Source organism: Trichosurus vulpecula, chromosome 1 (genome assembly GCF_011100635.1).
Source record: "Trichosurus vulpecula isolate mTriVul1 chromosome 1, mTriVul1.pri, whole genome shotgun sequence".
Lineage (NCBI taxonomy): Eukaryota > Metazoa > Chordata > Mammalia > Diprotodontia > Phalangeridae > Trichosurus > Trichosurus vulpecula.
Genome location: NC_050573.1, coordinates 80,228,042 through 80,300,130, shown reverse-complemented (window position 1 = coordinate 80,300,130; position 72,089 = coordinate 80,228,042). Strand labels below are relative to the sequence as shown.

General features: G+C 39.5%; 1 protein-coding gene and 1 pseudogene across 1 annotated transcript; both read left to right on the top strand.

Moving 5' to 3' along the window:
* Positions 1 to 6,425: 6,425 nt before the first annotated feature.
* On the top strand, positions 6,426 to 13,052 carry LOC118833636 (annotated as a pseudogene).
* Positions 13,053 to 44,877: 31,825 nt separating this feature from the next.
* Positions 44,878 to 52,736, top strand: LOC118833627 (myelin-oligodendrocyte glycoprotein-like). The gene is made up of 4 exons (XM_036741007.1): positions 44,878 to 44,965; positions 45,352 to 45,693; positions 50,276 to 50,392; positions 52,672 to 52,736. The coding sequence occupies exons 1-4, from the start codon at positions 44,878 to 44,880 to the stop codon at positions 52,734 to 52,736; spliced, it is 612 nt and encodes a 203-aa protein (XP_036596902.1).
* Positions 52,737 to 72,089: the final 19,353 nt, after the last annotated feature.

The following is a 72,089-nucleotide window of genomic DNA, read 5'->3' as shown; positions in this document are numbered from 1 at the left end:
CTCCTCTCCTCAATCTAGCCTTCATACAGCTGCCAAAGTGATTGTGGGTCTTTTACCAGAGCAGGACCTTGCAAGCTTCAAAGACTTTGGAGGATGTTGGACTTTTCATCTTCCCATCAGGGTCCTACTTCAGTCCCTGGGCCATCAAGAGACAATATCTATATCCAGATTCAATGACAGACTGGATATAGAGTCATCATGTTTAAGGGACACTTGAGCATTCCAACAATGAGAGAAAAGGACTTTCAACAACCAGAATCTATGAGTTACCTCTTTGTCAGATGTGCTTTCTAAATTTGAGACCACTTTCCTTGGAATAATGTATGTACTTATGGGAAAATGTGTCACAGACTTAGGGGATAGAGGAGGAAAGGATGTTTTGTATTAATTATTTTCAATATGACACTTTAGTAAAATACTCTTCTCTAAAAGCTACTTAAGGCTATCTGATTCTTAACTGATAATCTTCAAGGGAATACATGGGGCTAGAGCCAGTGGCATTAGGTAATCACCCCAACTCCTCAGTGCTACCTCTGTAACCCTGAGGAGGACAAGGGCTACATTTATTACACATTAATCTTCTCCAAATACTCTATAGTATGCTAGATTAGACTTCTTGCTGTTCCCATGGCACTCTATCTTCCCTGTCTGAGCCTTTACCTCTGTCTGGAAAATTCTCTCCTTTTACCCCCACTTCTCAAACCCCCTAGTTTCCCTCAGATCTCAACTTGAGCATCGCCTTTGGCATACTAAAGATATCACCTAATCCTCATCCTAATAAGTGTGGTCAGGATCTGGTCTGGTGCATATTCTAGATCTGTTTACAGGAGTTTGGATGGGTGGTTGGGGGGAAATTGTTGTACTGATTCCTGCTACTTCAACATTTTCTTTCTGCTCCTCCATCCCTTGTTTTTTAAAGGCTATGGTACCGTCATCTGGAAATAAGGAAGCTTGGTTTTGAGTCCCTGTTCCATCCTACACTAGCTGTGTATCCAGGGGAAATTCCTACCCTCTCTCATATTCTTAATTTCTTCATCTGTATAATGGGAATGTTAATCTATTATATCATAGAGTTATTTAGAGAAAAGAAATTTGCAGACCTCCAGATTGTGGTTGGGAAGTTCTACTCTTTTTCTATCTCTCCCCAGATGGTGAATGCACTGAGGGCAGGGCCTGATTATTCTGCTTTTCTGTCTGTCCCTCACAATGGAGCTGACATGTTGGGACATACAAGAGTTTAAGGTGGACTGTGAGTATTCATGCACAGCATGAAAAGAAACACCTTACTGGGAGAATTTGGTCATTATCTTCCTTATATTGAACCATCTATCACTCTGCAATGTTGCATGTGGTCATCAAGGATTTCCCAAGAGGAGGATGATGATGAGAGATGGTTGGGAGGTGAGTAAGGTGTTGAGAGATTTATTCCAAGAAGAGAACAACTGCAACTCCCAGGCTTGGGAAGTGAAGGGTTTAGGTATGAAGGGGGTGTGGGAAGGCAGCAAAGGTTGGGAGAGAAAATTTGTCACTCATAGCCTATCTTTCTTGTTATTGTCCACTTTTCCAACAAAGATGTACTGGGAGGAAAGGTCTGCCTTATACACAGACCCAGGTATAAAAATCCTGTGGAGAGTCTAGAGACAGAAATATGTGGGAAGTACACCTAGGCCAGTGGGAAGGGGAAGCTAGGTAGCTGGGAACAAGAGAAGAATCAGTCTCACACATAAGCTCATGCCCAGTTTCCTATTCAGGTACTCAGGGAGAAGTGCCTTGTCCTTGTAACAGAAAGGGAAATTCAACCTGATACCCAGGAATGAGAGGAAAGTTAGCTGGAACTGATGTAGAGGTAAGACCTACATCCAAATTCAGGGTGGGGGCTAAGGAGGGAGAGAGAGACAAGGGAAGGAGGGATACTGGAGGGAAAAGGGGGAGAGTGGAAGAGGAGAGAGAGAGAGAGAGAGAGAGAGAGAGAGAGAGGTTTGAAGGATGGGGGATGAAGGGCAGGTTTGAAAAAAGGGGAAGGAAATAGGGAATGGTCTTGAACAGGCACCTATAAAGACCTGAAAAAAGCACTTACAGGATATAAACCTAGGCAGGAGGGCATGAGGAACATTGTGGGTTATAGCCTACAGATACAAAGGTAGGTTTGGAGCTGGTGTTAGAAGGTGTTAATGGGAGTTGTAAAGGTCTAGGCTTAGTTCCAGGAGTCCTTCCCTTTTTCAGTTCCTGAGAATGAAAATATCTGCTCATGCCCTGCTTTGGGAAAGGGGAGAGTTGTGGGCGTTGGGCAGGGGAGTGAAACTTCAGACAAAGAGTTTGATTCCCATGCCATGACTGTTTCCCAACCCAGTCAGCATCCAGGAGGCATCATCTTGTAGAGTTAATATCCTCAGTAAAGAGACTGTACACACAGATCACCAATCATGGACACCCAGCATAGTCTTAGCTCAGCTCGGCACAGATAAGAAGGTAAGGATGTCTTCTCAAAGGGTCTGAGAACTTGATACTGACTTGTAAGATGTCTTACTGTGATAGCACATGTCTCCACGATTTTGCCCTCAGCTACCTATGGAATATTCCCCAGGCTCACCAAACTAAATGACTTTTATGCCCTAGAATATCTCTATTGCCTAGGGATCCACGTTTCAATTCCTTTTCCTGGCATTAAATTGTCTTCCACAATCAGGTCCTTTTAAAGTCTGACATCTTGTTACTCCTCTCCAGACTCTACACTGTAACCCAGGGATGGGGAGCTGTGGCCTTAGTTTATCTTAAAATTAACAAATAATTTTCATTTTTTGCAATCACTAAGTCCGTAGTAGTTAGATTTTTACAAAATAATGTGTGTTTTTAAGTATATCTAATTGAATTTTCTTGAATGTAGCTGTTTCCACAATCTGGCTAGCAGTTTCTGTGGGGGTGTAAGATCCACCCACAGCCAGCACCCAGAGAGCTGCCAGCACGCTGGGAGAGCACAGCTTCTTTTGATCTGCTTAACCAAGGAAAGCTACATGAAAGGGTTGACAAGTTTACTTTAATCCAGCATACAGACAGCATTCAGTTAGTTCAGGGGGAAAAGCCAGCACCCTGAACTTCAGAACAAATACAAACAAATTGCAAGCATCAACAGACAGACCAAATACAGATTCATTCACTTACTTCAGGGGAAGAGACCAGCACCCTGAACTTCAGAACATTCATTTAGTTCAGGGGAAAAAGCCAGCATCCTGAACTTCAGAACAAAATACAAACAAATTACAAATATCAACAGACAGACCCAATACAATTCATAGTTACCAACATCTAGGTTCAGCCCGGGAGCTCAGAACAAGGGCTGGCCCAGAGTCACGCACCACCACTGCTGCCACAAAGAGCTCCAACAGAAAAGGGATCTTCAAGCTGTCTTCTCTCCTCTTATAGAGATTTTGACATCATCAAGCATCGTCTGAATGACCAGAGCCCAGGCTCTGGTGATTGGTTCTTGAGTTGGCCCCTCCCCCTAGGACCCTGGGAGGCTCACATCCACATAGATTAGGTCAACATCCAATAGGGCATGGCTCTGGAGTCAACACCTCCCCCTAGCCAGCCCCTCCTGGGCCCCACCCCAGTAACCAATCTGCACCCACATAGGTTCCACACCTAATAGGGTTCTGGGCCTGAGGCCCAGCACCCAGCAAGGCTCAATGAAATACACCGAGTCACTCAAAGAAAACAAAGGCCATTTTGCTTACCAACACAGTGGCCTTATTTGATTACAGCTAAATTTCCAACATGAAAGGTTCCCCACCCCTGCTCTAACCAAACTGGTCAACTCTCTATCTCTGAACCATGTATGCCTTCTGCTCTCCCAGCTGGATGACTTTACTTTTACTATTTGCTATCTTTCAGATGTCTTTCTTGTCCCTCTTGGGTTTTATCCTATATTATTTATTCATGTCATAACCCTTCACTAGATAGTTACATGCAAGAAGCCAGATATGCACACAAGTCTAAATTTGATAGCTCTTCCAACAGTAAAGTGAATGTTTGTGGAATTGAATTGAATCTTTTTTTGTGAAAGAAATCCTGGATCTTAAACCTCACTGAGTATCAGTTTGTCAGGACACCCACTGCCTCCTTTGATGTGGATCTATGCCTTTGGCCTCTTTTTTCCTCTGGGATTTACTGTATTCATCTATTCCTCATTTCTCATAGCAATGTAATATATCATTATATTTATCTTTTGATTGGTGGGCATCTACTTTGTTGCTTTCCACACCTCTATTCAATTCATCAGTTATAACTGCTGTGAGATTGAATGACAGATTCCTGAAGTGCCCACTTGAGAGCTTAAAAACTGACTTTAAGCCACTATCAATTACTCTTTGTGTCTAGCCATTTGTCCAGTTCTTAGTCCATCTAATGATCACTTAATTGGCATTATTTTGGAATAGTAATTTATCATTGCATTTCATTAGGGTTCTAAAACCCTTTTGAAGGTATAGCCAGGAGAAGAATGAAGACATGCATGGCTGACCTATATGTTTTCTTTAAAATGGAGTTCCTAGGAGAAACCAGTAAATCAGAAGGGGTAGATTGAACCTCCAAGGTGAAGTAGGTAAAGGGTAAGGTGAACTTCTAGGGGAAGAAGCCACAGAGACAGAATGAGCTTCCAGTGGGGAGGGGGAAATGGGGGAGAGGCAGAGAAATGCTGTGGTAGAGAAAGTTTGGAGAGTCAGGAGTGGAATCTTGAGAAGAATGACAGCTGCTTTTTCCTATCCTTTGATCATTTTTCTATCTGAGAATGGCTCTTTAGTCTAATAAATTTGAGTCAGTTTTCTAATATATCTGTAATATGACATCATTATCAGAAAAACTTGTTGCAAAGTTTCCCCCATTTATCTGTTTCCCTTCCAACTTTATATTAGATTTGTTTAAGTAAAAGTGTTTTAATTTTATATAATCAAAATTGTCAATTTTATATCACAAGATCCTCTCTACCACTTATTTAGCCATGAACTCTTCCCTAATCCTCAAATCCAAAAGGTAATTTCTTCTTTGGCCCTCTATTTAAAAAAAAAACTGATGTGACCTTTATATCTAGATCATGAATCCATTTGGGGCTTATCTTGTGTGAGAGTTTTTGTCCCAACCATAATTTTTGTTAAATGGCTATCCAATTTTCTCAGAAGGTTTCGTAAGAGTGAGTCTTTCTCCTGGTAACTGGGATCTTTGGGTTTGTTGAACACTATGCTACAGTGGTGACCTTTGAAGGACTTTTTGGTTCACTTGCCTCAAAGGAAAATGTTTCATCCTAGGTTTGAAAGTGGTGCCTGGAAGCTTTTATTTTGTTTTCGATTTCCTGTTTGCAACAATAGATTTTTGCTGTAGTTGTTGACTCCGTTAATTGAATGCAGTTGTCTCTTAATTTTTTTTCAGTTATTTTTTCTTCAAATTTTGACCTTTCTGGGCACAGATATAACATGGTACCCTGAATCCTGGAATTGTTTTCCAAAGAATATTTCAGAGATTTATTGTCTATTCTTAATATTGTTATTTTAATATTTCTTCAATTTTATGGAAATAAAACAAGTTTATCCAGGCTATCTTTTCCTGCTGGGTTTTGTTGGTAATATACAGAAACTCTAATGATTTATGTGCATTTATTTTGTATCTTGCAGTTTTGCTAAAGTTGTTCATTGTTTCAACTAGTTTTTTAGTTGACCCTCTAGGGTTCTCTGAGGAAACCATCATATTATCTGCAAAAAGTGATCATTTTGTTTGCTCACTGTCTATGTTTATTCTTTCAGTTTCTTTTTCTTATCTTATTCCTGTAACTATTATTTCTAATACAATACTGAATAGTAATGGTGATAATAGACATTCTTGCTTAATCTCTGACCTTATGGGAAGGTTTCTAGTTTATCCCCATTGTAGATCATGCTTATTCTTGTTTTTAGACAGATGATACTTACCATTTTGAGAAAAGCTCTATTTATTCATATGCTTTCTAGTGTCTTTAGTAGAAATGGGTGCTGTGTTTTATCAAAAGCTTTTTCTGCATCTATTGATATAATCATATGAGGTTTTTTTTGCTCTTATTATTGATATGGTCAATTATGCTTATGGGTTTCCTAATTTTGACTCAACCCTGAATTCCTAGTATATATCCCACCTGGTCATGATCTTTATGACATAATGCTGTAATCTTTTTGCTAGTATTTTATTTTGAATTTTTGTATCAATATTCATTAGTAGTGGAACTTCAGAATCACCACTAAATTGTAAATGCCCAAAACATATTTTAATTTTTTATAAGAGAAATAACCATAGTGTGAAATTATTCTTGTGGATAAACTTTTATGAATAACGAAGTGGACCATGTGATAAAGGCCATTTGGCTGGTTCTTTTGGTCCAGGCTATGGATATATCATTAGATATAGAGATGTCCTACCTCACAACTCCTAGGAGACTGGAGTTCTATCTTCGTGGATTGTAAGGGGACTACAGTCAATGGGTGCTTACTCCTTACTCTCTTTAAGAGAAGTATTGGGCTTGGAATTATATGTAGCTATTATAATCAGATATTTCAATTATAAGGACATGATTCTTTTGGGGTTCAAGATAAGAGGCACTTTCTCTGGTTACTGAGGGTGGGGTAGGGAAATAGTTCCTACCCAAGAGGTTAATCTCAGCCAGCTTAGCTTCACCTTTCACCATATATGAATAAAGTTCAATGAAGAGAGACCGAAGCATGTATTCCTTGAGCAAGGCAATAGTTTATGAGCAGGGTGCAAACCTGCTAATGGAGCGGATCTAATGACTGCCTCGTTTAGCCCCAAATGCCAGAAGATCAAGATGCATCTCATTTTTATAAGCCTAGAACTAAGAACAGAACAAGGTAGATAAGGACATAGTATAATTTGCTATAGAGTTGCTGACATCATGGAGTTGAAGAGAACATGATTGGTTACATTGCTGAAGCATGAGGAAAATGATTGGTTGAAAATTAGAAATGAGGGGCTAGCAACAACCCTCTCCTTCCCTCCTGGGACTAAGAAATGTTCATTGTTTGAGTCTACCTGCATGGTCAGAGATAGTAGAACAGACATCTTTGAAGATTAGCTTGGTGGGATATAGATATTGGACCAGATTCCCTGGTGCCCACCCACATCACTCAAACATAATGGATTTCCTTGAGGAAAGAAAGGAACAGCAATTAGAAGGAGAACCAGATTTCTAGACTTGACTCATTATAAACAAGCTGAATTTCTGAACAAAGTTAAGAGACAAAGAACCATGACTTAGGTCAGGGCTGTCCAACCTTAGGTTATCTCAGGGCTCATTAAAATAAAATAAATATTTGAGGGCTGCACCCAGAATAAAAAATACAATAAACCAATAGAAAGTGGGGGAACACAGGTCATCAATACAACAGGCAAAGTCACAAAGCACAAAAGAAAACACAAAACAAGAAAGTGACAACACGACAATATAAAGGTAGGAACATACTGACTAGTCTGCATCGTACAGATGGAACGCATCCCATAGATCGATTGAAAATTCCTTGTGATATGTTCTGTCCATAATATTGTTTAGAAACACCAAAGAAAATTAACATCAATGAGATTATTTATTAGTGATGGAATTAAAAAATCAAATAGGCATCCCATGCAAATTATTATTTTATTTTTTTGCTCATGCAAATTAAAACCCATAGGTGGGCCACATAAAATCGGACTGCAGGCTTCATGTGGTCCACGGTCCATATTTTGAACAGCCCTGACTTAGGTGACTGCAGAACAGAATAAAATCAAATATAGCATACAAAATCAATATTTGTTTCTCTTATACTATTTTATACAAGACATTGACAGATAGGAGGAAATACATTTGTGAAATCAGGGTCATAAAAGAGTAATCGAGGAAGCCATGCAGATTAATTTAGGTGATAAAATACACAATACCTGGTGGTTCTGTTGTCCAGGAGCAAGATAAAATCTAAGGTGAACCAGGGAGAGAATGATTTCACTCAGCATGTCCGCTCTTGGCAGTTTCTTAGGGGAGTAAGCACTGGGAATTGAGCAACAGACTGGAATATCTGCTCCCCTCTCCCTCCCTGCTTCAATGGTCTCTTATTTATCATTCAAGTTTGTGCCTTTTTTTCTTACCTTTACTCTCTTCTTCCTTGGCCTATTTCTTTCAAAAGAGCTTATTTCTTCCCCCAATCAGAAATCAAGGTACTGTATACATAGATAAGGATCACAGGGCTCATAGATCTCTCAAGTAATCATGAGTCGCTTTTTCCCAAATGCACAGGAAAGAGAGGGAGTGGGGGGTGGAATGTTGTTAGAATCCTGGGAGTAGGGAATGTACCTTGGGGCCAGTTCTGGAATGAGTAAGTATGTGGCCTGAATTTTGGGTAAGTTCATGAGAAGACTCTTTCCTTTATTCCCGATATCACATTTTGTTCCTTCGTCTCTATGTGGAGCAGTAAGGAGGGAGAACTAGCAGCAGAGCATTCTGCCTTCTTCCTAAAGGGGCATCTGGCACACTGCAGCTTCCCCCCATATCTGGTTAACAGGGGGAGCCTCAGACTTCACAATATACCTCTTGATTTTTTTTTCTTTCCTAGATACCTTCATTATTCTTGGATTTCTACCTATCCAAAATATTCCTTGGCATGCATGGACCTCTTTGTGCATGGGGAAGAAGGAATGAATATAAGTTGGAGTGAAGGAGTATCCTTAAGGGATCCTCAGGATACTCCCTCCATAAAGGAGATCTGGGATCACTTTAAGGTGAGTGATTACCACCCCCCACTCATGTACTCATTTCTATCTCTTTCAGAGATACTACCACCACAACTCTCCTTATCACAATCATGGTATGCTATCTTTGTTACATTAAGACTCCTTCATATCCTTGTCACAGCTATTGGTGCCATGTGTCCTTATCACAGCCAATGCCCATATTCTTATCATAGCCATAACCTGCCTGTGTCCCTATCATACACACTGGTGCTCCTATGTCACAGCAAGTCACTGGGCCCTTATGTTCCTGTCACAGACATTGTCTCATTTCCCCATTATAATCATTTGTTCTCCCATGCTCATTTCTCTACCACAGTCACTAATCTCTCTTCCTCCTCCCCGCGTCCTTTTCCAGGTGTGATGGAGATTCTCAGTCTTTTAGGAGCCTGTCTCTAATTCTTTTATTGCCTTCTTCCTCCTCCTCATGATGCCCAAAATGGCCTTAGGCAAGTGTTTCTGCTGTATGTAATATGGTTTCTTCTGGCCTGGAACAGGAGCTCTGAAGGCTGACAGTTGAGTCCATAGAGATTGTTTTGCCCTACTCCCCATGTTCTCCCAACTCATACACCTGATATTCTCCTAGTCCTTTCTTGGAATCTTCTCCACTTCCCTATGCTCTCTCTGCTAGGGCTTTATCATTATCCTCATAATCTATGCCCTCCCTCTTTACTTCTCTCTGAAATCTCCCGCCATGCTTCTTCCCTCCCCATCCTACTTCAAGCTTCCTTTCTTTTGTCTCTTTCAAATACTGAAAACTGAACCCATCTATCCTCTGCTGGTCTCCTCTTTGACTTCTTATCTCTTATTTCTGCTTGATTGAACAGGGGAGTTCTCAGTACTTGGACCTGTAGGACCCATCCAGGCCTCACTTGGGGGAAGGACAGAGTTACCATGTTACCTGTCCCCACCTCAGAGTGCTCAGCACATGGAAGTGGTCTGGTTGCAATCCACTCAGGTGGTACATCTCTATCGAGATGGGGAGGATCAGTTTGGAGACCAGGTCCCTGATTACCAAGGAAGGACAGAGCTGGTGAGAGATGCTAGCGGAAGTGGGAATGTCACCCTGAAGATACAAAATGTGAGACTCTTGGATGCAGGAAAGTACACGTGTCCCATTGCAGATTGTTTTCACCAGGAGCAAGCTGACATGGAGCTGAAGGTCTTAGGTGAAAAGCTGGGGGCTGGACTTGGCATGTATCTGTACATATGTGGGGGTGAGGGGAGGACTTCCTTCCTAGCTCTGTGAATCTTGGCATCACAGGATATCCTAGTTGAAAGGAACCTCAAAGGATATCTACTCTAATACCTCTCTGAACAAGACAGTACCTATTTTCATTTGTCCTGCATTTTTGGTCCCTTCCCTGGAGCCTTGCACATGGAAGATAATTAATGAATATTTGTTTTATTTAATAGATCTTCCAGCCTTTACTTAAAGACTCTAATGAGAAGTCATGCTACTACCTTGGGGGAGGCAGCCCTTTCCGCTTCTGGATAAATTTCATCATTAAGTAGTTTTTGCTGACATCAAACTTAAATTGTCCTCTCTGCAGTTTTCACCCATTGCTACTAGTTCTGTCCCAGAGGGACAATCAGAACAAGTGTAATTCATTGTCCAAAGCCTAGTTCTTCAAATATGGAAACAATTATCATGCCCTGGCTAAGTCTTCTCTTCTGCAGGCCATGACAATCACCAAACTGGAAGAATGAGAATGCTAAACTTTACCAGTTTTGTTTAATGGCATAAACTCAAAGCTGTTCACCATCCTGGCCATCCTCCTCTTGGAGGATCCCCTTTCCCTTGGATTATTTACCAGCTTTTCTCTGGCAATCTCCATATTCTTTCCATTCCAAAGACCTCAGACTAAACAGCCTTGGGGCATGGGACAGAAGGAGCATTACAGGCATTGCTAAGATTTGGAGAGCACATAAAGAGAAATTCCAAACAGTCTCTTTAGGAGGGTTTGCTGAGAAGAAAAGAGAGAAAGAAAGTGGGAGAAAAAGGAAAGCTGCAAAGGGAAGTAATTGGGAAAGGTGGGGTTGTAGAAGGGGGAACACCATTTTTGTGTTTCTCCTTTCTCTCCTTCCTCCCCACACATATCTTTACCAGTTCACCTCTAAAGGCTTCTACTTTTCAAAGCCATAGCAGTCAAGCACATATAGACAGACTGGAACAAAACTACAAGGTGGGTAGATATGGGGGATGCTGAAGAATAGTACTTCTCAAACTAATCTAGCCAAGGAATACTTTGGGGCTTAAAAAATATAGACAGAGTCTATAAATTCTGGTCTCAGGGACCTAGGGGCATGGAATGTCCCTAAAATAAGGTGAGTTAGGGGCAGGGAGTGGGAGCACAATGAGGAAAATTAAGCTTATTTTGATACTGCATTTTGTGTTGTGACTAAGTCATCTTTGGCTTGAATCCAAATCACATTAGGATGACTTTAATTTTAGGAAGCGACATGGTATTGGATTTGGTGTTGAAGGACTTAGATTCAAGTCCCAGCTCTTCTGTTTACTACACAAGTGATCTTAGACTAGCCATTTCACTTCTACATGCCTCAGCCCCTCATCTATAGAATGACAGGATTGGACTAGTTGGCTTCTAAGGCCCCTTTTTAGTGTTTGTTTTTAATAAAAGACCAAGATTCAGGGTATAGTGGCCAGGGAACTATATCCAGATTTCATGTCCTACCTCAAGCACTTACTGACTATATATTCCTGGCCAAGTGATTTTTGCCTCCTGTACCTCAGTTTCCTCATCTGTTAAATTAGAAGTTTGTGCTTGATAGTTTGATAGCCTAAGGTCTCTTCCAGACCTAAATCTATGATCTCGTGATAAGTATGATTTTTTATATGTAGCTATTCTCTCACCTGAGTCTTCTACAGTGAGACTGGTTCCATCTCTTTTCAGGATTTTAGGGTAGCATTGAGGAACAGTGAAGCCATCTTTTTTCCTAAGATTGTCAGCTTGGCTACTCATCCCATCATGCTCATCCCATTATGCACCACTGTTAATTGCTAGTCATTCATGCCCCAGTTCCATTTAAGCAAATAATATCAATTAGATTTTCAGAAAAGGATGTTTACTATAATATTGCAAGAACAGAATTGCAAACATTTCCTCCCAACACCTGGGTTATAATCTTCCCCATCCCACCTCAATCCATGGGAAGAGTGGGATCAAACTTAAAATAATTTCTACATGGTATTGTTCCCACCAAATTGACTTCCAAATATGGCACAGCCTATGGATGGATGAGTCTACATCTATCCTATAACTGGCTTGGGCCATTTAGGTTCTTTGGGATTTTCCCATTTATAGTATGACTTCTGGTCAATCTTTTCAAGGGCTCTACCCCTGAGACACCCTGTTGGTGTCTTTTGAAGTTCACAGGATTGTACACATCTCCAAGACTTCTTCATCTAAAAGAAGGAAAGAAAGAGACAGAAACAATAGCACAGCCAGATCTTCTCAGTTTCACCCTAGGTCTGAGTGAAAAACAGCCCCAAATCCCTATCCCACCTACAGGCCACAACAGTTCTTTCTTCTTCTGGAAGACTAGTTACAAAATGGCCAACTTCGGCTTGAGGCATGGAAAAACTTCCTAACAATCGGAGCAATACCAAAGTGAAAGGGGCCCTGTGGGAGGGAGTGAGCTACCCCTTCCTGTGAGTCTTGAAGTAAAGGCTGGATGATCACCTGTAGGGAGACTCTTAGAAAAGATTCTGTTTCAAGTGTGTGTTGAACAAGATGGGCCTCTGAGTTCCCTCTTGTCTCTCAGATCTTCTCAGTATAAACCTAACCAAAAAGTACACAAAATTGGACCCCTATCCCACTTATACTCCCTGGTATCCTCTTCAATACAGTCTAATGTTTTATCTCATAAATGGGGACTGGGGTACCACCAGGTGATGTGGCCTGAGCTGGGGATGAAGAAAAGGAATATGAGCATAATAATGCCATTGGTGGAAGGAAAAGATGTGTCTGCTATAGGGTACAAAGTTTGGGGCATGGAGCAGCCATGAGTGGAGGGGCTGAGAATTTGGCCACATCTATAGTTTTGCTCTCTACTCAGTAGGGTTATGGGAGTTGGAGATGGGGAAGAAATATGGTGTAAGGGTTCTCATGACAGCCCTGGTTCTGATATTTATGTGTAATTGTGTTTTAGGTGAAGAACCCAAGTCACTGACTACACTACCCAAATTATTTATATATCTTATTATCTCTTGTGTCCTGATGTTTTTGATTTTTTTTTAGTTTTGATGCTGCTATTTCAAGGTATTTATTTATTTGTTTGTTTTTAAAAGTATGCATTAATCTGTATTAAAACACCATTAGTTTTTTTCTCATGTGATGAATAGTATTTTTCATCCTGAGTTCTTCAGAGTTGTCTTGGATTGTTGTATTGTGAGGATAGCTTAGTCATTCACAGCTGATCATCTTACAATATTGCTGTTACTTTGTACCCAGTACATTTCACTCTGCATCAACCCATGCAAGTATTTCCAGGTTTTTCTGAGAGCATCCTGCTCATCATTTCTTATAGTACAATATTATTCCATCATAATTACATACCACAACTTGTTCAGCCCTTCCCCAACTGATGGGCATCCCCTCAATTTATAATTCTTTACCCCCAGAAAAGAGCTGCTATGAATATTTTTGTACATATATTCTTTTTTAAATCTCTTTTGGGATATAGATCTAGCAGTGCTATTGCTGGGTCAAAGGGTATGCATAGTTTTATAGTCCTTTGGTCATAGTTCCAAATTGCTCTATAGAATGGTTGAATCAGTTCACAACTCTGCCAATGGTACAGTATTTCCGATATCTCCTCAACATTTGTCATTTATCTTTTCTGTCCTATTAGCCAATCTAGTAGGTATGAGGTAGTACCTCAGAATTGTTTTAATTTTCATTTCTCCAATTAATAATTAGTTAGAATATTTTTCATATGGCTATAGATAGCTTTAATTACTTCATCTGAAAACTGATTATATCTTTTGATCATTTATCAGTTAGGGAATGGCTCTTATTTTTATAAATTTAACACAGTTCTCTATATGTTAGAGAAGTGAGGCCTTTATCAGAGAAAGTTGCTTCAAATTTTTTTCAGTTACTGTTGCTAACTGTATTTCCCTCCAATTCCCCTACCCCTGTTTATTCTGTTCTCTCTCACCTTTCACCCTGTCCATCCTCAAAAGTGCTTTGCTTTTGACTACTCCTTTGCTCAATCTGCCTTCCCTTCTATCACCTCCCTGCATTATCTTATCCTCTTCCCCTTCTACTTTCCTGTAGGGTAAGATAGATTGCTATACCCCATTGAGTGTGTATCTTATTCCCTCCTTGAGAGGAAGATTCACTAACTCCCCTTCACCTCCCCTTTTCCCTCCTTCATTGTAAAAACTTTTTCTTGCCTCTTTTATGAGAGATAATTTACCTCATTCTGCCTCTCCCTTTCTCCTAGTATATTCCTTTCTCACACCTTAATTTTACTTTTTAGATAGCATCCCTTCCTATTCAACTCACACCTGTGCCCTCTGCCTACATATATATATATATATTCCTTCTAACTACCCTAATAATAAGAAAAGGACTTATGAGTTACAAATATTATTTTACCATGTAGGAATGTAAACAGTTTAATCTTATTAAGTCCCTTATGATTTCCCTTTCCTGTTTACCTTTTTATGCTTCTCTTGAGTCTTATATTTGACAGTCAAATTTTCTCTTCAGTTCTGGTCTTTTCACCAAGAATGCTTGAAAGTTCTCTATTTCATTTAATTTCCATTTTTTCCCCTGCAAAGATTATACTCGGATTTGCTGGGTAGGTGATTCTTGGTTTTAATTCTAGCTCCTTTGCTCTCCAAAATATCATATTCCAAGCCCTCTGATCCTTTGATGTAGAAGCTGCTAAATCTTGTGTTATCCTGACTGTAGCTCCACAATACTTGAATTTTTTTTTCTGGCTGCTTGCAATATTCTCTCCTTGGCCTGGGAACTCTGGAATTTGGCTATAATATTCCTGGAAGTTTTCATTTTGGGATTTCATTCAGGAGATGATTGGTAGACTCTTTCAATTTCTATTTTACACTCTGGTTCTTGAATGTCAGGTTAGTTTCTCCTGATAATTTCTTGAAAGATGATGTCTAGGCTTTTTTTTTGATCATGGTTTTCTAGTAGTCCAATAATTTTTAAATTGTCTCTCCTGGATCTATTTTCCAGATCAGTTGTTTTTCTAATGAGATATTTCATACTGTCTTCTGTTTTTTCATTCCTTTCACTTTGTTTTATTGCTTCTTGGTTTCTCATAAAGTCATTAGATTCCATTTACTCCATTCTAATTTTTATGCAAATATTTTCTTCAGTGAGCTTTTGGATCCCCTTTTCCATTTGGCCAATTCTGCTTTTTAAGGCGTTCTTTTCCTCATTGGCTTTTTGGATCTCTTTGGCCATTTGACCTAGTATGTTTTTTAAGGTGTTATTTTCTTCAGTATTTTTTTGTGTCTCCTTCACCCAGCTATTGACTCTTTTCTCATGATTTTCTTGCATGACTCTCATTTGTCTTCCCAATTTTCCCTTTACCTCTCTTACTTGATTTTCAAAATCCTTTTTGAGTTCTTCCATGGCCTGAGACCAATTCATATTTTTCTTAGAAGTTTCAGATGTAGGAATTTTGACTTTGCTATCTTCTTCTGAGTGTGTTTTGATCTTCCTTGTCACCATAATAATTTTCTATAATTAGGATTTTTCCATTGTTAGCTCATTTTCTCAGCCTATTACTTGACTTTTCACTATTTATTAAAGTAGGGCTCTGCTTCCAGGGTGGAGGGAGCACTGACTCAAGCTTCAGGGGTTTTGTGTAGCTGTTCAGAGATACTTTTATGGACCTCTAAGTTTTCAGTTCTTCCAAGGTGGTATGATATAAGGAGATGTGTTTTCTACTCTCCTGGCCTGGGCTGTGGTCTGTGAGTGACCACAAGCAGTCTTTTCTGCCCTGGAACTGTGAGGAGGGTCCCCCCTCCACTGTTGCTGCAAGCTCAGTTATGCTAGTCCACCTCCTCACCCTGGGACTGCCACCCAGGACTGGGACCTGGATCTGAGTGTTGGCCAAGCAACAAAGTCCTACCTCTGATAGCAAAGAGACCCTTATAATCTCCTTTTGACCAGTTGTTTGACACCCTTACCATCTGTGGGCTGGGAGCCCGGGAAACAGCCACTGCCACTGTTGCTGCCACTGCCACTGCTGATTCAGTCATTCCCAAGGTCTGCTCCTGATCTACTGGGGCCAGGCTGTGCTGAACTGTGCTTCACTCCCACCCTAGCATGACAGACCCTTCCTGCTGATCTTCTAAGTTGTCCCTGGTGTCCTTGGGCCAGGGGGTCCAGAAAGTGCCACAGCTGCCAGTGATTTAGTCACCATAAGTCCTGCTCTAGGCTCACTGGAACCTGTTCTGTGCTGGCACAGCCTGCACTGGACTGCATTCCTCTCTCAGCCTGGTGCAACAGACCTTTCCTACTGACTTTGTAAGTTGTCTTGGGCTGAAAGTTGTTTTCACTCCCTCTTTTTATGGGTTTTGCTGCTCTGGAATTTGTTTAGAGTCATTTTAAAGGTATTTGGAGAGTTTGGGAGGAGAGCTCAGGCAAGTCCCTGCCTTTACTCCACCATCTTGACTCTGTCCCAGTATTTCAAAGTAATTATGAGGGGAAATTGAGGCAAGAGCTTCCTATCTGGCTCATCAGCATGTCTGATCAGGGAGGGGACAAGGACTTTGGAACCCTGAATCTTGGGAGCCTGACTTTTGCCCAGTCCTTTGTTACTTACTTTCTAGTGTACTCTTTGTCTCCCAGTCCATGCCTTTCAAGGTTACTAATCTCCAAATGCCTACCCTTAGAACACTGTTCTTCCCAACTACCCTTGTACATGACCACATTAATTTCCTCCCCACACTATCTCCTACTCTATATCCCCATTCACGGGCTTTTTTCCTCACACATTCATCATATATTGGTGAAGAACTTTGTGTGTGCAAATCATGTACCAGGCTGTGGTTGTTGTTTTTCAGTCATTACAGTCATGTCTGACCCTTCATGTTCCCATTTGGGGTTTTCTTGGCAACGATACTGGAGTGGTTGCCATTTCCTTCTCCAGGTCATTTTACAAGTCAGGAAACCGGAAAAGAACAGGTTCAAGTGATGTGCCCAGGATCAGGCAGATGTTAAGTATCTGAGGCCTGATTTGAACTCAGCTCTTCCTAACTTTAGGCTCGGCACTCTACCCACTTTACCACCTAGCTGCCCTCTTCTAAGCCATATGGAAGTACTACAAACAACTGTTTCTTCCCTTTCCTTCAGTCCCAATCTCTGCCCCAGGTAGGGTTGGAGAAGTAGGAGTCTGAATAGGATCATCTTTGACTTCTTAAAGTAACTGAAAAAAAACCTTTAAATCAGTGAGCATTTTTAACAGTCTACTGTGTACTTTTCTTTATGGTCTGGGCTGAAGAAAGAATTTATGTTCAGGTAAGACTCTGAACTTGCCTTCAGGAAGCTGACAATCTAAGTGGGAGTGAGACATGGATACAAATGTGAGATAAGTACAAAGGGAGATGCAGGCCATATACTGTAAGAAATATGAGGAGGAAGAAATCACTTTTACTTGGTTGTGGGAAGGAGTCAAGAAAGACTTGAAGGAGGAGGTGTCCCCTGAGATGGGCCTTGAAGGAAGAACAGACTTAGAGATAGAGGTGGTATAGAGGACATTCTCACCTTTGGAACAAAGCAAGGAAAGTGGAAAGGGCAGTTGAGGTGGAAGGGCAAAGACTAGTACAGTTTGGCTGGAATATAGTATAACAAATCAATCAGTAAACATTTATTAAATATCCATTGTATGTAAGGCTCTCTTCTAGGCACTAGGGATAAAAAGAGAAAAGGGAAAAAGTCCTTGCCATCAAGAAACTTATATTCCACCAGGAGAGACAATACTCACCTCACAAATCTAAATACAAGAAATACAAGATAATTCTGGAGAGGTGGTATTAGCATCTCGCAGACATGATCTGGACAGATGACATGTGGAGGTAAGCTGAGACTTGAAGAAAACTGGAGGTTCTGAAAGGTAGAATCTAGAAGAGAAGACATTGGAGGCAAAGGTGACAGCCCATGCAGAGCATGGAGAGGGAAGGTAGAGTGGGAAGAACTGCAAGAAGGCAAATGTGACTAGACCTTAGAGCATTTGAAGGAGAGTCATGCATGATAAGGTTCCAAAGGTGAAGCCAGGTTGTAAAGGGTTTTAAACACTTAACAAAGGAGTTTATATTTGAGCCTAGAGGAAATTGTTGTTTTCTAGTCATTTAAGTCATGTCTAACTCTTTGTGACCCCATTTTGAGGATTTCTTGGCAGAGATACTGGAGTGGTTGGCCATTTCCTTCTCCAGGGAAACTGAGGCAAATAGGGTTAGATGACTTGCTCAGTGTCACACAGCTGGTCTGAGGTGGGGTTTGAACTTAGGAAGATGAATCTTTATAACTTCAGGAATGGCACTCTATCCACTGTGCCATTTAGGGAGCCACTATTAATGTATAGAAGGCAGATATGGTTAGATATGTGCTTTAGCAAAATCCCTTTGGCAGCTGAGTATAGGATCAATTGGAGAGAGGAGACCCATGAAGTGAGGAGACCAATTGGAAGGCTATTGTAATAATCCAAGTAAAAATTGATGAAAGCCCATGTTAAGAGGTGGCCATATGAATAGAGAAGGTGATTAATGAAAGAGATGTTTGGAAATATACTCTTGACAAGATTTGGTAATTGATTAGATATATGGGTAGAAAGAGAATAAGAGAGAGAGAGAGAGACAGAGAGAGAGAGAGAGAGAGAGAGAGAGAGAGAGAGAGAGAGAGAGAGAGAGATATGACTGTGGTGGCCATCTGCTAGAGAGGATGAGAAGGGATGGGCTTAAAGATTTACATAGATAGATTGGCCTTGGCATGGAGAAGGGCTGCCTCTTCATCACAGGCTGAAAAAATGGAGAAGAGTGTCAAGAATTAGAGAGGTTGAGAAGAGGAGGAGAGAGTTAATGTGGAATGATCTGTATTTTCTCAGGAAATATGAGGCAAAGTGTTCAGATATGGTAAGAGGTGATATGGGAAGCTTGAGAGAAGTGAAGGTTTGAAATAACCACAGTGGGAAGTGGGAGAGAGAAGCAATTAGAAATTAATAATAAAAATTATTGCTTTGGGTAAGGCACAGCTGAGATTATATAACATACACTTGGTTTTTAGGAAAATATATTTCAATTAACAGTATCCATCTTTTCTCCTCACTTCCCTTCACCTCCTAAAAAACAATAAAAAACAAAACCCTAGTAAGACAAAAAGTATAGTCAGGAAAAACTGAATTCTGCGTTGGTTCTACACAAAAACTGATGTCTAAATTTGCACCCTGAAACTATCATCTCTCCATCAGTAGGTAGGTAGCACATTTCTCCATGGGTCATCTGGAATTATGGTTGGTAATTGCAAATAACATAAATTTGTACTGGATTTATTCAATAATTTTCATAACTTCCTCCAGATCTGTTCATCAGTACATGAGTAAGAACAGAAGAGGTAGATGGTGGAAGTAATGTAGGGATGAATTTTGGTAAAGTATGATGGCCAATAAGACAAGGGAAAAGGTTTAAAGAGCAGAAGACATTGTACCCATTAAAAGAATCAAGATTAGGAGGGGAAGCAAGTGAAGCTGGAGTAAGGGTGGTAGCCTGAGAAAGTACTAAGGGGTGGAACTAGAACTCATGATAGGTACCAAAATTAGGTTGAGAGGATGATTTTGGAGTAAGGAGGACTGAGGTATAAAGACAGATGATATGATAGCTATGATTTGATCATGGAATTTCAGAATTCTTGATCATTGATGTGGAAATTCATGAGTGATGGCAAGGTCAAAGGTATTCCAATCTCTGCCTTTGTGTGGCTGAGTCGGCATGGAGGACTAAGTCATGGGAGTTGAGAAGATGAGAAACTGAGAGGCTAGAGTATTTAAAGGAATATCAATATATGCATAATATGCCCTAGTATGACAAGAGTTGGAGTTGACATGAATAATGTGAGCCAAACACTAAACTTCTTGAGAAAGTAGGGAGAATGATGTTACCAGTAGGTAACTGTCAACTGAAAGTGTTGTGTATTTGGATAGAGTGAGACTCAAAGGAGGAGAGGATTGTTGAGTGTTCTATAGGAGCAGAAAGTGGCAATGGGAGTGAGTAGTACTCTGACTCCCTCTTAAGGACAAGTGAGGTTGAGCAATATGAGAAAAGGTACAACTAGTATTGAAAAGGACAACCAATGTATCCCAAAGAAATCACACAAGCGGGAAAAGGATCCGTATGTGCAAGGATATTTATAGCGGCTCTTTTTGTGGTAGCCAAGAATTGGAAATCAAAGGGATGCCCATCAATTGCGGAATGGCTGAACAAGCTGTGGTATATGAAGGTAACGGAATACTATTGTGCCATAAGAAATGGGGATGATACGGACTTCATAACAACCTGAAAAACCTACACGACATAATGCTGAGTGAGAGGAGCCGAGCCAGGAGAACATTATACACAACCACAGATATATGGATTCCGTGAGGACCAACCCTGATAGACTTCGCTCTTCTCAGCAACACAAGGTGCAGGCACAACTCCAAAGGATTCACGATGAGAATGCTATGTACATCCAGAGAAAGAACTATGAAGTTTGAATGTAGATTGAGGCACACTTCATGCTCACCTTTTTCTCTTCTCTTTTGTTTTTGTTTTTGGGTTGGTTTTTTTTTTTTTTGGTTCTGTTTCTTCTTTCTCATTATTCATTCTATTGGTCATAATTCTTCTCCGCAACTTGACTAGTGTATAAATTAATTCAATGCGAAGTCATTCATGGTAGTTATATGAGATTCCATGCCTCCTTGGGGAGGGAGAGGGGAGGGAGGGGAGAAAATCCGGAACTCAAAATTATGTAGAACCGTCTGTTGTAAACTAAAAATAAAAATAAACTAAATGTGAAAAAAAGAAAAGAAAAGGACAACCAAGAAATGCAGTGTCCTCTAGGGAAGTTCAGGTCTCAGTAAGTGCTGGAAGATAGAAGGAGAGGGAAAGACATCAATAATCAAAGCCATTTTGTGAATTAATTAAGGAACATGAAGCCAGAAAGAGGTCTAAAAGGAAGGAAGGTTTGTTAATTAAGGAAAAGGAATTCTGGAAGGCACAATGGAAAGGTGGGTAGAGTTGGAGTAGTCCATCTTTATTTATTAAATCCAGTTTGGGGTGCAATGGGGGCCATATTTCATCTCTTAACTTTGGAGGGGGGTTTGGATCAGTTGCTCAGGGTGTTATATCTGTGTGAGACACCAGGTGGTACTCAAAGCTTACTGTATTGACTTTCTACTTACCAGTTCCAGCTTGTTCCCAGTTTTTCCTTACAAGAGTTTTCTATGCCCTGAGTTCCTATCAAGATATTTGGATATTCCAATAACTCCTAACTCTTTTTGGCTACATGGGTCTTACCTACCTGAACCCCATCTCTTTTCCTTCTCAGCCAATCAGCCTACAGGCTAGGATTCCTGTATTTCATAAAAAGCAAAAATAAAATGTAATAGCAATTTTAAAGCAGTCTACCATAGCTACTCATGTTAAAAATGAATTTTTGGATCTCCACACCTTCCCCTGCTTCATATCTCTTTAGCTTTCACAGAGGAGAGGGAGATCTTTGAAAAATAACCCTTTCAAGGCTCCCAACCCCAAAGTCACAGAGGGAGGGAAATCATCACAGCATATTCTAACTTGACTTATCTCACCGCTGTCAAGGAAAATGAGTTTAGCTCCTGGCCCACCACTAGGTGACAACTTCTCTGCTCTGTGCCCTAGCAGATTGATCAATAAATCAGAAGACAGACTCTGGGAAAAGCTCCTTTGCTAACCATGCAATCTCAACCTCTGTCTCCCTAACTTCACCCCACATGTGCCTGCCTGTAGGTGATTCAGTTGCTCATGGAGTGGCTTTAGGGTCCGGTAGGACACCCTTATGGTAAGATCCATTTGCCTAGGTAATAATAGTTAACTCCATATAGCTTTTTAAAGAATTATAGGTTTGTAAAGTACTTTGTCTATAGAAGGTATTTTGATTCTCACAACAACTTTGTGAAGTAGGTGCAATTATTGTCCCCATTTTACAGAAGAGGAAAGTAAGGCTGTCGGAGGTTAGGTGACTTGCAGAGGAGAACACCAATGGTAGGTGGCTGAGGAAGGGTTTAAAGTCAGGTCTTCAAGTTCAAGCATTCTATCCACTATAGCACCAAATTTTTGCTTTGTAGCAGTGTCCATGAGTAACACTAAGACCAAATTTCAAACAGGTGAACTAAAAGCCCCCCACAATAAGGAGTGTTTCAAAATCTTTTTAAAAATCCTAATGTGTAGCATCTATATGGCCTCTTGTAGCCAGAATGTTACCACAATGTCCTTAAAGCCCAGCCCTGCACTGAGATTCCATCTCTCTTTGGCTTCTAAAGATCTTCAATATCTTCAATCTAAAACAGAAATCCCCTTCATACAGGGATTCCATATGCAATCTTTCATGGACCAGGATGTGATATTCTGGAAATAGTCTGGATTTAGAATCCATAGATTTGAGATCAAATCCAGGATCTCCTACTTATTTCCTCTGTGCCATTGGGCAAGGAAGTCACTTAGCTTATCTATTTCTCAGTTTTCTCATTTGTAAGATGAAAGGGTGTGTTAGATGGCCCTTATGGTCCTTCCAACTCTGAGTCCTGTTTCATGCCTTCAGTCTTCTGTACAAGACTTCTAGCTAGTAAAAGCCCCTTCAGTCCTATACCAACTCTTGTCTTCCCTTTTTCTTTTCCAAAGATCTGGGGAGTGGCCCATTGGCTCCATTTCAGGTGATATCTCTGTTGCTGTTGGCCATAGCTTCCTCAGGCTAGTTCCCATAAGGAATATACTACAGCTATCTAGTTTAGTCCACCTCCCAACTGCTTCTGTGGATAGCACATTTGCTCTCTCTCAGCTGCATTTAGTAATGACCCATATACATTATTAAGGTAATGATTAGTCACAATGGCCAGTTGGAAGAGAAAGAAACAGAAAAGTAAACATACTTCTAAGGAAGGAGAGAGGAAGAAGATATTAAGAGGAGTCAGGGACCCTAAAATGGAAACTGGAAATGAAAAAAATACTACTTTGGAACTAGGAGTGGGAATCATTAAAATAGTATCCATCTCCACTGTCTTTAAGGAAGATGTGCCCACACAGCCCCGATATTGGAGCAGGGTATTGGTAATCTCATGACATGGCTTCCTATTTCCTGTTTTCTCCTAGGTTCAGTTTCTCTGCCTCTTCTACCCTTACTCCCACTTCTTCTTCTTCCCTTCCTCAAAATCCCTTTGATCAGAGGCTTAGTATCATCCTTATAGGTCCTTTGTAGTTAATTTGGCTATTTATAATAATCAAAATGATTTAGTCACCAAAGTCGATCTTAAAACAATATTGCTGTTACTAAACACAACATGCTCTTCATTCTACTCATTTCGCTCTTCTTTATTTCATGAAAGTCTTTCCATGGTTTTCCTCCTCTCCCCCTTCTCCCCAATCATCAAGTTCATCATTTCTTATAGCACAGTAGTGTTAAGGCAATCAGTAAATGAGATCTTTCCCACCAATTTGAATAGGTTTAAGGTGAGGCCAACTAAGGGAGGTCTGATTAGATCTTTGCTCCTAAGTTTGTCCCAAACTCCTAATTACTAGGTGCTAAGCAGATGCGGTGTGAAGCCCCCAGGTTCCTAAGGGGAGGTGCTAAGACCAGAGCCAATCATAGGAGCTTAAGTTCTGGTCGCTCAGGTGATGTTTGACTGTTTTGACTGTATAAAAAGAGAGAACACAGCTTGGAGATTGAGATGTGGTGGAGGCAGGAAAAGCAGCAGCGGTGGCAGCAACAGTGGCAGCCAAAGCCGAAGCAGAAGGAGCTGAAGCAGCAGGCACTGCTGAGACAAGGCTGACCTGCATGTGGACCGGAGGGGGCAGGCAAGGGCTTGAGGCCAGTGGGTAATCTTCTTACCGGAGGGGGTAATCACGAATATGATTTGGCTTAATGTCATGTTTTTCTGTAACCTCCTGGTTAGTCTTGTGAGGTGGACTTATCATGAATTCTGCCTTCATGCTATAAGTAGTATTCCATCATGATCATATACCACAACTTGTTCAACCATTACCCATTGAGATGAGAGCACCATTGACAGACATCTTTGCAATTTTCAGTTCTTAGTCTCCACAAAGAAAGCTGCTACAAACATTTTAGAATATACAAGTTCTTTTCTTTTTTTCCTAATCATCTTTGGAAATAGACCTAGTAGTGGTATTGCTGGGTCAAAAGGTTTAGGCAATTGAATAACTCTTTCAGCATAATTCCAGATTGCTCTCCAAAATGTTTGGGTCAGTTCACAATTCCACCAACAATTAATTAATGTCTCAATTTTTTCACATCCCCTCCAATATTTGTTGCTTTTCCCTTTAATCATTTTAGCCAATCTGATAGGTATAAAATGATATCTCAAGGTTGTTTTCATTTAAATTTCTCTAATCAATAATGATTCAGAGCTTTTTTTTCATATGATTATAAATTGTTTTGATTTCTTCATCTGAAAACTGCCTGTTCATATCCTTTGACCATTGGTCAATTGGGGAATGACTCGTATTTTTATAGATTTGACAAAGTTTTTTATATATTTGAGATATGAGACCTTAATCTGAGACACTGTCTATTAATTTCCCCCATTTTCTGCTTTTATTCTGATCTTGACTACATTTATTTTATTTGTACAAAGCTTTTTTATTTTAATGTAATCCAAATTATCCATTTTCGATCTCACTCTGCTCTTTGTCTCTTGTTTATTCATAAATTGTTCACTTATCCATAAATCTGATACATATGTTCCACGTTCTTCAAATTTTCTTGTATTATCTCTATGCCAAGGTCATGTATCGATCTTGGCAAATAGTTTAAGATATTGACCTATGCCTAGTTTCTGCTGTACTGCTTTCCAGTTTTCCCAAAAATTCCTTACCAAATAATGGATTTTTACCCCAAAATCTTAAATCTTTACACTTGTCAAATACAAAGTTACTATATTTGTTTGCTGCTGTAAATTATATGACTATTCTGTTCCATTGATTACCTTTCTACTTTCTTAGCCAGTACCACTTAGTTTTGATAATTACTGCCTTACAATATAGTTTAAGATCTGCTACTGCTAAATCTCTTTCTTTCATACTTTTTTTCATTAGTTCCTTTGATATTCTTGACTTTCTCTTCTTCCAATGAATTTTGTTATTAGTTTTTCTCATATAGTAAAATTTGTTTTTGGTAATTTAATTGGGATGGCTTTAAATATATAAATTAGTTAGGTGACATTGTCATTTTTATTGTATTGGCTTTTTATAATTTTGTTTATATAGTTCCTGGGTTTGTTTTGACAGGTATACTTCTAGGTATTTTATACTGTCTATAGTATCTCTTACTATCTCTTTTTGCAGGGTTTTGTTTGTGATATATAGGAATGCTGATGATTTTGCTAAAATTATTAATTGTTTCAACTGACTTTTGGGTTGAGTCTTTGTGATTTTCCAAGTATATCATCATATCATCTGCTAAAAGAGATATTTTTATTATCTCATTTCTTACTTTGATTCCTTCTGTTTCTTTTTCTTCTCTTAATGTTATTGCTAGGATTTCCAGTACAATATTGAATTATATTGGTGATGGTGAGCATCCTTGTCTTACATTTGATCTTACTGGGAAGGCTTTTAGCTTATCTCCATTACAAATAATGCTTGCTGATGGTTTTAGATAAATGCTTTTTATCAATTTAAGGAAAAATCCACTTATACATATAGTTTTAAGTGTTTTAAGTGAGTATTATACTTTATCAAAAGCTTCTTCTGCACCTATTGATGTGCTCATATGATTTTTAAACATTTTTATTATTGATATAATCAATTATGTTAATAGTTTTCCTTATGTTAAACCATCCCTGCATTCCTGGTATAAATCCCACTTGGTCATAATGTATTACCTTCGCAATACATTGTTGTAATCATTTAGCTAGTATTTATTTAGGATTTTTGCATCCACATTCATTAATGAAATTGGTATATAATTTTTTTTCTCTGTTTTTGCTCTTCTTGGTTTAGGTATCAGTATCATATTTGCTTTATAAAAGGAGTTTGGTAAGATCCCTTCTTTGCCTATTATTCCAAATAACTTATTTAATATTGAAAGTAGTTGATCTTTAAATGTTTGATAGAATTCACTTGTAAATCCATCTGGTCCTAAAGCTTTTTTCTTTGGAAGTTCATTTATGGTCTATTCAACTTATTTTTCTAAAATAGGTCTCTGTAGATATTCTATTTCTGCTAATTTATGCAATTTTTATTTTTGTAAATATTCTTCTATTTCACTTAAATTATTAAATTTATTGGCATATAATTGGGCAAAATAACTCCTTATAATTGCCTTAATTGCATCTTTGTTAGTAGCATATTCACCCTCTTCATTTTTATTTCTAGTGATTTAGTTTTTTCTCTCTTTGTTTCATCAAATTAAAAAATGTTTTATCTATTTTATTGGCTTTTTCATAAAACAAACTCCTAGTTTTATTTATTAATTCAATTTTTGCCCTCAATTTTATTAATGTCACCTGTAAATTTTAGAATTTCCAATTTGCTGTTTAATTGGGGATTTTTAGTTTGTCCTATATCTAGTTTTTTTTTTAAATTGCACAGCCAGTTCATTGGTCTGCTCTTTCTCTATTTTATTGATGTAAACATTTAGAAATAAAAATTTCCTTTGATCACTGCTTTTGCTAGATCCTCTGGGTTTTGATACAATGTCACATTATAGTCATTCTCTTTAATGAACTTATTGATTGTTTCTATGATTTCTTCTTTAACTCACCCATTCTTTAAGATTAGATTATTTAATTTCCTTTGTGATCTGAAAAGGATACTTTTAATATTTCTGCTTTTCTTCTTTTAACTATAAAATTTTTATGTCCTAATATATGGTCAATCTTTTAAAGGTCCCATGGACTGCTGAGAAAAAGTGTATTCCTTTCTATTTCCATTCAGTTCTCTCCAGTTAGGTATCATATCTAGCTTATCTAAAATTCTACTCAGTTCCTTGACTTCATAGTTATCTTTTGGTTAGATTTATCTCGTTCTGAAAGGGGAAGATTTATTCACCCACTATTATAGTACTACTGTCTATCTCCACCTATAATTCATTTAACTTTTAGCAATTTAAATGTTATAATATTTGGTGCATATAGGTTCAGTATTGATATCGCTTCATGTCTATGGCAATTTTTATTAAAATGTGGTTACCCTGTTTTTCTCTTTTAATAAAATCTATTTTAGCCATACCTTTGAGACAATAATTTTTACTCCTGCTTTTTTGCATCAACTGAAGCATAATAAATTCTACTTCTTTCCTCCATTTAACTCTGTGTGTATCTCCCACTCTTAAATGTGTTTCTTGTAAACAACATATTGTTGGATTCTGATTTCTAATTCATTCTGCTATCTGTTTCCATTTTATGGGTGAGTTCATCACATTCATATTCAAAGTTATAATGATTATTTGTGAATTTCCCTCCATCCTATTTTTACTCACTGTTGTCCTTTTCAGCCTCTCTTTTTACCCTATCCCTGTTACCTTGTCCTCTCCCCTTACTCTCCTGTTTTTTATTCTACCTACCCTTCTAAGAGTCCTTCCTTTATTCTCACCTGCCACAGTCCTAAATCTTAATCTACAGTCTTCTAAAAGTCCCTTCTTCATCTTGTCCCCTAGTCCTCTTATTTCTTCATAAGTTTAGAAGACTTGTATATGCACATATATGTGTGCATATATATATATATCATATTATATATACATATGCATCATATTATATATATACATATATATTTCTCTCTTTAATCCATATCTAATGAAAGTAAGATTCCAGCACTACCAGCCCTTCACCCCCACCAGCATCCTCTGTATCAATTCTTCCTTTCATGTCCCATTTATACAATAATTGCTTTTTTTTTACCTTTGCCTTCCCACTTTTATTTTCTTAAACTCATTCTTTCATAATCAACTCAGCCTCAACCTTTCTTTCAAACTACCCTAGTAATGATGACAATCTTAAGAATACTGACATTTTCATATATTAGAAGTAAACTGTTTGACCTTAATGAGTCCCTTATAATTAGTCTTTTATATTTTCCTTGTGTTTCTTCTGTATCTTGTATATCAAAATTTCCATTTAGTTCTTGTCTTTTTGTCACAAATACCTGAAATTCTTTCAGTTCATTAAATGTCCATTTTTCCCCCATTTGTGGTTATAATCAACTTTGCTGGGTAAGTTATTCTTGGTTGCAACTTTAACTCTTCGCTCTTCAAAATACAATGTTCCAAGACCTGTGGTCCTTTAGTGTAGAAGCTGCTAGGTCTTGTGTGATCCTAACTGTATCTCTATATTAGTTAAATTATTTTTTACCTTGTTGCTTGTAATGTTTTATCCTTAATCTGGGAGTTTTAAAACTTGACTACATTGATGACATTCCTATAATTTTTCTTCCTGCAATCTCTTTCAGAGGTGAACAGTAGATTTTTTAATATTTTTACTTTGCCCTCTTTTTCTAGAACTTCAGGCCATTTTTCTTTAATAATTTTTTGTAATGGTGTATCAAGATTCTTTTTTATCCTAACTTCTAGGTAGTCCTACAATTTTTATACTGTCTGTCCTCAATCTATTCTCCAGATCATTTGTTTTTCTAGTGTGATGTTTCAGTTTCTCTTCTGGTTTTTGTTTTTTTTTTTTTTTTAGTTTTAGTATTTTCTGGTGTCTTATAATGTCATTTAATTCCTCTTGCACAATTCTAGTTTTCAAGGAGTTATTTTCTTCCTTAAGATTTGGAGCCTCTTTTTCAAATTGGTTAACTTTTTTTTCATAATTTTCTTGAATTGCTTTTTTTTCTAATTTTCCTCAGTCTCTCTTATTTGATTTTTGAAGGCCTTTTCTAAGTTCTTTTAAATACTTTTTTGGGGCTTATGACCATTTAATGTAACTCTTTGAGGTAGGAGTGGCTTTTTTTAAACCTCTCTCTCTTCCTCTGAATATGAACCCAGGTCATTTATACTAGCTAGCTATGGTGGAGTTCTTTTTCCTTTGTTTACTCATTTTTTAAATTTTGTTTTATTTTATTTTTAGGAGCTTATTATTGTACTCAGGTTTTAATCCTGACTTGTGGGTAATGGTGCTCTAGGCCTGAGGTTTTCCTTTCAGTTATTTTCTGAATTCTGTCCAGGGGTTCAACCTCAGGCACTCTTCTCCTCCTTTAAGCCACAGTTAGGGCCCCCAGCCACAACCCCAAAATGTTTTTGCTTCCTGTGGTATCTTGTCTGGTCAGCATCACTAGGCCTGTGGTCCAGAAACAGCAGGGGTCCTTCAATCTTCCTCCACTCAACCATCTATCCCCAAGCTTTTCCTTAGATAAAAGTTTGTGAGGTGAAATTTGAGGCCTAGTTTGCTTTCCTAAGGAGTTTCTCACAGGACCTGCTGTTTGTTGATTCAGCAGATTTGGTTTGGAGGTGTCTACACTTCACTCAGGCCAAACCTCAGCCTCTGGAGGGCCTGTCTTTCCTGAAGTCCTCTCAAGTTGTCCTAGGAAGGCAACTGCTTTATCCTTTTATTTTTGCTGTTCTGTGTTCATTTTGTGGTGATGTTCTGCCTGTTCATGGAGGAAATTTGGAAGCCTGGAAATTTCTGAACTTCTCTGCAATTTTCCCAGAATGCTTCATCAAGGGGATTTTTTTCAGTATGTCTTCTCAGGTCAGTTCCCTGGCTGTGTGAGTTCAATGGAATCTTGGCTATGACTTGTGCATTCGAAGTTGAAGTGGCCCTTTTTTATCTATGGAGGTGGAATAAATGCATAGGTAAGAAGGAGATAAGTAGTGTAGCAATGTGATGGAATCATGGGATGATAATAAACCTCCTGCTGGGCAGTTCCTAAGCAACCCAGATCCTAAAGGTCCACTGGTCTTTGTGCTGTCCTGACTCATTCTAGCTCTGTGTAGCCTTGGTCTATATTTGCCCTTCCACCCCCAACTCCGAACATTTCAGATCTGTGGACATCTCAGCCCATGTACTGTCCTAAACTCTGATTGAGTTCCAGTCTCTGCATAGTTCTGGCCCCTTTGTGGCCCCCAGTCCATGTGTAGCCATCCTTCCAGGTGTTCCCTGACCCTGAATTTTCTCCTACACTTTGCAAAACTGATCCAAATCTCCTGGTCTTCACATAGTATTGATCCCCAAGTGTTACCTATTCCCTGTGTAGCACTGAGTTCAGTGTCCTCCCCCCACCCTCTTCTATGCACTTACCTAAAGTATAGAGGACTGGACCCTTCTAAGTCTGGATTAATTCAAATAGATTGCGGTGCATAAGACCCCATGTCTAGAACTCAGGGAGGGATTAGTAGCAGATTCAGAGGGTCCAAGGTTCTGCCAAGGGGCCAGAAACAGATATTCCCAGCCCTCTTTCCCCAGGAGAGCTGGCAAGGGTCGTCTTGTTTCTCCTTAACATCAGCTCATGGGTCCTTTTTGGCTTACAGGGTTTCTTTATAAGGAGCTATCAGTTTAACATGACTGGAAATTTATACGGGCAGTTTCTATGTTGATAATTTTAAAGAGTGTTCCAGTTTTAGTGGAAATCATATTAATTGTGAGACCATATGTATTGAGAATGTTCTGTCACCATACCTCACCAGGATCCAGAGCTGATAATAAGGTAATTTCAGGTGGGACCTGCATTTGACTTAATTACAGGTGAATATCCCCATGGGCAGCTGATGACAGACCAAGTTGAGCCTAGGGAACATGTGTTCAGTTGGGGGTAGAGGTAGGTTTGGTATAGAAGTGGAAAAGGATGAAAGGGAAGGGAAGAATCACCATGAGAAGGTCAGTGTGGGGTTTGGGGGCATGGGCTAGCCTGAAGAAGACTGTGGACTTTCCTCAGATTGGGTTGGGAAGAGCACAGGAGGGGGAGGTCAAAGAGAGGTCACTCTCCCTCTCTTCTTCCCACTTTCCTTCTTCCCATTTTCTTTAGGCCCTTTTCCCACTCTCTTCCCTGCTCTCTTCCTCTTCTCTCTTTCTCTGCTTCCTTCTGGCATTTCTCTTTTCTATATTCCCTCCATACATTTCTCTCCTTCCTCATCCCTCTCTCCTTTTCTCTATGCATCTTCTTCTCAAACATGTGCCTAATCACTGAGCTGAGTCAACCTGATCTAGTACATAAGTTTGTTTCCCTCCCTTGTTCCTGAATGAGATCAAGGAGGCAGATGCCATGTCCAGGTCTCTGAGTTGTAGTAGGAGTTGGGGGTGGGGTTGTATGGGAGGTGAAACCCCTTTGTCTTTTCTTTCCAGGCTAGTGGCTGCTAGGCTCCCCAGTGCTTGATTTGCTTAAAGCCCTTGACAATCAGCTCTAACCTCTCAGTCACTCAGTAACTGTATTCCTTCCCTATGGGTCAAGTTTTATAACTCATGGTGGTCAGTCACTCAGTAAATATTTGTTAAGCACCTACTATGTGTCAGGCACTCTGTCAAGGCCTGGGGATACAAAGAATGACAAAAGATGGTCCTTGTCTCAGAAAGGGGGAGGCAATATACAAGCCATTCTGTACAAACAAGTGATATACAGGATAAATTGGAGATAATCAGCACAGGAAAGTCACTAGAATTAAAGGGCAGGAAGAATGTGTTTTCATGGGTGTGATTTTAGCTGGCCCTTGAAGGAAGCCAGGAAAGTTGGGTAGCTAAGATGAGAAGACAGACAATTCTAGACATGGAGGACAGCCAGGGAAAATCCTTGGATTTGGGATGTGCAGTGTATTGTTCAAGGAATAGCAAGGTCAGTGTCACTGGATCATGGAGGACATGGGGTGGAGGGTATAAGTTGTAAGGAGTTTGGAAAGACAGTAGCAGGTTATAAAGGGCTTTGAATGCCAAACAGAGGATTTTATATCCTCTTCCTTGCAACCTGAAACTCTTCTTCATTCTCACCATCACCTCCATCCATCAGCCCCTCAGTTCTTTCCCAGGCCATCATCCCTACACTAGCTGCACTCTTCCCTTCCCTAGTCTATTCCCTATTTCCCTTAGAAAACCACTTCAGCTCTCCATTTTTCTCTTCTCTTGAGTTCCATGCCCCCTTACCTTACTGCCTAACTTGCCTTGCAAAGCCTCAGATTTGGTTCACTCCCACCAGCTTGTGCTTTTGCTTTTACACACCTGCAGCTGACAGAAGCTGGAAAAATAACAAAGCCATGCTAACTGGGTCCACTATAAGTTGATGTTATATTGTGTCAACTCAGACTCTCACTGCTGCAAGGCAATCCTTTTAAACTTCCCCAATTATTTCACTATCCCATTTATGGCTGTGGCTCTTCCAAAATCTTTTCATTCCTCCACAGGCCTCCCATGGCTAACCCTCCCCCTACTCTCTTAGCTGAGAAACTAGCCTCGTATTTAACTAAAAAATGAGAGACATCTCTCTTTTTTTTTTACAAAATTACTAAAAGGTCTCTCTTCTCCCTTCTTCATGTTACATCACTCAGATGCCCCCTGTCATTGTCTCCTCCTTCACCCTTGTCTCACAAAAAGAAGTGTCTCTTCTTGCCAAGGCAAACAACTCTGCATGTACAAGTGATCCATTCCATTCTGCTTCCTCCAGTAGATTTCCCCCTTTATCACCCTCATTCTCGCACCTGTCTTCAATCTCTCCATATCTGTTTGCTGATTCCTCTTTGCCTATGAATATACACATTTCCTTCATTCTCCAAAAAACACCAATTGATCAATCCATCTCTGCTAGCTATTGTCATATGTCCCCTCCCTTTTGTGGCTAAAGTCTTTGAGATGCATCTACAATAGGTGCCTACTTCTCATTCTTCCTAACTCTCTACACTTTGGCTCCTCAGCTCATCATTCAAAAGAAACTCCTCTCTTCAAAATTACTAACAGTCATCTAATTGTCAAATCTAAAGGCCTTTTATCAAACTTGATCCTTCTTGGTCTCTGTAGCCTTTGATACTGTTGATGCCTTTTCTGTTGTCTGTTGTTGTCGGTCAGTTGTTTCCAATGCTTTGTGACCCCATTTTGGAGTTTTCTTGGCAAAGATATTAGAATGGTTTGCCATTTCCTTCTCCAGCTCATATTTATAGATGAGGAAACTGAGGCAACCAGGATTAAGTGACTTGCCCAGGGTCACACAGCTAGTAAGTGTCTGAGGACAGATTTGAACTCATGAAAATAAGTCTTTCTGATTTGAGCCCTGTGCTCTATCCACTGCAATACCTGGCTGCCACTTTCTTTTGCTTAATATCCTCTTTTCTCTAGATTTCTGATACTGCTTTATCATGGTTCCCCAACTTCATATCTGACCAATCATCTTCAATGGATCTTTAACCTTAATCATGAGTGTCCCATAGGGTTCTGTTGTGAGCCTTCTCTTCTTACTTTATACTATTTCGCTCAATGATCTAATCATCTCACATGGATTCAAATTTCTCTATGATGATAATTTTCTTACCTATTTGTCCAGTCCTAACATCTCTCGTGACATCCAGTTTTGCATCTCCAGCAGCCTATTAGATATCTCAAAACTAATGTCTCATAGACATCTTAAGGTCAATATACTGAAAATTGAACTAATTTTCCCTTCTCCTTTTCTCTTTTTTCCTAACTTCTCTCTCCTATTTAAGGGTACCACTATCTTCCTGGGCAATCAGGTTAGCAACCTAGGGGTCATCCTTAACTCCTCACTCTCTCTGACCCCTCCCCTATATCCAATCTCTTGCTAAGGCCTTTCAGTTTTACCTTTATAACATCTCTCATATATGATCCCTTCTCTCTGACACTGCTACCACCTGGGGCAGACTATTGTCACTTCACACTTGGACTCTTGCAAATATCTGCTAGTGGATCTCGCTGCCTTAGGTCTCTTACTATGCCACTCTAGAACATATAAGTCACCAAATTCAATAAATTCTACTGTCAAACATACAATCCTCTGTTGGGCTTTGAAAGACCTTCCTAATTTGGCCCTTTCCTGCCTTTCCAATCTTCTTATACCATACCTCCCCCATGTTCTCTGCAATCCTGTGATACCAATAGATAGGCTATGTGAGGTGAGAAAGACTTAGGAATTGAGGATGATACTTTACTCTAAACAACAGTCATGTTCCCTCCTCCTCCTTTGCACTTTTTCCTTCCTACTCCTAACAACTTTTGCACCCTATGCTTGTGCTTCCCATTTATTTTAGTCACCTCTCCAGAATTAGTCTATGCCTATGAAACAGGGACCCTTTGGGTTCCCCACCTCACCACCAGGTCGCTTGTTCAGTAATTATTCTTATTTCTAGATAACTACATGGAAGCTTGGGGACAGTACTGCATCCAGCCATGGAGGATTGATCACTGAGATATTTGCAATGGTAGATAGCTGCTGAGCCAGAACAGATGATGCCTCATCAAATGTACAAAAAGCAAGCTGCTAACCTCCTTGAGTCTCTCTTCCATTCTAGCCTTGAAGCCTGAGGTCTCTCTAATGTTGTAATAGGAGGATCAGGTTGGGGAAGGATTGATTGAACTGTTGTTTACCCAGGGGCCATGTATCTATGATCACATGGCCACTTCTGCCTCTTTGGTGTTTATGTTGTCCTAACTTTGAAGAAAATAGTTTCCCCCAACTGGATTTGTCAAGGAGTGGCTGGGATCTTGTGATTTGAAAGGTCTGAAATTCCTGAGTTCCAGTAAGCAATTGGATGTCAAAAGGAACTACTTCTGCATCAGAGAAGAAGCTGTCAGAAAGATTCAGGGAACAGATTTGCTAACCAGGCAATGCATGAGAAAAAAGGGAACCTCCTTTTACCAGAGGCCAGGCTGCACAGAACTGAAGCAAAATCAACTACATGCTTAATACAAGACAGAGAGGGGTTAGTGCCCCAGTAACTGTGGTTAGTACTTCTATGTAATATCTAGCATCTCGCTACCTGTGATAACAGAAAAAGCAAAACTACCACAGCCACCTGGGGGAAAATAGTCCCACAAACCTCATGACCTTTGGTTGCTCAGGAAGCTACCTTCTGATGAATATACTTGTGATCCACTGACTTAGAGGGAGGTGGGGAGAGCTCAGTGGAGCTGGGTGTGCCTCTCTTAGGAATCATTGCTGATGCCCTTTCCCACCTTCCTTCCTTCTATAGTGACCCTAAGACCAGAACACCTTATCTTACAGTGACAACTCTGTTTTTATCCATTCCTTGATGCACCTGCTTGCGCATTCTCTGGCCCATTCATGTTTCATTTTAGGTCTCAGTCTTTCCTTTGTAAGTGTGACAGGACTAGCAGTTTCCTGAGGTAGCTTTCCAAACTTCCTGACCTAGATTCCTCCCCTCCACAAATCCTGATTGGCCCAGCTTCCCTGTTATAGCTTCCTGGTCTTGGGGCAGCAAGGTCCCAGCCATGTGTAGTTGGCGCCTCTCAGACATGGTGGGTGCCTGAGACCATGTGAGTCACCATATCCTGGCAACTGACTGACCAGATACATTTCCAGAGGAGACAAAGGGGACTGCATCCAGAGGAGCTGAGTGTCACTGTGTCCTTGTTATATATCCTTGCTGTGTTAGGGCAAATGTTCTTAAATGTTTAGTGTTAAACATTCAGTGACTTGAAACCGCCTCCTTTGGTCCCAACATTGAATTTGAAACTAAGAGGGTTAGTAGGCTGGTGTTAGAGTCATACCTCTAGGAGTAAGACAATAAAATATAATGATAACGGCACCATGATGTAATGGCCAGGAGGCCAGCCTTGGGTGCAGAAAGTCCTGCTCTGACACATACCAGCTCTGTGACCATGGGCAAATCATTTAACCTCTCATTGCCCCAAGCCACTCTCTAAGATAATTGCAGTAGCAGAGGGAGTTTCCATATCAGTCATTCCATAAACAAATGAAATCATAGTTCCAGATGAAAAATAAAGGAGAGTCTTCACTTGATACATGAATAGTCTGTCTTATTTTTGGGAAATCTGGTCTAAGTTTGCAAGGCAACATGCTGTGATAGAAAGAGGGTTATATTTGGAGGAGGAGTCTAGTTAAGTAAAATCATCAAGAATTTTTAAAGAATCTCATATGTGTCAGGCATCCTGCTAAGTGCTGGGGATACAAAAAAAAGGGACTGTCAGCCTAATGGGACATCTCCTGAACAGACAAATATAGCAATGGAGAGGAGCAGTCACAGGACATAAGCTATGGAATGAATGTGTATTAGTTTGTGTGTTGGGGTGGGAGTGGTCTGGGTTACATCATACTGACACCAAAGGAGATCTGAAACAGGTTTCAGAAGGTGGAGTGGAAACTGGATAGATCTGTGTTCTTTCCTAGGGGATCTCCTTTTTTTGAGCTTAAATATGTCTACTCATGCCCTGCCTAGGGGAAAGGAGGAGGCCATGGGGGATGAATAGAGGAGACAGAAGTGAAATGGTTGAGAAGAGATCTGTTTCCCGTACCATGACTGGTTCCCAACTCAGATAGCATCTAGGAAAAATTCTTCTACTGTGTGACAATACTTAAAAGAGATACTGCACACAGGTCAGCAACAACAGGTATTCAGCATTGTCCCTCAGCTCAGCTCAGCACAGGTGAGGAGGTAAGTCTGGCTTCTATCCTTAGCCTCACTCTTCCTCCTCCACTCCCATCCCCCCAACCACCCTCAGTTCACTCTGGCTCTTTTCCTTTCTGGGTCCCTAAACCCTGGGGAAGGGGACAGGGAATCCCTTCCAGTCAGCACAATGCCAGGGCTCAGATAGAAATCATGGTCTGCATAGTCCCTGGGCCTGAACAGCTGTTCTAACCACCCTGGTTCTCATGTGCTGGGTGAGATCTAAGGGGACAGAGGTGGAACAGATCATTACATGCTGTCACGATCAGGCTGGGCTAACTAAGGAGGAGTGAATGCAGAGCAGATGAGGGGTATGGATAGGGCCGACTAGTGGAAGTGTCATGAACATTACAAAATTGAGGGGATAAAGTAGATAGAAAGAATTGCATGGGACAGAGGGCACAGATAGAGTGGGTGGAGTGGATTCAAGCTGCATTGAGCACCATTGTGCACAGAGGATAAGAAGGGATTGGGTCACTGTGAGCTGCCTGGCTCAGACAATATCTAGAGCATCATCATTGGTTTTGGGTGCTATATTTCAGGAAGGCCAAAACTTCCCTAAAAAGCATGTAGAGGATGACTGGGTTGTTAAAGAGCTCAGAGATTCAGAAACTGGCAACTTTCAGTCTTACTATCCCCAGGGCAGCACAGCACCTTGCAAATACTTCCATGTGGGACTTTATACACAATAGGGGGTAACAAATAGAATGGAAGCTCCTTGGGGGAAGGAACTGTCTTTCTGCTTGTATTTGTAATGCCAGTGCTTATCACAGTGTCTGACAAACAATAAGCACCAAATAAATGCTTGTTAAATGTGAATGAAAATACAAATTAATTTTGGCAAAATTGTAATTTTTATTATGTTGGCCAATAAACAATGAACATTTCCCCAATTATTTAAGTCTAATTTTATTTGTGTAAAATTTTTTTAAAAATAATTTTGTTTATATAGTCCCTGAGCGTGTTTTGGCAGGTGTTCTTTCAGGTATTTTATACTGTCTAGATTTATTTTAAATGGGGTATCTGTTATTTTATCTTCTTGCAGAGTTTTATGTTTGATACATAGGAATATTGATGCTTTATGTTGATTTACTTTATATCCTGCTAGCTTGCTAAATTATGGGATTTTCCAAGTATATCATAATTTTGTCTGAAAAAGATACTTCTATTACCTCATTTCCTATTATGATTCTTTCTATTTCTTCTCTTATTGCTATTGTTAAGATTTCCAAGACAATATTGAGTAATATTGATGATAGTGGGCATCCTTGTTTCACACATAATCTTACTGGCAAGGCTTTTAACTTATCCCTATTACAAATAACACTTGCTGGTGAGTTTAGATAAATACTCTTTATCAATTTAAGGAAAAATCCATTTAAACTTATATTTCCAAATATTTTAATAGATTTGAGTGTTGAACCTTATGAAAAATTTTTTCTGCATCTATTGTTATGATCATATGATTTTTTGAACCTTTATTATTTATATAATCAATTATGTTAATAGTTTTCCTTATGTTAAACTATCCCTGCATTCTTGGTATAACATCTTGTTAATAACATATAATCTTTGTAATATATTGTTGTAATCCTCCAGCTGGTATTTTGTTTAGGATTTTGTACCCACATTTATTAATGAAGTTGGTCTATAATTTTCTTTCTCTGTTTTTACTCTTCCTGGTTTAGGTATCAGTGTCACATTTGTTTCATAAAAGGTGTTTGGTAGGACCCTTTGTTTGCCTATAATTCCAAATAATTTATTTAATTATTTTAAAAAATCTTTTAAGATTATTTTAAAATATTTTATTCAATTAGAAAAATAATAACAAAATTCATTTGGAAGAGCAAAAAGTCAAGAATATCAAAAGAACTAAAGAAAAAAATGTGAAGAAAGGAGGTTTAGAATGCCGGATCTTAAACTGTATGATAAAGCAGTAATTATCATAACTACCTGATAAAAGCTAAGAAATTGAAAGGTAGTTCAATGGAACAGAATAGACAAACAACTTGCAGCAGCAAATAAATATAGTGACCTTGTATTTGACAAGTGTAAAGAATTCAGATTTTGGCAGATGAATTCATTATTTAGTAAAAACAATTGTTGGGAAAGCTGGAAAGCAGTATAGCAGAAATTGGGCATAGATCAGTATCTTACACTATTCACTAAGATAGGGTCAAATGGATCTAGATATAAAGGGAGACATTGGAAGAAAATTAGAAGAACATGGAACATATCACCATCAGACTTATGGGTAGGTGAACAATTTATTAATAAACAAGAATTAGAGAGCAGAGTGAGGTGTAAAATGAATAATTTCTATTACATTAAATTTTAAAAAGTTTTGTACAACTAAAACAAATGTAGCCAAGATCATGAGGAAACCAGAAAATTGGTGGGGGAGGGGGGCAGAAAGGATTTTATAGTTTCTCAGATAAAGGTCTCATATCTTAAATATATAAAGAACTTTGTCAAATCTTTAAGAATATTAGTTATTCCCCAATTGATAAATGGTGAAAGGATATGAATAGGCAGTTTTCCAATGAAGAAATCAAAACAATTCATAGTCATATGAAAAAATGCTCTAAATCATTATTGATTAGAGAAATGCAAATTAAACAATCTTGAGATGTTATTTTATACCTATCGGATTGGCTAGAATGACTGAAGGTGGAAGAGACAAACATTGTAGGGGATGCAGAAAATTTGGGGCATTAATTCATTGTTGTGGAACTGTGAAATGATCCAGCTATTTTGGAAAGCAATCTGGAATTAAGCCCAAAGAGTTATTCAACTGCCTATGCCATTTGACTCAATGACACCATTACTAGATCTATTTCCAAAGATGATTATGGGAAAAAGAAAACCTATGTGTTCTAAAGTATTTATAGCAGCTCTTTTCACAGTGGCAAAGAACTGGAAATTGAGGATATGCCCATCAATTGGGGAATGGCTGAACAAGGTCTGGTATGATTGTGATGGAGTACTACTATAAAATAAGAAACGATGAACTCAATGATCTTTTAAAAAATGGATAGACTTGCACAAAGTAATGATAATAAAATGAGCAGAACCAAGAGAATGTTGCATACAGTAACAGCAAAATTGTTTTAAGAAAAACTTTGATCAATATACCATTTTAAAAGTCTCTCCCCCCAATCTATTCCTCAATTTTCTCACCTCACTAGAAGTTCAGAGGACTTCTAAAACTCTTAAGTCATATGTATTGTGTCCTCTTCAATCCAGATGAGAGTAAGCTTCCAATATCACCAGCCCTCCACCCCACCTACTTCCTCTGTATTAGTTCTTCCTTTCATACCCCGTTTTTAATGTGCTAATTTCTCCTTTTAACCTTTTCCTACCCAATTTTGTTTTTTAGAATCACTTTCATCATATACAACCCAGCCCCAACCTTTCTTTGAAACTACCTTAGTAGTGATAACAGTTTTAAGAATACTATTACTAATAGTAATAACTAATAATTACTAATATTAATAACATTTTCATTTATCAAAAATAAACAGTTTGACCTTGATCAGTGCCTTATAATTAGTCTTTAATGATTTCCTTATATAGATAAAGGAATGGCTTTTAAAAGGGAGGGTAAAATAAGGAATAAGAGGGTAAAGGAAGAAGATAAGGTAACAGGGATAGAGGGAAAAGAGGCTAAGGAGGAAAATGGTGAGTAAAAATAAGATGGAGAGAAGTTCACAAATAGCAATTATAACTTTGAATTCTAGTGGAAAATGAATTGGGGAATGGGTGAACAAGTTCTGGTATATTGTTTTGATGGAATACTACTGTGTAATAAGAAATGATGAACTCAATGATTTTAGAAAAACATGGAGAGGCAAACAAAACAGTGAAGAGTGAAATGGGCAGAACCATGAGAACACTGTATACAGTAACAGAAATATTGTTGTAAGAAAGGGTTTGAGTGAATAACTTATTTTGTCTATTAAAAGTACCCAAATAAACTGTAAAAGACATGAAGAAAGTTGCTATCTCTATTCAGAGAAAGAACAGATAAATATAAGTATAGAATAATTTTATATACATATATCCATTTGTGTCTAGTGATAATCATCTCTATGGGAGGCAGGAGGGAAGAAAAAAAGAAATGTATATGATAATTTTATTGTATATTTGAAATGAATAGCAAGTTGAGCATAGTTGATTTGCAGTTTCATATACAATCATATATTTATTGTAATATGTTACAGAAATGCTTGTTTCATTCTATAAATTTATTTAAAAAATTTAAAAAGAACAACTTTGGGCAAATAAGTCATTTTGACTATTATAAATGCTCAAATTAACTACAAAGGACATATAAAGGAGACACCATCTGCATTCAGAGAAAAAACTGATAAATAGAAGTATGTATAGAATGATTTTATGTGTATATATATATATACATATACACATATTTATATATAATGGTAGTCAACTCTAGGGAGGGGGGGAAGAAAAAAAGGAAAAAAAGAGATTTAAATGATAACTTTATTATATAAAGGAATAGCAAATTATACACAATAGATTTGCAGTTTCATGTGCAATGATCTTTTTTATATACTGTTATGGAAATGCTTGTTTTATTCCATAAATTAAAAACAAAAAAATATAAAAATAAAAGAAATACCCAGAAAAAATATGAAAAAATATGAAAAATATTTGAATTGAAATAAATTTTGTCTGGAGAAAAAGAAACTTGGGTAGGCAGGAGTGGGGTATCCTCAAATATTTGAAGGATTCTCATATAGGAAAGAAATGAGAAGATATGCTTGGCCTCAAGCCAAGAAGGTCATAACTAGAAGCAGTAGAAAAAGTGGCAGAGGCAGATTTCAGCTCCATCAATGAAAAGAAAACATTTCTTCACAATTAGAGCTATCCAAAGGTGAAATGGGCTGCCTCTGGAGGTAATAGGCTGTCTTCTCTCAAGAAATATTCAAGCAAATGCTGGATGGTTCCTTTTCAAAGATGGTATAGAGGTGATTTTTCTGCTTGTCTCCCAGGTCCACCAAACTAAAGACCTCCAATGGGCTAGAACATTATTTTGGGGTGAGCTATTGACTACAAACAAAAGTGTCAACTCCTTTGTCCAGCATTGAATTGTCTTCCACAATCAGACACTTTTCATCCTGACATCCTCTTATTCTCCAAACATTTTACCATCTGGCCAAACTGGCCTATTCTCTGTCCTTGTACCATGTATGTTCTGCTCTCCCACTTCGGTGCCTTTTGCCCTTTTTATTCTCTATCCCTCACATGTCCTCTCTGTCTTTCCTGCTTTGTATTATCTGTGCATGTATCATATTTTCCACTAGCCAGTTACCCATGAGAGGCTCCAGGAGGGTTTCCAATCACTGTTCTTTCTTCTAATCTTGGCTCATACCCTTCTCTGCTTCTTTCTCTCAGAAATCTTTCCACCAACCAAGAGTCACAGCTCTCTACATAAGCAGCATCTCAGGACTGTGACTGCCAAACTCACCAATCAGGTAGTGGTGGTGCAGAAGGGGCAATATACCTCCCTTGGGATGAAACTTTATGCTGCCCCTTGGGAAAAAAACCAGCCAGTCTAAGTTTGAAACCTGTAACTCTACAGAAGAAACAACACCAGGGCTTTAAACAGAAGGGTAATTTCCATGGCATCCTTCTATGCTTCCAGTATAGTTGAAAACCTACAAGAAAACCGATATATTAATAGTACTTGCAGTAGAATGGTGCTAAGTAAAGCATTTGTGACAACATAGATAATTTCTAAGCAGAACATAACACATGTACAGCTTAACAGAACATAAATATCCATAATATACATCACAAAATCATAAACAATGAAACGAATTAAACCTTACTTGCTGAGACCTATACACAAAAGAGAAAAGTTGTATGGTATAGTGGACAGAACACTGGATTTGGAATCAAGAGAACCTGAGTTTGAATCCTGCCTCAGATACTTGCTAGCTATTTCACTCTGGGCCAGTCACTTTAACTTCTTTCAGTCTTAATTTCCTTATCTATAAAATGGCCAGAACAATAGCACCTGTCTCAACACATTGTTATGGCAGTCAAATGAGATAATATATGTAAACTGCTTGCCAAGCCTTAAAGTTCTATATAAATGATAGTTATTTTTATTCCTACTAATGATAACAGTAAACATTAGCATATATGCAAATGAAGAATGATCACAACTAACAGGCATTGCTATAATAGGAACATAACCTAGAAGTCACATGAACAGAACAGCTAAAAAATAAACAGGCATACTCAAATATGTAGTAATCAACATGTGTAGAGGTAAATATATACAATTTTATGCAAGGCACATTTCTCAAGGATAATCGCTCATATTTTCACCTGAATGAGTGTGTAACCATTTCCTTAGATTCACCTGTAAGTTAGTTTTATAACTTGTCTGGTGGACAAATTCTCTTCTGAGTGGCTGATCTCAATGCCTCTATTCCTGAGCTAGTAGATGGTATGGGCTGACCATTTGTCTGACCTTGGGCTAAAAGCAGGGGCAGGCTTGCTGTCGGTGTGTTTGTGTTCTGTGAGATATACCTGTACCCTAAGAGTCTCTCTAGTAGCAGTTCTTGTTAAGAAAGGAATTGCCTTTGGGGCTCAATCCTCTTACCCCGTAATAGTACACATAGTCTTCTTCACTAGAAACAACACTTTCATTTCCCATATCTGGGCCAGACAGTCTTTGTACCACTGGTGGATAATCTTTTTTGCCCAATGTTCACTGAAGTGATTGTTCTGCATTGGTCTCCTGACCATTGAAAGTTCAATCAACTCTCCTATGGGCAATAGGTAGTTGCAGTTAAGTCTTGATAGGTCCTCCTCTATTTTCTGGGGCTATTCTGTAAAAAAGCAAACTGCCCAATCTCTCAACAATTTAGTATGGGTTAGCCTTCCATAAGGTACCTAACTTGTGAGTCCCTGGAATGCCAAGTTTTCTCAACAGAACTCTATCTCATTGTTGAAGGTCATAATGACTTTTCTCAGATTTTCTGAGCAGTAGCCATGCCTAATTGGGAGGTCTTTTACCTTTCAAATGAAAGATGTGCTGATTGTGCATAGTTGAAATAATCTTTCATCTCAGGTTCTAAAACACAATTCAATAGGTAGGCATGGTTATCACCAAAACAGGAGTAAGGAGAGTGTAAAGCCTACATTATCATTCCCTGTGGAATTGTATGGATGTCTAGATATGATACATATTGATTCCTCCTACCTTTCTTCTTGTCTCAGGGTTTCCAACATTTTCATCAGTGCATGGAGAACAGTATGAGTGACCTTACAACCAGTGATAGAAAGGGGAGCTAGGAAAATGGTATCATCAGAAAGGATTTGGGTCTTAGTGAGAGCCAGAAGATGTAAGGAAAGAAAGGAAAAGATTTAAATGAAAGTGTGTTTGTTAACTGTGGAGCAAGCATCCTAGAGAGCACAGTGGAAACAACTGGTAGATCTGAGGTAGGACATTTAGGAGTTAGTGTTGAAGACAATAGGAATAAGGGAGTCAGCAGTAAGGCATGGAGAAAAGAATTTGTATTTTGACAGCCAGGATTTCAGGATCACTAGATTGGAGGGAGAGGGGGTGGGACTATGCTAATCACTGAAAAATGAGTCCAAGAAAAGTATCAATAACTAGAGAGAGGTTGGCTGAGGCAGACAGACGATTCCATCTGAGATCATTCCTTTAAGTCCAACCTTATAACAAGTGGACAGGGTCAGTCCTGAGAGGCTCCGGAGGGCTATGTCAGAGCAGGCAAGAAGGAGAAGGCATGACCTGGGGAAGTCTAGACAGGAGATAAGAGTTGGAAATACGAGGTTGATGTGATCTGAGAAAATCCCCTGGAGCACTGGCAAAGGCTTTGGAGAGAAGAATGAGGTCACAGGTTTAGTTCTGGGCCCAAGGCTGATACAGGATTTTTTGTGTAGTCTTTGGAGTGAAGAGTCAGGCATAGGCAGGCAGCCTTGAATGGGATTGATAGAAATCTCTGACAACCATCACACTGATGATTCCCTACGTCCTTTTCATAGCTGCTGATACCCTGCATCCTAGTCATAGTCAATGATCACCAATGTTCTTATCAATCACAGTCTTTCTGTGTCAGAGATACTTATCACAATTAGTCATTGGCTTCCTGCTTCCTTGTCAGAGACAATGTGCCCACTCTCTCTGTCATAGTCATTTGCCATCACATGCCCAAATTCACATAAGTGAATAATGCCTCCCTTCTTCCTGTGCTCTCTCCTAGGTGTAATGGAGATTTTCAATCTCTCAGGGTCCTTTCTCTCCAGTTATGTGATTACCATCATCTTCCTCTTCAAGAAGCCAACATTGGCCTCAGGTAAGAGTATTTACTTCTCTTTGCCTTTCAGGGGTGAGGAATTGGGTTCTAAACAATAAGGGTTGACATGTAGAGATTTTATTCCACCCTAGTACCCTCCCAAACCGTTTCCCAATGCTCTCCTAGTCTCTTCTGGAGATTTTCTCAACTTTCTCCTTTTCTTTCTCCTGTGGTCTATACATTGTCCTGATATACTGTCCCTTCCATTAGTTGCTTCCTTGACATTTTCCCCATCCTCCCTTACTATCTAATTTCCCTTTGCCTCCTTCCCATCCCATTTTAGTGTTCTGTCCTTCACATCCTTATTGAAAAACCTTGTATATCCTTCTATCTTCTGCTGTTCTTTTCTCTGACCCTCTGTCTTTTCTTCCTGCCTGATTGAACAGGACAATTCTCAGTGATTGGACCTGCAAGACCCATCCAGGTCCCACTTGGGGGAGAGGCAGAGTTATCATGTTACCTGTCCCCACCTCAGAGTGCTCAGCACATGGAGGTGATCTGGTTGCAATCCACTCAAGTGGTTCATCTCTATCGAGATGGGGAGGATCAGTTTGGAGACCAGGCCCCTGATTACCAAGGGAGGACAGAACTGGTGAGAGATGCTATTGCAAATGGGAATATCATCCTGAAGATACGAGGCGTGAGACTCTTAGATGCAGGAAGGTATAAGTGTCTCTTTGAGGATGGTTTTCACCAAGAAGAAGCTGATATGGAGCTGAAGGTCTTAGGTAAGGAGCTGGGGCCTGGAATGGGCATGTTTATGCACGTGTATGGGCAGGGGAGAGATGTCTTCCCAGCTCTGCTGTTAACAGAATCACAGGATATCCTAGTTGGAAGGGAACTCAAAGGTCACGTACTCCAATACCTTTCTGAACAAGAAACCTCTGTCTACATTCCCTGCAGGTGCCTATTTTCATTTGGCCTGTATCCTTGGCCCCTAATCTGGTGCCTAGCACATGAAAGATGTTTAATGAATGCATGTTGAATTTGGTAGAGGTTCCAGCCTTTGCTCAAAGATGTCTAAGGAGAAGTCCTTCTGCTTCCTTGGGGGAAGTGGCCCTTTCTACTTCTGGATAAATTTAGTCATTAAGAAATTTTTTGCTGACATCAAGCTTAACTCATCCTCTCTGAAGCTTTCATCCACCATTACTCTAATTCTGCACTAGAGGCACAAGTGGAACAAATCTAATCCCATTTTCCATTTTTACTGTCTATGTAAACCTGGGCAAATGATGTTGCTTTTCTGTGCCTCAGGTTTCTCATCTGTAGCAGGTATCTTGGCAGCCTTGTTTGTCTCTTTTAGATTTAAAGAGATGATCTCATGATAACTATGAAGTGATTTTCTCATCTTAATCTTCCAGAGTGAAGCTGGATCTCCTCCCAGGAGACTGGAAGGAACAATGGGGTTGCCTTTCTCTAATGCTTTCAGAGTCACCACATCTTTGTGTTTCCTCCTTTGCTAACTGCCAGTGATTAGCACCTCAGTTCTATTTAATCAATTAATATCAATTAGCTTTTACAAAGGAATATTTACTAAAATATTGAAGGAACAGAATTACAAATATTTCCTCCTTGGGGCACCCACTTCCCTATACCACCTCAGTCCCTCGGGATTGTAGGGAGAGTAGGTTCCAACCAGTGGAAGTTTCTACATAGCATTGATCCAAATGTGGCTCAGTCTATGAATGGATATCTGCTTCCATGCTTCTACTGGAATGAGTCCTTTAAGTTCCTTGGGACTTTGCTTTTCACTTTCTGGTTACTAGCAAATCCCTGCAAGGACTCCAGCCCCCAGATGCTCTGACGGTGTCTTTTGAAGCTCACAAATTCATAACTATCTTGAAGACTCTTTATCTGAAAGTAGGAAAAATACCAACCCTAGACACAGAAGTAACAACATGGCCATATTTTCTCCGCTTCAAGCTGGCTCTGGGTGAAAGACCATTCAAGGTCCCTTTTCCCACTCAGAAGCCCACAGAATCACAGTTTCATAGCAGCTTGTCCTCTTTGAATACCAAGTTCAAAAGAGCAAGTTTAGGCTTGATGTATGAAAAAACTAACAATTAAAGCAATACCAAAATGAAAGGGACCCCCATAGGAGTTAGTTGGCTACCCCTTCCTGTGAGACTTTAAGCAAAGGCTGGATGACCACTTGTATGGAGAATCTCAAGGCAGATCCAGTGTGTGTTGAACAAGATAGGCCTCTGGGTGACTATCCATCTCTGAGATCCTATGGGTATAATATCCACCCAGAAGTACACAAACTGGCCCCCAGTCCTACTTATACTTTCTGGCATAATCAATGCAGCCTAATGATGTATCTCACAAATAAGTAGGGATAAAGCCAGGTGATTTGGCCTGAGCTAGGGATGGAGAAAGGGGATATAGGTGTAGTGATGCTATTGGTGGAAGGGGGAGGAGTGTCTGCTGTGGGGTGCAAAGTTAGGGTAAGGAGCAGAAGGGGCCAGAGGGGCCTAGAATTTGGTCATGGCTATGACATGCCCTCTGTTCAGTGAGGGTGGGAAGGTGGGACATAGGGAGGGGAGATTCTGCAAGAATCCTCATTACTCCTCTGGTCCTGACACTTATGTGCAATTGCATTTTAGGTCAAGAACTTGAGTCGCAGATTTTGCCACCAAAACCCCTTTTGTTCCTTGTTACACTTTGGGTCCTACCATTTTTATTAGTTTTATTGCGGATGCTGTTATTCCAAGGTAATTATGAGGGGAAACTGGACCAAGACATTCCTACTCCTGACTCATCATGTCAGGGAGGGGACAGGAATTTTGGAACCCAGAATCTTGGGAACCTGATTTTGCCCAGTCTCTGATCACTTGCCCTGGGGTACTTCTTGCCCCCCAGGACACCTTATGTTCTATGCTCTTCAATGCCCACCCTTAAAATCCTGATTCTCCCAACTACCTTTGTGACCGCATGAATCCTTGTCTCATCTCCCACTTTATACTTCTCTGTTGGCCTCTGAGAGGGGCCAGTCCCGTCCATCCATGGCCTTCTTTCCCCGACAATTCTTACATCATATGTTGGTCAATTTATTGTGTGCCAAGCATGTACTAGGGTTTGTAGGATTTTAAAGAAAACAACTATTTCCTCCCTCTCCCTCAGTTCCAGTCTCTGCCCCTGAGTAGGGTAAGCAAGTTCTGAATAAGGATCATCTTTGACTTCTTAGAGCAACTGAAAAAAGTTTCAATTAACTAGCATTTTTAAAAGTTGGCTGAAGTATGGGCTGAAGAAAGAAGATGAAATTTTGATCACTTAGTACTTACTCTTGATAGCTTGGTAACCTGTACTTGCTCTCATGGAGGTGACAATCTCTATGACAGTAAGTCATGGATACAAAAGTTAGAGAAGTACAAAGGAAGGATCTGGGTAATATACTGTGAGAAATCTGAAGAGGAAAAAAAATCACTTTTATCTGGCAGTGAGAATGCGGTTTCAATGGGGAGATGACCCCTGAGATGGATCTAAAAGGAAGAATAGACTTAGATAGAAATGGGAGTGGGTTAGAGACAATTCCTTCCTTGAAAGTGAAGGAAGGAGAATGGAGAGGACCGAATGAAGAGGAAAGGAAAAGACTAGTAGAGTTTGGTTGAAACTTAGCATACTTGAATCAATCAAGAAATAAGAAGCATTTATTAAATATCCACCTACTCCAGGCATTGTACTAGGAACTGGGGATACAGAGACAAAAGGGGAAAAATCCTTGCCCTTAGGGAGCTATCAAAAGTTATTTTGGCAGCTGAGTAGATGATGGATTGGAGAGGGGAGACCCTTGAAGCAAGGAGACCAATTGAGAGGCTATTGTAATGATCCATGCAAGGATTAACAAAAACCCATGTTAGAAGGTGGCCATGTGAGCAGAGAAAGATAATAATAACATAAGAGATGTGTTGGAAGTAGAGTTAATAAGATTTGACAACTGATTTTATATATATATATAGGATGAGAGTAGAGACCAAAGATTACACTACAGTTTTGCATGTGTGTGACTAGAAGAATGGTGACATTCTTGAGAGGATTGAGAGTTTGAAAAAGGGTTGGATTTGAGGTATCAAATAAGAGTTTAGCATTTAACTGGTTAACTATAGAGTTAAGATTAGGAATAGAGGAATGTGAAGCCATTTCAGGGATGATGATCTGAAAAAAGTATTAAGGGGTAGAAGGATTGGAGGTCATGGTGAAGAAAAAGATTAGGTTTAGAAGTAATGAGACACAGGGAAAGATAGTATGAGTGGAAAATTGTGGGTGATGGAAAAGTCAAGAGTGTGACTATGTGACCTTTGTGTGGCTGAGTTGGAGTGGAGGATTAAGTGAGGAGACTGAGAAACTGAAAAGCTAGCCTGTTTCAAGGAATATTAAGCATAGATATAGGAAGCAACTAGGTGACTTGGTGGATTGAGCCCTAGGCCTGTAGTAGGAAGATCTGAATTCAAATTTGACCTCAGACTCTTACTAGCTGTGTGACTCTGGGCAAGCCATTTAACCTGTGTTTGCCTTAATCCACTGGAGAAGAAAATGACGAAACAATCCAGTATCCTTGCCAAGAAAACCCTATGGACAGTGTGGTCCACCATGTTGTGAAGAGTTGTACATGACTGAATAAGAACAACAATAAAAGCCCTAATATAACAAGATTTGGAGTGGAAAGGTATACTGTGAGCCAGGTATTGAACTTTTTGAGAAATATAGAAGAATGATCTAGGGGCTAATCGGAAACTGTCAATGGATTGAGTTGTGTATTTAGATAGAGTGAGCCTCAAAGGAAGAAAAGATTATTGAGTGATAGCAACAGAGGGGGATTCTGGAAGTGGGAATGGGAGTGAATAGTATTCTGACTTGTTCTCAGGGACCAGTGTATGGGGAATATGAGAGAAGGTGTGACCAGTATTGGCAAGGACATCCAAGGGATGAGGTTTCCCTGAGCGGGTAGCCAGGTCTCACTGAGTGCCAGATAATGGAAGGAATAGGAAAGAAAGAGGTCTAAAATGAAAATAGTTTGTGAATTAAGGAGTAGAAAGCAAGAAATGAGTTTAAAATGAAGGAATGTTCACTATTAAGGAACAGGAAATCCAGAAGGCACAATGGAAAGGTGAGTAGACCAACTTTATATATGAAGTTCAGTTTTGGGTACCACAGGGACTATGTTTCATCTATTATTCTAAATGTAGTGCAGCTACTCAAGATGCTACATCCACGTGAACAACCAAGTTGTATTTGGACCTTGGTATGGGTTGGGGGCAGCAAAGAAAACAAGATTACCATTAACCTCTCAGGATCGGGGGTTTCTGTCAGTATATTTTCACAGGTCAAGTCCCTGGATGGATGAAATTAGTGGGATCCTGGTTCTGACTTCTGCATTTGAAATTGAAATGTCTATTTATTACATGTGGATACGGCACAGATGCAGAGGTAAGAAGGGAGGGGTGGGCACCAATGTGATGGAATCACAGGCTCATAATAAAGCTCTAAACATGTGGTCCCTAAGCAGCCTATAATCTGAGTGTCCCTCATTCTTTGTTTAATCCTTACCCCTGCTTGTTCGGTATAGTCTGATCTCTATTTGTCCCTAAGCCCCAAAACTTGAATATTTCTCACCTGTGTAGTCCTCAGTCTGTGTATTGCCTTGACCCCTGATTGGGCCCCAATGTCAGCACTGCTCTGACTCCTTTGTTTCCCCCAATCCATATGCAGCCATTCTTCTGAGTGTGCCTGAATTCTGAGTGTGGCCCATTTTCTTTGCAACCCAGACCCTGAATTTTGCCCCACTCTTAAAAAATTAATCCAAGTCTCCTGGTCTCCACACAGCTGTGACCCCCTAAGTGTGGCTAGTTCCTATGTTACTTTTAGTGCTATGTCTCCCCTACCCTCTTCTATGTCCATAACTAAAGTATAGAGTCCTGCAACCCTTCTGAATATGAATTAAAATAGAGTTTCATGCATAAGGCACATTTGTGTCCCATATGGAGAAGACCTAAGGTCCCAGTGCTGCCAAGGGACCAGAAATAGATAGTCCTAGCCCTCCTTCCCTAGGAGAAATGTGAAAGGGATATGTTGTTTTTTCTCAACATCAGCTCATAGGTCCTTTCTCATATACAGGGTTTCTTTATGATGAAATATCATTTTGGAAAGAATGGAAATTTGCAATAGCAATCATTTTGCTAGTAACTACGAAGATGATTCCTGTTATACTTCAAATAAAATACTTCTTTCAACAAAGGCTCCGTCACAGCACCCAACCAGTCTTCAGAGGTAACAATAAGGTAATTTCAGGCAGGGTTTGCCTTTAACTCAGTGACAGGTAAGGTTATCTTTGGAGACAACTAGTCAGGCACAAACAAAGGGACACTAATTCTCAGTTGAGGGGGGTGCAAGAGTGGAAGAGGATAAAAAGAGAGACTCATAACAATGAGCTTTGTGGGAGTCTTGGGAGTATGAGACAGGCTGATGAAGGCAGTGGGCCTGATTCAGACTGGGCTGGGAGGAGGATAGTGTAAGAGAGACCACTCTCCTGCTTTTCGTCTCACTCTCCTTCCCTCTTTATCAACTCACTCACATGCCCTTTGCTGCTATCTCCATCTTAACCCCTATCTCATATAATAAAGTGGCCTTCTCCTTGCCAAAGCCAACTTCTTTTCATGCACATGATTCCATTCCATCCTGTATCATTCAGTATATTACCCCTCTGATCGCCATTCTCTCATTTATCTTCACTCTTTCCCTGTCTATTGGCTGCTTCCCTACAGCCTACAGACACAGTCATGTCTCCCCTCTCGTCAAAAATTGTCACTTAATCTGTTCATCCCTTTAGTAATTGTTCCATATCTTTCCTTCCTTTTGTCACTAAAATCCTTGAGGTCACCTATAAGAGGTGCCTCCACACCTTTTCCTTTCATTCTCTTCTTACCTCTACAGTCTGGCTTCTTATTTTATGATTCAACTGAAACTACTTATTCTAATTACTAACGCTCTTTCAATTGACAAATCTAATGACTTTTTTTCAATCCTCGTCCTTTTTGACCTCTCTGAAGCCTTTGAGGCTATCACTCAGCCTCTTCTCCTTGACACTCTATTCTTTCTACATTTTCAGGATAGTACTCTTTCTTGGTTCCCCTCTTACATATCAGAATTCTCTTTCTTAGTTCTCATTGCTGGATCTTCATTCGGGCCGTGCCTAACAACTATAGGTTATCCCACAGGATTCTGTTTTGGTCCTTGACCTTTTCTTCTTCCTCTTTACTATTTCACTAAATAATCTTATCAGCTCCCACAGATTCAATCATCATCTCTTTGCTAATGAATCTCAGATTTACTGATCCAGTCCTAACCTGCTCACCCTCAGTCCCTCATTTCCAACTGTCTAGTTGATATTTGAACTGAGCTTTAAAGAAAGACAAGGATTCTGAGATGCACAGAGGAAAAAAAAGGGTGACTTCCAGCCAAAAGTGGAAGATTGTGTAAAAGCCTTGGCAATGGGAGAGACAATGTCAGGTTTAGAGAGCAGCTGGTAGTCCAGTTTGACAGAAATATAGAGACGAAGTGTATGAAAGAGTGTATGAGACCCATAAAATTCACTTGCCTGTGGGTTTCCTTTGCTCTGCACATCTATCATGTTTTCTGTTCCTAACACCCCTTCTTTCTGCCCATTCCAGATAACTTTTATTCATGTTTGTGCTTCCTATTTATTTCAGTTATTTCTGCAACATTAGCCCATGTCCACAGTGGTCCTTTGTCTTCCCAGTCTCCCACCATGTAGCATGCTCAGTAATTATTCTTGTTTCTGGATTACGACAGGGAAGTTTTAGGGGCAGTGATGTGGCAAGCATCATCAGTGAGATTCTTGCAATGGTAAATGAGGATGAGAGTCCTCTGACTGCTGGGAGAAATGCTGATTGCTCATCAGATAAACAAAAGCAAGCTAATAATCTCCCTGTCTCTCTCTTCCATTCTAGTTTTAAAGCATGAAGACTGTTTCATATTTTGTTGGAAAAGTCAGATCAGGAGAGAGGTGATTGCCTATTTCCCACCCAGCCTCCATGATAACAGAGATCATATGGCTACCTCTGCATCTTTTATGTTTATTCTTTCATGATCTTAGGCCTAAAAGTTTCCCATGTTGGACTTATCAAGGACTCTTACATCTAAAAACCTCAAAGAAAAATATTAATTAGCCCCAAGACATGGAAGATCTCAAAAGGGATTTTTAAAGTCAAATAAGAGAGGTAGAGGAAAAATTGGGAAGAGAAATGAGAATGATGCAAGAAAGTCATGAAAATAGTCAACCTCTTAGCAAAGGAGGCACAAAAAATACTGAACAACATTTTAAATAACAAAATATGCCAAATGGCAAAAAGAGGCACAAAAATCCAATGAAGAGAAGAATGACTTGAAAAGCAAAATTGGCTAAATGAAAAAGGAGGTACAAAAACTTACTGAAGAAAATAATTCCCTAAGAATTAGAATTGGGCAAATGGACACTAATGACTTTATAATGTATCAAGAAACAATAAAACAAAACCAAAAGAATGAAAAATAGAATAAAATGTAAAATATCTCATTGGAAAAACAACTGACCTGGAAAAAAATATCAAGGAGAGATAATTTAAGAGTTGTTAGAGTACCTGAAGGCTGTGATAAGAAAGAGCCTAGATATCATCTTCCAAAAAATTATCAAGGACAACTGCCCTGATATTCTAAAACCAGAGGGGAAAATAGAAATGCAAAAAAATTCACTGGTAACCTTTTGAAAGAGATTCCAAAACAAAAACTCCCAGGAATATTATGGCAAAATTCCAAAGCTCCCAGGTCAAGGAGAAAATATTGTAAACAGCCAAAAAGAAACAATTCAAATATCAGGGAACCACAGTCAACATAACACAAGATTTAGCAATTTCTACATTAAAGGCCCAGAAGGCTTGGAATATGATATTCTGAAGGGCAAAAGAGATAGGATCACAACCTAGAATCACCTACCCAGTAAAACTGAGTATCATCTTTCATTGGAAAAAATGAACATTCAGGGAAACAGAGGACTTTCAAGCATTCCTGATGAAAAGACCAGAGCTGAATAGAAAATTATAATTTCAGATACAAGACTCCAAAGAAGCATAAAAAGAGAAACCATAAGGGATTCAATAAGGTTAAACTGTTTACATCCTACACAAGAAAATGATACTTGTAACTCCTAAAAAAACTTTCTCAGTATTAAGGCAGTTAGAAGTAGTATACATAGACAGAGGGCACTGATGTGATTTGAATATGATACATGATTGTGTAAAAACAATAACATTAAGGGGTTAGAAAAGAGAATGCACTGGGAGAAGGAGAAAGGGAGAGGCAGAAGAGGCTAAGTTATCTGACATAAAAGAAGCATGAAAGAACTCTTATAGTGGTGGGAAACATAGGGAAAATGAGAGAGGGGTGTGAACCTTACTCTCATAAGAATTGGCTCAAAGAAGGAATGACATACACAGTGAGTTGGATGTAGAAACTGAGATAGCAGAAAGATGAGGTGCAGCAGTCTTGTAGCCCAGGAAGCTTGGGAGATTAATGGGAAAAGTTCCTCTCACTCTGGTGGAAGGGAAGCAGTACAGGACAGGAGGGGTCCCAGCAAGCCAGCAGCAAGCCCCACCTCAGCAAAACAGGGGAAGATCCTGAGTCACAGGGTGGTGGAGCAGGCAAGCACCAACACCAAGACCCCCCCAAGTGCCTTGGCACAGGCAGGTGAACCAGTAGACTCCAGCTCAGAAAACCATCACATGCACCAATAGACAGGCATCCTTTAGCAGCCAAACCTCCCAGTGCTTCAGCACACCTCCAGGAAGTACAACTCCAGGAAGTACAGCTCCAGGCAGGCAGACATCCTCCAGCAGCCAGATCCCACCCCCACCCTCAGAGCTTCAGTTTTGCTGACCCCAGCTTAGCACTAGGTAAACTGCCAGACTCCTAAAGCCTCCAGCTTCTAACACCTCAGGCCCCAGCCTGCAAAGTCAGTGACCAAGTCCCAGGCCCCCAGTACAAAAAATTTGGGTCAGTGCCCCCTGTGCTTCAGCAGGAGAGTTCAACTTTAAAAACAAGGAAATAGGCAAACACCATGAGCAAAAAGCAGAAATGGTTAGTGACCATAGATTCTTATTGTGGGGGCAGAGAAGATGAAGGCACAAATTCAGAAGAGGACAACATTGTCAATATACCCACATCTGAAACCTCAAAAGGGAATGTGAACCGTTCTGAAGACCAAAACGTCTTATTGGAAGAGCCCAAGAAAGATTTGAAAAGTCAAATAAGAGAGGTAGAAGAAAGACTGGGAAAAGAAATGGGAGACAGGGGAGGTGAAAGGGAATGAGTGAACCTTACTCTCATTGGATTTGGCTTAAGGAGGGAATAACATACTCACTCAATTGGGTAACTTACCCTACAGTAAAGTAGAAGGGAAAGGAATAAGGGGGAGGATGATAGAAGGGAGGTCAGATTGGGGGAGGGGTAGTCAGAAGCAAACACTTTTGAAAAGGGACAGGATCAAAGGAGAAAATTGAATAAATATAGTTAGTCTTTCACAAAAGGACTAATATGGAAGTGTTTTGTGTAACAATACGTGCATAGCCTATATTGAATGTTTGCCTTCTTAAGGAGGATGGGTGAAGAGGGAAAAAGGGAGAGAATTTGGAACTCAAAGTTCTAAAGACAATGTTAAAAATTGTTTTTACATGCCACTGGGAAATAAGACATACAGGCAACGGAGTATAGAAATCTATCTTGCCCTCCAAGAAAGTAAGGGGGAAGGAGATAAAGGGGGCAGCAGTGGGGTGATAGAAGGGAAGGCAGACTGGAGAAAGAAGCAATCAGAATACATGCCATCTTGGCGGGGAGGGGAGAGATGGGGAGAAGATTTATAACTCAAAATCTTGTGGAAATGAATGTTAAAAACTAAAAATAAATTAATTAATCTCAAAAAAAAGAAAAGAAAAGAGGGCTATGTAATTCCTGTTAACATTAGTATTTCCCCTCCTCATTGGCCATGAAAAGTCTTGTCTATACTGTGCTTTTAAGCAATTTATTCAGAATGATGTGAAAAAAACTACCTGGAACACAATAAACTAAATTTTTGGCTCATTAAAAAAAAAGAAAAGAAATGAAAGGTATGCAAGAGAGAATCAATAGCTTGGAAAAGGAGGACAAAAATTGACTATAGAAAACAAGTCCTTCAAAAATACAATGGGCCTTATGGGAAAAAAATCCACTGAAGAAAACAACTCCTTAAAAAGTGGAATTGGCCAAATGGAAAAGGAGACACAAAAACTCACCAAAGAGAACTTAAAAAGTAAAATGGACCAAACGGAAAGGGAGGTACAAAATCTAATTGAAGAAAACAATTCATTGAAAATTAGAACTGGGTAAGTGGAAGCTAATGACTATGAGACATCAAGAAACAGTAAAACAAAATAAAAAGAATGAAAAAAAAAGAAAATGTGAAATATCTCATTGGAAAAACAAGTGACCTGGAAAATAGATCCAAGAGAGATAATTCAAAAATTGTTGGTCTACCTGAAAGCCATGATGAAAAGAAGAGTCTGGACAGCATCTTTCAAGAAATCATTAAAGAGAGCTGCCCTGAGGTCCTAGAGCCAGAAGGTAAAATAGTCATCAAAAGAATCTACCAATCACCTCTTGAAAGAGATTCCAAATTGTAAACACCAAGGAACATCATAGACAAATTTCAAAATTACCAGATCAAAGAGAAAATACTGCAAGCAGCCAGAAAGAAACAATTTAAATATTGTGGAATCACTGTCAGGATTATGCAAGACCTTGCAGCTTCTACATGAAAAGATTGGAGGGCTTAGAATATGATATTCCATAAGGCAAAGGAACTTGGATTTGCGACCAAAGATCAACTACCCAGTGAAATTGAGCATAATCTTTAAGGGAAGAAGATGGATATTAAATGAGTTAGGGGACTTCCAAACCCTCCTGATGAAAAGACCAGAGGTCAACAGAAAATTTGATCTTCAAATACAAGACTCAAGAGAGGTATAAAAAGGTAAACAGGAAAGAAAAAACCACTATTAATAAGGGCAAACTGTTTACATCCCTACAAGGGAAGATAATACTTGTAACTCTTGATAACTACATCTTTATTGTGACATTTTGAAGGGGTATACATAGACAGAGGGCATGGGTATAAGTTGAGTTTGATGTGATGATAAAAAATCTAATTAAGAGTTGAAAGGGGATTGTACTGGGGGAAGAGGAAAGAAGGAGGCAGAAAAGGGTAAATTACATCACATGAAGAGGCACAAAGACTCTTACAGTGAAGAGAAAAAAGGGAGGGAGATAAGCATGTTTGAACCTCTCATCAGATTTGCCTCAAAGAGGAAATAGCATAATCAGTTAGGTATAGAAATCTAACTTACCCTAAAGGCAGTTGGAGGGGAAATGGGAAAGAAAAGGGAGAGGGTGGATAGAAGGGAGGGAAGAAGTAGTAAGAGAAAGGGGAAAGAAAAGGGAGGTGGCTGATAGAAGGGAGGGCAGATTAAGGGAGGTGGTGGTCAAAAGCAAAACAATAGTGAGGAGGGACCGGGAGAAAGGAGAGAGAAAAACTTAAATGGGGAGGGGGGGCATAGGGTGGAGAGAAAGACACAAATAGTAATCATAACTGTGAATGTGAATGGGATGAACTCTCCCATAAAACAGAAGAGGATAGCAGAGTAGATTAAGAACCATAATCCTATAATATGTTGTTTACAAGAAACACATTTGAAGCAGAGAGATACAGACAGAGTAAAGGTAAAAGGCTGGAGCAGAATATATTATGCTTCAGCTGAAGTAAAAAAAAAAAAAGTGAGAGTAGCAATCCTGATCTCAGACAAAGCAAAAGCAAAAATAGATCTAATTAAAAAGAGATAAGGAAGGAAACTACATCCTACTAAATGGTACCATAGAAAATGAAACAATATCATTACTAAACATACATGTGCCAAGTGGTATAGCATCCAGATTCTTAGAGGAGAAGTTAAGGGAGTTACAGGAAGAAATGGTTAACAAAACAATACTAGTGCAGGACCTCAATCTCCATCTCTCAGAACTAGATAAATCTAACCACAAAATACATAAGAAAGAAGTTAAGGAGATGAATAGAATTTTAGAAAAGTTAGATATGGTTGACCTTTGGAGAAAATTGAATGGGGATAGAAAGGAATATTCCTTTTTTTTCAGCAGTACATAGCACCTACACAAAAATTGACCATGTGTTAGTGCACAAAAACCTCACAATCCAGTGCAGAAAGGCAGAAATATTAAATGTGTCCTTTTAAGATCATGATGCAATAAAAATTACACATAATTTAGACTATATTATATTATAGTAATCCATATATATATATAGTTTATTATATAGAGTATATTATATTACATGTAATATAGACATGGAAATAAAGGCTAAAAATTGATTGGAAACTAAATAATCTAATCCTAAAAAATGAATGAGTCAAACAACAAATCATAGAAACAATCAATAACTTAATCTAAGAGTATGCCAATAATGAGACAACATACCAAAACTGGTGGGATACAGCCAAAGTAGTTCTTAGGGGAAATTTCATATCTCTAAATGCTTACATGAATAAAATAGAGAAAAAAAATCAATGAATTAGGCATGCAACTAAAAAAAAGCTAGAAAAAGAACAAATTAAAAATCCCTAATTAAATGAAAAAAATAGAAATTCTGAAAACCAAATGAGAGATTAATAAAATTGAAATTAAGAAAACTATTGGGCTAATAAATAAAACTAGCAGCTGGTTTTATGAACAAAACCAACAAAATAGATAAACCTTTGGTCAATTTGATTAAAAAAAGAAAACCAAATTACCAGTATCAAAAATGAAAATGGTGAATTCACCAACAATGAAGAGGAAATTAAAACAATAATTAGGAGCTATGTTGTCCAACTGTATGCCAATAATTTTCACAATCTTAGTGAAATGGATGAATATTTACAAAAATACAAATTGCCCAGATTAACAGAAGAAGGAGTAAAATACTCAAATAACCCCATTTCAGAAAAAGAAATTGAACAAGCCATGAATGAACTCCCTAAGAAAAAATCTTCAGGGCCAGATGGATTTACAAGTGAATTCTATCAAACATTTAAAGAACGATTAATTCAAATAATAGAAACTATTTGGAAAAATATGTGAAGGAGGAGTCCTACCAAGTTCTTTTAATGATACAAATATGGTGCTGATATCCAAAGTGGGAAGTGTCAAAATAGATAAAAAAAATTACATAATTCTGGGATAAGAACTCACTATTTGACAAAAACTGATGGGAAAACTGGAAAATAGTATGAGAATACTATGAAAATAGCATGGAAAATAGTACAGCAGAAACTAGGCATAGATCAACACCTTACACCTTATACCAAGATAAAGTCAAAATGGGTACATGATTTAGATATAAAGGGTGATACTACAAGCAAACTAGGAGAGAAAGGAATATTTTACCTGTCAGACCTATGGAGAAGGGAAGACATTATGACCAAACAAGAGATAGAGAATATTATCAAATGCAAAATGGATGATTTTGATTCCATTAAATTGAAAAGTTTTTGTACAAACAAAGCCAATGCAACCAAGACTAGAAGAGAAGCAGAAAGCTGGGAAACAATTTTTACAGCCAGTGTTTCTGATAGAGCCCTCATTTCTAAAATATATAGACAACTGAGTCAAATCTATGAGGATACAAGTCATCCCCCAAATGATAAATGGTCAAAGGATATGAACAGGCAGTTTTCATATGAAGAAATTAAGACTATGTATAGTGATATGAAAAAAATGCCCTAAATCACTATTGATTAGAGAAATCAAATTCAAAACAACTCTGAGGTGCCACATCACATCTATCAGATTGGTTAAGATGACAAAACAGGAAAACAGTAAATGTTGGAGACCATGTGGGAAAACTGGAACACTAATGCGTTGTTGATAGAGTTGTGGACTGATCCAACCATTCTGGAGAGTAATTTGAAACTATGCCCAAAGGGGTATAAAATTATGTATATCTTTTGACCTAGCAATACCACTTCTAGGTCTGTATCCCAAAAAGATAGTAAAAATGGGAAAAGGACCCATAGGTACAAATATATTTATAGCAGCTTTTTGTGGTGGCCAAGAATTGGAAACTGAGGGGATGCCCATCAATTGTGGAATGGCTGAACAAGTTGTGGTATATGAATGTAATGGAACACTATTGTGCTATAAGAAATGGTGAGCAGGCAGGTTTCAGTAAAACCTGGAAAGACTTACATGAACTGATGCTGGGTGAAGTGAGCAAAACCAGGAAAACATTGTACACAGCAACAGCCACATTGTGTGATGACTAACTTTAATAGACTTGGCTCTTCCCAGCAAGGCAAGGATCTAAGACAACTCCAAACAACTCATGATAGAAAACGCTGATCTCATCCAGAGAAAGAACTGTGGAGTTTGAATGGAGATTGAAGCATCCTATTCCTTCTCTTTTTGTTGTTTTGTTTCTTCTTTCTTGTGGTTCCTCCCATTAGTCTTAATTCTTCTTTACAATATGCCTAATGTGAATATATGTTTAATATGAATGTAGAACCTATATCAGATTGCATGCCATCTTGGGGAGGAGAGAGGGAAAGCAAGGGGAGAAAATTTAAAATTCGAAATCTTATGGAAGTGAATGTTGAAAACTAAAAACAAATAAATAAATTTCTAAAAAGATAAGGTTTGCAAACTTTGAGGCACTATATAAATGCTAAAAAAAACCCCACAAAGTACAATTTGTGTTTTTAAGGGCCTCATCAAGTCAGTACTTAACTACCATTTTATAATATATGTTGTCTGTACTGTGACAACAAACTAATAATTAAAATAATTTTAATCCTGGTTTCACTCTTTTTCTCTCTGGATCAACTCTGGCATGAAAGTGAGGTTGTAAAAATCAACTATTTACTTCAACCTTTAGCAGCAATGATATAAAACTTAAATTTGCCAGCACATTGGCATATCTGTCTTTTCCTTTTTACTCTCCTCTATTCTCTTGAGTGCCAGGAGTTTATTCCCTGGCCACCTTTGTTGTTTCCTCTGTATCTTATTTCACCCTAGCATTTTAATGTATCTTTTAAAAAGTTGTTTAACTATTTTGAAAAAGACCCTGAGTGTGGCCACCTATCAATACTGAATTCTCTTGGTCCTAGGAAAGTTGTTACTGTTGGGTGTTGATGATAGTCGCAGGTCTTTATAATAATACCTTGTCTCAACCTGCTTTAGTTGTCCTATTGGTCTCCACCCATGAGTTCTAAACTGCTAGGACTGGACCAGAGGAACAGAGGGGGTGAGATAGGTCATTATTAGGTCATATTCTGCATGTGGGCACTCCACTATGCCTGAGGGAAGAGTACAGCATCCATCTAGGGTCACTTTTGACCTCCCAAAAGTCAATTGAGACAAAGACCTAGGCTTGTGAACCATGAATTACCCAATGTAGGAGGAAGCTGAGACACTTTGAGATCCAGCCCACAAGGAAACCACCATCAGAAGGGAGAGAATCAGAATTGAGCAATAAGGAAAATAGGGGAGAGGAGGAGACTGAAATTACTAAAGATTCCAAGAAAAAGAAATCTCAAAGACCTTGAACATAAATAGATAAATCAATAGGAAAAACAGTAACAACAGATAGAAATATAGTCTTCACATATAGTAAATGAGTTCAGGAATCTAGGAATAAATACTTTAAATGAAGGAAAATGACTCAACACTTGATTAGATGGAGGACACTGTGGATGAAAACATAAGGAGAACATGGAACCACAACATTCTGTTCCTGGGTGGTTTAAAAGAGAAACAAGAATTATGAGAACAGAATTTATGTCTTGTACTGCAAAAGTAATGAGCAGAATAGAGTACTGGAATGCCAACAAAGAAGGGACTGCTGGGTAGCATGAAGTTTTTCACAGCTTTCAAGCATTCTCTGAGCTTATTTAGGCACACTGAAAAGTATTTTCAATGCTGATATTGGTAATTGGTGGTAGAAATTATCCCCTGAATGCATAGAAGGGAAAAGTATGGTGTTTTCAGTCAGTGATTAAACCAGTACAGAAAACAGTAGTGTGAATGACAGTCAAGTTAAAGAGTATGAAGGAAGGGTTAGGAGCTTGGGGACTGAAATTTTTTTTGCATGAATATATAAAGTAGGAAATAGGTGTTTGTGCACAGTAGAGTTCTGTTCAACAACTTTAGCAATGACTTTTATGAAGACGTAGTATCATCACAGCATTATAGATTCAACAAGTGGAAAGGACTTTAGATGTCATCTGGTCAAGGAATCACTGAATGTGAGGTTTAAAAAACATCTCAATGGCCATTTAATATAAGCCATACCCAAAAGGAATCCCCTCCATAATATACCTTGTAAGTTGTCAGCCAGCCTATACTGAAAGAACACCAAAGAGAGGATTCCACTACCTCTCTCCAACTTGCCTTTTTCAATTTTGGAAAGTTCTAATTTTTAGACAATTTTTTTTCCTGAAATCAAAGCTAAATTTTCTTCTCTGCAATTTCTACCCATTGCCCTTGGTTCTGCCCTTTGGTGCACTGGCAAAAGTATCAACTATCATTTATTAAGCAGCTGCTCTATGCCAGGCACTGTTCCAAGATACAAAGAATGGCACAAAAAACAATTCCTTCAGAAACTCACAATTGAATGGAAGAGACAACTTATAAACAACTGCATACAAGCAGGATATATACAGGATAAAGTGAGGATAGTCTCGGCAGGAGAGCACTAAGATCAAGGAGGACTGACTAAGAAAGGCTTCTTACAGATGGTGAGACTTTAAATGAGATTTGTTCCCTTGTGAAACAAGAAGTCATCTGTTTTGGTAAGGCTTGGGAGACTCTATTTTCTATTGTTTACATTCCTATAAAAACTACACACCTCTTTGGCATTTTTTTTTATCAGGTTACCAAACATCTGCCTCACAATCTCTGAGCTGGAAATCTCCACCCACAATTAATTACTCTACCCTCATGTTTACTGGATGATCTCTCACATGATAGCTTCTGTGGTTCTGCTGTGCTACTCTTTGGAGGACAAGTACGTGCTTTCTCTGAGACTATAGAGCTCCCTTCACTTCTAGCAGAGTCAAATTCATTACCTAGATTTAATTGTATAGAAATTCCGTTTCCTTTCCTTACTCCTCTTTATAACATTCTTCCATTCTTTAACCAAGGATCAGGTCTCCCCTCCTCTACTTCAGATCCTTCTTCCATTAATATAATGAATCATAATCCAACTTCCTAATTTTACAGTTGAGCAATTGAGGCTCTTGCATAGAAAATGTCCCTCAAAGATTATTTAGTGAGGGAATGAGCTCTCCATTCCTGCAGTTGTTCAAGTAGAAATGGAAAACTGTAAAAAAAAAAAGGAGGGGGGCGTATGGAATATGTTCTTGCCCTGAAAGTAATGCAGGAATGAGTGATTTCTCTGGACCCTCCTGATTTTAAGTATGTATTTCTGTGGCACCACTCATAGCATGATAGACTCACCGATCTGATAAATGCCTAATACTGTTCTCATGGTAATTGGTGGTTAATCATTTGAACAGCTCCCCCACCAAAACCTCATGCATCAAACAGGAGTATGAGTAAGTGAATAAGTGACTTCTCTGTTCCCTTTATCTGCTTCTCTGTGCTCTCCTAGCTCCAGATGCTTGGGTTGTGCCTTTCATCTGCTGCCCTGCTTTTTCCCATGATCATTTGCTGCCAGTTATTTTTGAAAAATTATAGAGAATTTGGCAATGGAGAATGGGGCAGCTACCATAATATTTGAGATGGGCAATTGTCCTGATTTCGAAAAGGATGGAAAAGAGAAAGTCTCCAAAATACAGACTTATCACTTAACTTAATTCCTGGTAAATTCTGGGCATGTTATTAAGGAGATAGTTTGTGACTACTTAGGAAAAGATATAGAAACAATAGAAATTATCATGAAAGAAAATGACAATAATAAGAAAATATACCAAAACTTATGGAATACAGGCAAAGAAGTCCTTAGGGGAAATTTTATATCTCTAAACACCTTCATAAGCAAAAAAGGAAAAGAGCAGATCAATGAATTGTGCAGGCAACTAAAAAACCTAGGAAAGCAGCAAATTGACTATCTCAACTAAAGACCAAACTAAACATTCTGAAAATCAGAGTAGACATTAACAAACTTGAAAAAAAATTTAGTTTATAAATAAAATTAAGAGCTTATTGTAATATCAATTGAGTTGGGACTTTCTTACTGTTTTAAAATGATTAATTAAGTGTCTTTGAGTCTTACTAGGTGCTAAGCCCCAGGCCCAAACCCCAATTAGGTGCTAAACCTATGTGGGTGTGACTTGGTAACCAAGGTGGGGCCCCAGGTGGGGCTAACTAAGGGAGGGCCTAGTTTACACATGAGTTTGAGTGATAGGTTTGGGACATCAGAGGCTCTTAGACCACATGGGTTTAAGTCACCTCTTTGTGACAATTTTAGGTCACGTGGGTGAGTTGCATGTGTGACTTGCCCTTGACCCTGAAAAAGATATAAAACCAGGGGTTGGCTTTCTCTTCCCCGGAGCTCTTACCCACAGCAGTGGTGCCACGTGTGACTCTGGGCCAGCCCTTGTTCTGAGCTCCCAGGCTGAACCTAGATGTTGGTAACTATGAATTGTATTGGGTCTGTCTGTTGATGTTTGTAATTTGTTTGCATTTTGCTCTGAAGTTCATGGTGCTGGTCTTTTCCCCTGAACTAAGTGAATGATATTTGTATGCTGAATTAAAGTAAGCTTGTCAACCCCTTAATGTTGCTTTCCTTAGTTAAGCAGATCAAAAGAACCTGTGCTTCTGCAGTGTGTTGGCAGCTTTCTGGGTGCTGGTTGTTGGTGGATCTCAAACTCCTACAGAAGCTGCTAGCTGGATTGTTGAAACACTTATAAAAAATAGCAAAAGAGATAACGATTAGAATGATTAAAATAGTTTGAAAAAGAAAAACAAAATTGTTCATATAAAAAGGGAAAAGGAGTTAATAAGCATTTATTGAGTAATCGCTATATGACAAACACTGTACTAAGTACTGAGTATGCAACACAAAAGAGTAATAAACATGCTCCCTGCTGTCAATGAGCTTACATTTGAATGGGTAAAACAACATACAGAAATATATACAAGACATATAGATTCTAAATTGGTGGTAATCCCAGGAGGAAGGCACTAAGCAAGGGTGGTGTGGTAATGAAGTGGGGGACACCTTAGAGGTTGAGAAAAGACCTCTTACAGAAAGTTGAAACTGGAGTGAGTCTTGACAGAAGCCAAGGAAGTAGAGATGAGTAATCATTTCAGGTATGTAGAACAGCCAGTGAAAAGACATGAAAACAAGAGATGGAGTCTCTCTTGCAAGGAATGGCAGGAAGGCCAGTGTCACTGGATTGCAGATTATATGGAAGGGAGTAAAGTATAAGAGTACTGGAAAAGTAGGAGGGGGTCAGGCTGCGAGGAGCTTTAAAAGCCACATGGAGGGTTTTATATATAAACTGAAGGTAATAGGCAGCTACTGGAGTTTATTGAGTAGGGGTATGACATGGTCTGATTTGAGCTTTTGGAAGTTCAATTTGACCTCTAAATGGAGGATGGATTAGAGTGAGGTGAGATTTAAGGCAGGGAAAGAGGCCAACAGCAACAGGCTATTGAAAAAGTCATTGTGAGGTGATGACCAGTGTGGTGGCTGTGTCATGTAAGGGATGTCGTGAAGGTAGAAATATCAGGTAAGAGGAAGGGTCATGCCTTCCCTTGAGACAAGAGTGAAAAAGCAATTAGTGGGGAAAGACATCTGAGGAAAATGAGAAGAGGGGGAGGAGAAAACAAGAAACTCTAAGCAAGTAGCTTCAATGTTTCAGTGAAATATGAATCAAGGATCGATGAAGCCAAGATGGTGCTGTGAAAGCAGGGACTTATCAGAGCCCTCTTACAAATTCTGTCAGATACCTTTAAAAAAAAGTGAATCTGAGCAGATTTGAGGGAGTTAGAAGCCACTAGCAGACTGAATGTGACAGAAGCACCGGGCACACAGAACTGCACCAGATCACACCAGAATGAGAGCAGCAGCAGAACCCATTCAGCAAACTGGAGTGGGAGAGTACTGGGCCCACAAAACTAAATAATACCTGAGTGGCAGCAAGAGCACCTCCAGGGTGGAAATACCCACTACAGCAGTGATCCACAGGTCTCTCAACCCAGGATGGGAGTCTGTAGGAGCTACGGGAGACACCAGTGCAGAACTTGAAGCCACAGGAGCAGCTACTAGCCCACAGTCTAAAGGTTTTAAACTCACCTTCTTGAACTTCCAGGAGCCATGATGACCAGGTAAAATGACTCTCATCCCTCCCTTCCTCACCCAGATAATATTCCCCTGCCTGGCAGAAACCCTGGAATAGAGGAGCCAGAAGTGGGGCTTCTGTAGCCTTTTACCTCAGGAAACTGGGGAAAGGGCCACTCTTGTGGTGGTTGAAGGAGACTAATGCAGAAAAGAAGGTGTTTCAGCAGGCCCCACCTTAGCAGAACAGTGGGAGTTCCTGAGCCCCAGGGGGTGGAGCCAGCAAGCATCTACACCAGGACCCCAGATGTGCCCTCGCACAGCCAGAAGAAGTGGCAGATACCAGCTCAGACAACTGCTGAGACCACCCATGCTGTAGCACAGCCCTAGGAAAAGAGGAGACTTCCAGCAGCCAAACCACACTTCTCCCACACCTCATGAAACAAGAGGCCACAGCACACAAAGCCAGTAAACAGGCCTACATTTCCCAGCACAAGAAGCTTGGGACAGCCCCCTGAGTCCCAGAAGCAGAAATCCACTTTAAAAGACAACCATCATGGAGAAACAATCAAGAAAACCAAGGAGTATTGATTCTGTTTATGGAGACAAGGAAGATCAAAACACCAATTCAAAAGAGGACAGCATTGACACTACACCCACATTTGAAACCTCAAAAGGGAATGTGGACTGGTCTCAGGCCCAAAAAGCATTCCTGGAAGAGCTCAAGGAGGATTTTAAAAACCAAATTAAAGAAGTAAAGGAAAAAATTGAAAAAAATCTCACTGATGCAACAAATCTTTAAAAAGAAAAATTGGTGAAATAGTTAAGGAGGTCCAGAATCTAACTGGAGATAATGACTATTTGAAAAGTAAAATTAACCCAATGAAAAAGGAGTTTCAGAAGCTAAATGAAGAAAACAATTTGTTAAAAATTAGAATTGGGCAAGTAGAAGCTAATGATTCTATAAGGCATCAAGAGTCAGTCAAACAAAACCTAAAGAACGAAAAAATAGAAGAAAACATGAAATATCTGATTGGAAAAACAACTGACCTGGAAAATAGATCCAGGAGAGACAATATAAGAATTGTTGGTGGGGGAGGGGGACAGAGCCAAGATGGCAGCTGGAAAACAGGGACTTGCTTAAGCTCTCACCAAATCCCTCCAAAAACCAGTAAAAATAGCTCTGAACAAATTCTAGAGCTATAGAATCCGTGAAATAACAGAGGGAAGCAGGTCTCCAGCCCAAGATGGCCTGGATGATCTCTAGGAAGGGTCTATTGCACCTTGCTGGGAGTGGAGCACAGCCCAGCATGGGCCACACCAGGACAGAACAGGCACTGAGGAGATTGGGCAGAGCAGGCTGTAGGGCCATGAGTCACTGAGCTGCAGAAATTACCAGACTTCTCAACCCGCAAATACCAAAGGCAACTTAGTAGGTCAATGGGAAAACTGCTGGATCAGGGGAAGAGAAGTACACTGTCAGTCCCAGCCCTGGGGGTGTCTGAGGTGGTGTGGAGCAGTGATGGCTGCAGCAAGAAGCTCCTGCAGCTACTTCCAGAGCTCCAGCTACGGTTGCTTGCAGCCCCAGACCCACATGGTGGGAGGAATCAAGCAGCTGATCACAGCAGGAGTGCAGGGAGCACTTTGCTGGTGCAGAGCCAGGGTTCTCTTGCTTTGCCTTGTTTGGATCTGGGTTGCAGGTCTTGGTTGACAGTTCTTGGGGGAGGAGAAGCGCTGGTGTGGCACAGCTTGCAATGTAGAAGTAGCTCTGAAAACATCAACACAACACCCCTGGAGCTTGGGACAAAGCACTCTCTACTCTACATGCAGTTATACCCTGACAAAAACCTCAAGGGTCAAGTAGCTGACTGGGAACATGAGCAAGCAGCAATAGACTCAGACTACTGTATCTTTTTTTGGTGACAAAGAAGATCAAAACATACAGCCAGAAGAAGTCAACAAAGTCAAAGAACCTACATCAAAAGCCTCCAAGAAAAATATGAATTGGTCTCAGGCCATGGAAGAGCTCAAAAAGGAGTTGGAAAAGGAAGTTAGAGAAGTAGAGGAAAAATTGGGAAGAGAAATGAAAGTGATGCAAGAAAATCATGGAAAACAAGTCAATGACTTGCTAAAGGAGATCCAAAAAATACTGAAGAAAATAACACCTTAAAAAATAGACTAACCCAAATGGCAAAAGAGCTCCAAAAAGCCAATGAGGAGAAGAATACCTTAAAAGACAGAATTAGCCAAATGGAAAAGGAGGTCCAAAAGACTACTGAAGAAAATACTGCCTTAAAAATTAGATTGGAGATGGCGGCTGGTAAGCAGGGACTAGCGGGAGCTCCGTACAGAGTCCCTCCAAAAACCTATAAAAAATGGCTCTGAACCAATTCTAGAACTGCAGAACCCACAAAATAGCAAAGGGAAGCAGGGCTCCAGCCCAGGACAGCCTGGATGGTCTCTGAATGAGGTCTATCCCACACGGAACTGGGAGCTGGGAGCTGAGAACGGAGTGGAGCAGAGCCCAGCCTGAGCGGCTTGGACCGGCCAGACCAGGAGTGGGGCAGAGGGGGCCCTAGCGCCCTGAATCAGTGAGCTGCAGCAGTTACCAGGCTTCTCAATCCACAAACAAAGACTGTGGAGAAGGTTAGTGGGAAAAGCTGCGGGAGTAGAAGGAGTTCAAGGTTCGGCTTCCAGCCCCAGGGGCACCAGAGGTGGGGCAGCTACAGCTGTTGTTGCTTCCAGTCCCAGGCCCACCTGGTGGGAGGAATTAAGTGGCGGATCAGAGCAGGAGCGCACAGTCTGCTGAAGATCTAAGCCCAGTCTGGGTTGGGGGTTCTTGGGGAAGGAGCAGTACTGGTGTGGCAGAGCCGGCACCTCCCCCCCAAACGTGGAACATAGAACTCTCTAGTCTACAAGCAGTCATACCCCGCTGAAAAACTCAAGGGTCAAGTTGGTTGGTTGGGAATATGGCCAGGCAGCGAAAACACACCCAGATTCAGTCTCAGACTTTGCATTCTTTCTTTGGTGACAAAGAAGACCAAAACATACAGCCTAAAGAAGTCAACAAAGTGCAAGAGCCTACACCAAAAGCCTCCAAGAAAAACATGAACTGGTCCCAGGCCATGGAAGAGCTCAAAAAGGATTTGGAAAAGCAAGTTAGAGAAGTAGAGGAAAAATTGGGAAGAGAAATGAGAAGGATGCGAGAAAACCATGAAAAACAAGTCAATGACTTGCTAAAGGAGACCCAAAAAAATACTGAAAAATACACTGAAGAAAACAACACCTTAAAAAACAGACTAACTCAAATGGCAAAAGAGCTCCAAAAAGCCAATGAGGAGAAGAATGCCTTGAAAGGCAGAATTAGCCAAATGGAAAAGGAGGTCCAAAAGACCACTGAAGAAAATACTACTTTAAAAATTAGATTGGAGCAAGTGGAAGCTAGTGACTTTATGAGAAATCAAGATATTATAAAACAGAACCAAAGGAATGAAAAAATGTAAGACAATGTGAAATATCTCCTTGGAAAAACCACTGACCTGGAACATAGATCCAGGAGAGATAATTTAAAAATTATTGAACTACCTGAAGGCCATGATCAAAAAAAGAGCTTAGATATCATCTTTCAAGAAATTATCAAGGAGAACTGCCCTGATATTCTAGAGCCACAGGGCAAAATAGAAATTGAAAGAATCCATCGATTGCCTCCCCAAATAGATCCCAAAAAGAAATCTCCCAGGAATATTGTCGCCAAATTCCAGAGCTCCCAGATCAAGGAGAAAATACTGCAAGCAGCCAGAAAGAAACAATTTGAGTATTGTGGAAACCCAATCAGAATAACCCAAGATCTGACAGCCTCTACATTAAGAGATCGAATGGCTTGGAATACAATATTCCGGAGATCAATGGAGCTAAGATTAAAACCTAGAATCACCTACCCAGCAAAACTGAGTATCATGCTCCAAGGCAAAATATGGATTTTCAATAAAATAGAGGACTTTCAAGCTTTCTCAGTGAAAAGACCAGAAATGAATAGAAAATTTGACTTTCAAACACAAGAATCAAGAGAAGCATGAAAAGGTAATCAAGAAAAAGAACAAGAAAAAGAAATTGCAAGGGACTTACTAAAGGTGAACTGTTTTGTTGACATTCCTACATGGAAAGATGACAAGTATGATTCATGAGACTTCAGTATTAGGGTAGCTGAAGGGAATATGCATACATATATGTTTATGTATATATATGGGTAAATGTGTATGTATGTATATATCTATGTGTGTGTATATATATATTTGTATATATAGAGAGAGAGAGGGAGAGAGAGAGAGAGAGAGAGAGAGAGAGAGGACACAGGGTGAGTTGAAGATGAAGCGAAGATATCTAAAAGAAATAAAATCAAACTAAGGGATGAGAGAGGAACATACTGAGAGGGGGAGATAAGGAGAGATAGAATGGGGTGGATTATCTTGCATAAAGGTGGCAAGAGGAAGCAGTTCTGTGGGAGGAGGGGAGAGGGCAGGTGAGGGGGGAATGATTGAACCTTGCTTTCATCAGATTTGGCCTAAGGAGGGAATACCATACATACCCAATTGGGAATCTTACCCCACAGGAAAAAAGAGGGAAGAAGAAAAAAAAGGGGGGGATGATGGAGGGGAGGGCTGATGGGGGTGGAGGTAGTCAAAAACAAATACTTTCGAAAGAGGACAGGGTCAAGGGAGAAAATTCAATAAAGGGGAATGGGTTGGGAAGGAGCAAAATATAGTTAGTCTTTCACAACATGAGTATTGTGGAAGGATTATACATATTGATACGCATGTAGCCTATGTTGAATTGCTTGACTTCTTAGGGAGGGTGGGTGGGAAGGGAAGAGGGGAGATAATTTGGAACTCAAAGTTTTAAAAACAGATGTTCAAAAACAAAAAAAAAAATGTTTTTGCATGCACCTAGAAAATAAGATACACAGGCAATGGGACGTAGAAATTTATCTTGCCCTACAAGAAAGGAAGGGAAAAGGGGATGCGAGGGGAATGGGGTGACAGAAGGGAGGGCTGACTGGGAAATGGGGCAACCCAAATATACGCCACCTTGGAGTGGACTGGAGCATAGAAATGGGGAGAAAATTCATAATTCAAGCTCTTGTGAAAATCAATGCTGAAAACTATATATATATTAAATAAATTAAATAATTAAATTTAAAAAAACTGAAAAAAATAAAAGGTAAACAGGAAAGAGAAATCATAAGGGACTTAAATTGAACTGTTTTGTTTACACTCCCACATAGAAAGATCAAATTGGTAACTCATGAAACCTTTCTAAGTATTAAAGTAGTTGAAGGGAATATACACATACATAGACAAAGGGCACAGGGTGGGTTGAATATGAAGGAATGATGTCTAAAAATAAATAAATACAAGTAAGGGGTGAGAGAGAACTATATTGGTAGAAGGAGAAAGGGAGAGATTGAATAGGGTAAATTATCTCACATAAAAGTGGCAAGAAAAAGCAGTTCTATTGGAAGGGACGAGGGGGGTAGGTGAAAGGGAATGAGTGAATCTTGTTCTCATCAGATTTTACTTAAGGAGGGAATAACATACACACTCAAATGGGTATCTTACCCTACAGGAAAGTAGGGGAGCAGGGGATAAGAGAACAGGGATGATAGAAGGGAGAACAGATTAGGGGAGGAGGTAATCAAAAGCAAACACTTTTGAGAAGGGACAGGGTCAAGGGAGAAAACTGAATAAAGTGGGA

Excerpts from the sequence above, each read along its gene's own strand:
- LOC118833627 (XM_036741007.1), top strand. The coding sequence starts at position 44,878 with ATGGAGATTTTCAATCTCTCAGGGTCCTTTCTCTCCAGTTATGTGATT. Across the intron at positions 44,966-45,351 it reads GAAGCCAACATTGGCCTCAG|GACAATTCTCAGTGATTGGA; the intron begins GTAAGAGTATTT and ends CTGATTGAACAG. Across the intron at positions 45,694-50,275 it reads TATGGAGCTGAAGGTCTTAG|TATATTTTCACAGGTCAAGT; the intron begins GTAAGGAGCTGG and ends GGTTTCTGTCAG.